The sequence below is a fragment of the Perca fluviatilis genome, chromosome 5, assembly GCF_010015445.1.
Source record: "Perca fluviatilis chromosome 5, GENO_Pfluv_1.0, whole genome shotgun sequence".
NCBI lineage: Eukaryota > Metazoa > Chordata > Actinopteri > Perciformes > Percidae > Perca > Perca fluviatilis.
In genome coordinates this window covers 2527723-2599811 of record NC_053116.1, presented here as the reverse complement: position 1 = coordinate 2599811, position 72089 = coordinate 2527723, and the positions used below count along the sequence as shown (strand labels likewise).

The 72089-nt window shown below is 41.6% G+C and overlaps 3 protein-coding genes across 3 annotated transcripts; 2 read left to right on the top strand and 1 right to left on the bottom strand.

Moving 5' to 3' along the window:
- Window positions 1–28837: 28837 nt before the first annotated feature.
- Window positions 28838–31002, top strand: LOC120558520. Its single transcript, XM_039799554.1, has 7 exons — window positions 28838–28889; window positions 29263–29566; window positions 29726–29789; window positions 29975–30023; window positions 30121–30173; window positions 30350–30436; window positions 30768–31002. The coding sequence occupies exons 2-7, from the start codon at window positions 29278–29280 to the stop codon at window positions 31000–31002; spliced, it is 777 nt and encodes a 258-aa protein (XP_039655488.1). The 5' UTR covers window positions 28838–28889; window positions 29263–29277.
- An 18085-nt stretch (window positions 31003–49087) lies between these two features.
- Window positions 49088–50873, bottom strand: LOC120558519 (piggyBac transposable element-derived protein 3-like). Its single transcript, XM_039799553.1, has 2 exons — window positions 49782–50873; window positions 49088–49687 (listed from the first exon to the last, which is right to left on the bottom strand). The coding sequence occupies exons 1-2, from the start codon at window positions 50871–50873 to the stop codon at window positions 49088–49090; spliced, it is 1692 nt and encodes a 563-aa protein (XP_039655487.1).
- A 3697-nt stretch (window positions 50874–54570) lies between these two features.
- Window positions 54571–67000, top strand: LOC120558513 (zinc finger protein 501-like). Its single transcript, XM_039799535.1, has 6 exons — window positions 54571–54639; window positions 58284–58300; window positions 58675–59501; window positions 61543–61705; window positions 65607–65771; window positions 66823–67000. The coding sequence occupies exons 1-6, from the start codon at window positions 54571–54573 to the stop codon at window positions 66998–67000; spliced, it is 1419 nt and encodes a 472-aa protein (XP_039655469.1).
- Window positions 67001–72089: the final 5089 nt, after the last annotated feature.

Here is a 72089-nt window from a genome sequence, read left to right as displayed (position 1 = left end):
TGAAAATTATTGCTGTTGAAAACTGGAATTCCATCACAAATCCACATAACTGATACGTCATCAGCCCCAAGTCCACTCTGCTTGAGTTTTTCATATTCAGCCCCACACTGAATATCTGAAATAATGCCTGGAATTGATTGTCTTTCATTTAAATGCATCCCAGATTTTTCCACAATGTCCACTATTTGGGTTGATAGACTAAGTAAAAGAAAGTAAGACCCAACCCTTAAGTTTCTCTCAATGTTAAATTCAGCATTACAATAAGAACAATCTTTTGGAGCTGTCTCACTGGGTCCCATATAGCTTTCACAGTTGATACAATAAAAAATGGGGCACATAGTGGCCAAACTGTCCATACGCTTTATGAAAAAGATATGAGGTTGCTGGCACCAAGCATTAAACATTGTAAGAAGATCCTGAAGAGCTACTCCTGTCAAATTGTGCCTCAGTACATATGACATGAGTAAGAGCAGACTCTGTCCTTTTGTGAGGGGAGCACCTAGGTATACAGGATCGTCATCATGGTGTTTCTGTAATACAAGACAAGATTGCTCACACTCATATCTAAAACACAATAGGAAACATAAGCCAAACTTATAATGACAGTGTTGTCCTATTAAGAGAGATGTCGCTTACATGTAATGTAAAATAACCAATATACAGATAATCTGTAATTAAATGGTAGTACCTTCCATTGGTTTGAATCTTGATTTCGGGCTTGGCTCCTCTCTTCTGCTCTGTGTTCTTGTCCACTTCCATCATCTTCCTCTCTGTCCTCTTGTCCACTTCCATCATCTTCCTCTCTGTCCTCTTGTCCACTTCCATCATCTTCCTCTCTGTCCTCCTGTCTCTCTCTATCCACTTGTTGGTAAGTATCTGCATTACAATGATCTGTAAGACAAATCTGAAACAAATATAGAGGAATTAAGTGCAGCTTCAGTGTGGTTGAACATTGGAATATAAAAATACATTTACTACTAAAAACCCTATGAAAAATCGAGGAAGAGGTGAAGTGACCCTGCCCGGAGGAAGCCCGGGGCCCCCGTCTGGAGCCAGGCCCAGATGGCAGGCTCGTCAGCGAGCGTCTGGTGGCCGGGTTTGCCACGGAGCCCAGTCGGGCACAGCCCGAAAAAACTACGTGGCCCCCATCTCTCCAGCCCATGGGCCCACCACCTGTGGGAGGAACCGCTGGGGTCAGGTGCGCTGCCACACGGGGGGCAGTGAAGGTCAGGGGCCTCGACGGCTGAGCACCGCTACGTTGGAGTTTACCCCGGTCGACGAGAGGGTCGCCTCCCTACGCCTGCGGGTGGTGGGGGGGAAAACTGACTGTTGTTTGTGTATATGCACCAAACAGGAGTTCGGAGTATTCGGCCTTCTTGGAGACCTTGAGTGGAGTCCTGCATGGGGCTCCAGTGGGGGACTCCATTGTTCTGCTGGGGGACTTCAACGCGCACGTGGGCAAAGATGGAGACACCTGGAGAGGCGTGATTGGGAGGAACGGCCTCCCTGATCTAAACCAGTTTGTTGTTGGACTTCTGTGCTAGTCATGGATTGTCTATAATGAACACCATGTTCGAACATAGGGATGCTCATAAGTGTACTTGGTACCAGAGCACCCTAGGCCAAAGATGATCGATTTTATAATCGTTTCATTTGATCTGAAGCCGTATATTTTGGACACTCGGGTGAAGAGAGGGGCGGAGCTGTCAACCGATCACCATCTGGTGGTGAGTTGGGTCAGGGGGTGGGGGAAGACTCTGGACAGACCTGGTAAGCCCAAACGGGTAGTGCGGGTAAATTGGGAACGTCTGGAGGAGGCCTCTGTCCGACAGACTTTCAACTCACACCTCCGACGGAGCTTTTCATGCATCCCTGTGGAGGCTGGGGGCATTGAACCCGAGTGGACAATGTTCAAAGTTTCCATTGCTGAAGCTGCGGCAAGGAGCTGTGGTCTTAGGGTCTTAGGTGCCTCAAGGGGCGGTAACCCACGAACACCATGGTGGACACCGGTGGTCAGGGAAGCTGTCCGACTGAAGAAGGAGTCTTTCCGGGGTATATGTTATCCCAGAGGACTCCGGAGGCAGTTGCAGGGTACCGAAGGGCCCGAAGGGCTGCAGCCTCTGCCGTGAAATAGGCAAAGCAGCGGGTGTGGGAGAAGTTTGGAGAAGACATGGAGAAGGACTTTCAGTCGGCACCAAAGTGCTTCTGGAAAACTGTTCGCCACCTCAGGAGGGGGAAGCGGGGAACCATCCAAGCTGTGTACAGTAAGGAGGGGACACTGTTGACCTCAACTGAGGAGGTAATAGGGCAGAAGTCACTGATGTAGTCAAACAACTCCACAGTGGCAAAGCCCCGGGGATTGATGAGATCCGTCCAGAAATGCTCAAGGCTCTGGGTGTGGAGGGGCTGTCCTGGTTGACACGTCTCTTCAACATTGCGTGGAAGTCTGGAACAGTGCCAAAGGAGTGGCAGACTGGGGTGGTGGTTCCCCTTTTTAAAAAGGGGGACCAGAGGGTGTGTGCCAATTACAGGGGTATCACACTTCTCAGCCTCCCTGGTAAAGTCTACTCCAAGGTGCTGGAAAGGAGGGTTCGGCCGATAGTCGAACCTCGGGTTGAAGAGGAACAATGCGGATTCCGTCCTGGTCGTGGAACAACGGACCAGCTCTTTACTCTCGCAAGGATCCTGTGGGAGCCTGGGAGTATGCCCAACCAGTCTACATGTGTTTTGTGGATCTGGAGAAGGCGTATGACCGGGTCCCCCGGGAGATACTGTGGGAGGTGCTGCGGGAGTATGGGGTGCTGCGGGAGTATGGGGTGAGGGGGTCTCTTCTCAGGGCCATCCAATCTCTGTACGACCAAAGTGAGAGCTGTGTCCGGGTTCTCGGCAGTAAGTTGGACTCGTTTCAGGTGAGGGTTGGCCTCCGCCAGGGCTGCGCTTTGTCACCAATCCTGTTTGTAATATTTATGGACAGGATATCAAGGCGTAGTCGGGGTGGGGAGGGGTTGCAGTTCGGTGGACTGGGGATCTCATCGCTGCTCTTTGCAGATGACCTGGTCCTGATGGCATCATCGGCCTGTGACCTTCAGCACTCACTGGATCGGTTCGCAGCCGAGTGTGAAGCAGCTGGGATGAGGATCAGCACCTCTAAATCTGAGGCCATGGTTCTCAGCAGGAAACTGATGGAATGCCTTCTCCAGGTAGGGAATGAGTCCTTACCCCAAGTGAAGGAGTTCAAGTACCTTGGGGTTTTGTTCGCGAGTGAGGGGACAATGGAGCGGGAGATTGGTCGGAGAATCGGCGCAGCGGGTGCGGTATTACATTCAATCTATCACACCTTTGTGACGAAAAGAGAGCTGAGCCAGAAGGCAAAGCTCTCGATCTACCGGTCAGTTTTCGTTCCTACCCTCACCTATGGTCATGAAGGCTGGGTCATGACCGAAAGAACGAGATCCAGGGTACAAGCGGCCGAAATCCTTTCCTCAAGAGGGTGGCTGGCGTCTCCCTTAGAGATAGGGTGAGAAGCTCAGTCATCCGTGAGGAGCTCGGAGTAGAGCCGCTGCTCCTTTGCGTCGAAAGGAGCCAGTTGAGGTGGTTCGGGCATCTGGTAAGGATGCCCCCTGGACGCCTCCCTAGGGAGGTGTTCCAGGCACGTCCAGCTGGGAGGAGGCCTCGGGGAAGACCCAGGACTAGGTGGAGGGATTATATCTCCAACCTGGCCTGGGAACGCCTTGGGATCCCCCAGTCAGAGCTGGTTAATGTGGCTCGGGAAAGGGAAGTTTGGGGTCCCCTGCTGGAGCTGCTCCCCCCGCGACCCGACACCGGATAAGCAGAAGAAGATGGATGGATTGATGGATTTACTACTGTAGCATTTTTTTCTCCTGAACTTACCTTTTCAGTAACTTTTCTTCTGTGAAGGGATGTTTTTGGAACTGAAGATGTACCGAGAAATCTCTTTCAATTTTCTCTTTTTCTGTGGATACAGTAAAAACAAAGATAATAGGGAACCTGAACACGGCTAGTGCTTTATCCACTAGCTAGCAGTAGTATTGATGCGATTACCCTTGATGACTTACAGTGGATTTGGGCAAACATTTTAGGATGAAGATACTGGAAGGAATATTAGAACTATGTTAACCTTCAGATGATATAGGCTACCAAAGATAAATATTGTGGTTTTTGAAAAGATTATGACAAGTTTATATCCTATTTTTCCTCCAGATGTCACAGTAAAAGTCATAAAATATATATTTTTTAAAGTGTATGGGGTCTGCAGTGCGGAAGCCTTTGACGTGAAGTCAATAACAAGATGATTTTTACGTATTTTTACCTCATAGCTAATAACACTTTAACAACAATGTTTTGATAGGGTACTATTTATCTTGAAATGTTTCACTTCACAATGTTATACAGAATAGGCTACAGAATTACAGTCAGGCGGGAGAGTAAAATTTTCATTGTAGCACAGCATTTCAACAATTGTTTTTTTTTCTTTACTCGGTTCAGTTGAAGTTTTCTGTATTTTGTTGTTCTTGGCGTCTCTGGTTAAGTCTCGTCATAATTCAAATGTCTCTTCAAGTTTCGTTTTGCTGGCATGATGATTTTTTTGCTGGCATGATATTATGACAGTGTCTAACCAATCAAGTGCATCAGTTTCGTTTTTCACTTTCAGCCAATCAGAACTGCGGACGTTCTCATCTGACATCATTAAATCTGAGCGAGGTCAGGTCATTCGCGTGAAAGCAGGTTTGGAGGATACAATGTTCAAATTCGCCGTCTACTACTTATTTGATAAAACACTTAAAGTGGAAAGTACATTGCTCATTCTTGGTAGCGACCAGTTCACCCAAGTGGCATCCCAGCCGGACCTTGATGACGACGCAAACTGGATTGAAATAAAATGGCCCACAAGAAAAGAACCAAACAGGACGGTGCCTGCTAAGGTGCTGTTATTTGGAGGCAAGTATGGAGAATACGGTAATTGGTAATAGGTATTCTGAATACCTATTATTTATCCAACTCGGTCAGCTAGCTAGCAGCTAACTGTTTAATTTGGTCGTTGTTAGGAAAAATGTCTAGGCTAAACTTATTTTTTGTACTCTTCTCATATATCAGATTCCTACAAAAACTTGTGTCGAAGAAGAATTTCTTCCTTCTCGGTAAGGATATCTGGGCCGAGGAGGAAAGCAGGGGTGTGCTCATGAAAAAGAAAATGTGTGAGACTAAATAGGGATCTTCCCCAGTCTCAGCAGCTTTCTTTAGCAACCGTTTCACAATTTGCACTTCTTTTTCAGCCAAGCCGTTTGATTGCGGATACCGTGGACTTGATGTGATATGTTCAAAGCCATATGTCTCTGCAAAATCTCTGTACTCATGGCTGCTGAATTATGGTCCATTGCCACTCACAACAGTCACCGGGATTACATGTCTAGCAAAAATGGATTTGGTGTGTTTTATCACTTGTTTTGCTGTTGTGTCAGAAAGCAAAACCAACTCTGGATAGTTTGACTTGTAGTCCATAATGACAAGGTAGTCTCTCCCTGACAGCTGGAACAAGTCTGTTCTAACTTTTCTCCATGGTTCCTCAGGTTTGCCGTGGGCCATGAGAGGCTCCTTTGGTTGCTGGTACCTGTGTTGCTGACATGTCTCACAGCACTGCACCAGTAACTCGATGTCTCTGTTCATGTGTGGCCAAAACATCAGAGCTCTCGCTCGTCTCTTGCATTTCTCTATGCCTAAATGCCCTTCATGTGTGAGTTTTGCCATTTGTGAGCGCATGGAGGTAGGTATGACAATCCCTTTACCTCTCATGAGCACGCCACTCACAACTGACGGTTCTTCTTTAAAGCTCTGGTAAGGATTGGTCAGCTTCTGGTCTCCTGGCAGATTGATTTTCTCCATCACAGCTTGCAGCTCCTGGTCATCTGCCATTGCTTTAGCATTCCGTCTCCTTTTCTCCTCAGACACTGGTAGTTTTTTTTGTATACAGTCCACATGTACCTGCACATCATGTTCAGTGCTGCTTGATCCCGTGTTGCTTAAGGATGCTCTGCTGAGAGCGTCTGCCATTACCAGGTGCTTTCCTGGTGTGAACTCGAATGTCACGCTATATTTCTGGAGACGAAGCATTGAGCGTTGAATGCATGGTGGCACATCTCCCAGTACCTTTGATGAAATCGCAATCAGTGGTTTGTGATCAGTCTCTAACACCACTTCTCTCCCATTCATGAAACTTTTCACATCCAAAAACTGCTCCCAATGTCTCTTTCTCTATTTGTGCATAGTTTCGTTCTGCCTCCATCATCGTCCGTGATGCATATGCCACTGGGCACCACGCAGGGCCGTGTTGTTGAAGCAGAACTGCTCCAAGTCCTTCTTTTGAAGCGTCTGTGGATACTTTCGCTGGGAGCCCTGGGTCAAAATATTTCAACACTGGCTCTTTAACTAGACTGTTCTTGAGCATTTCCCATTCAGCCACATGTTCATGTTCCCACTGCCATTCAGCTCCACTTTCTAGCAGGCTGCGCAATGCTCTTGTGTTAGCGGAAAGAGTGGGAATTAATTTTCCCACATAGTTGACTAAGCCTAGTGCACGTTGCAGCTCAGTTTTATCTTTGGGTGATGGCATGTCTGTTATAGCCCTTATCTTTTCAAGGTCTGGCTGTATCCCTGCTGCAGGTAGTCTTGTCACCCAGGTAAATAATATCACCCAACCCAAACTGACACTTCTGTTTGTTCAACTTCAGCCCAGATTTTTGTGCCTGTGCCATCACCTTTCTCAGGCACTCATCATGTTCTGTCCTTGTAGTTCCCCAAATAACCACATCATCCAGGAAATCTCCCACACCTTCCATGCCTTCGAACAGTTGTTGTACTGTCCTGTGAAAAACCTCTGGAGCTGAGGCTATTCCAAAAGGCATACGCAGAAAACAACGTCTGCCAAATGGAGTGTTGAACGTGCACAGTTTTGCACTTTCTTCATCCAGCTTAATCTGGTAGAACCCTGATGATGCATCCAGCTTGGAAAAGAAACATGCTCCAGCCATCGTGCTTGTAATGTCTGACTTTGTTGGCAGTCTGTAGTGCTCTCTTTTGATCCACTTATTCAAATCTCTTGGATCGATGCATGTCTTAGATCTCCGTTCTTTTTTTCCACAATGACTAAGGAATTAACCCAATCTGTGGGTTCTTCCACTGTTCTTACTATCCCTTTGTCTATCAGGGATTTCAGTTCTTTTCTCAGTCTCTTTCAGAGCTACAGGCACTTTCCTTGCTCTGTATCACTGGCTCTGCCTTGTCTCTCAGCTGTATCTTGTACTGTTTTTGTAAGCAGCCAACACCCTGGAATACATCCTTAAACTCTCTCACTATCTCTGCAGTGGAATCTGCACGTGTCCATATGCTTTTTAGTGGTGCCCCTAGGGGTCACTAAAGCACTATCAATAACATGGACTCTTTTAATTAGCCCAAGTTTCTCACTTGCTTTTAGACCTAAGATTGGCTGTCTATCCTCCTCGACCAGGACAAACAGTGCATTTATAGTGCGTCCTTCTCCTGAAAGAGTTGCTCTGAAAACACCCTTGTATGGGATCTGTTGATTGTTAAATGCTCTTAAGTTCAGTTTCTTGGGTCTCACCTTTGGCTTTTCTTTGGCTTTTTTGATCTTCTTGAAGTATTCCATTAGCAGGACGTTTACCTGTGCACCAGTGTCAATTTTCATTGGAACTGTTACTCCATCCACACTCAAAGGTGCTATCCATTCATTCTCATTGTCATCCATATCAGTCCGTGTCACTGCTTCCACATACAGTGATTCTCTGATCCTCACTGTCACTTTCCTCTTTTGCCTGCCTGATCACATGTAATTTCTTATTTGTTAAACAGAACCTCGCAAAGTGATTTTTCCCCCACACTTCCGACAGTCTTTGCCATATGCCGTGGACTCTTTTGGGGCATGCTTACTCCCACATCTCCCACAGTCTTTGCCCTGTGGTTTCCATTTGGGTTTCTGTGACTGCCGTTTATCTGGCCTCTTTTTGCGGTTTTGCAATGCATCCACCGCGGCTGATTAATGCTCATTGTCAAAGGACTTTAACTGTATCTTTGTACTATCAGCAGCCTGGCAAATATTAATTGCCTTTTCTAAGGTAAGATCTGTTTCTTTTAATAACAGTAATCTTACTCTTTTGTCCTGCACTCCTATGACAATCTGATCCTTTATCACAGAGTCACACAGTGTGCCAAAGTTGCAGGATTGACTCTTTAGACGCAGGTCTGTCACATACAGTTCTATTGACTCTTTCTCTTTTTGCATTCTACTCCTGAAGACATACCGTTTATATGTTTAATTTTTTCTTGGTGTACAATAGTCTTTAAACTTGCTCAACACCACAAGAAGTTGTCTATTTCCTCTTCTGAAAAGGCGAACGTGTTGTACACATCCAGTGAGGCATGGCCAGCCACAGTTAGCAACAGAGCTATCGTCTGTCGTTCCCTTCATTCAGTCCTACTGCCAGCAAATAAAGCTAAAAACTTTGCCTGAAGGCTTTCCAGTTTTCGTGAACGTTGCCCGTTAGTTTCAACTCATCAGGCGGACGAATATTGTTCATTACGCTCATTTTCCAGGTTTACTCCTGGTACCATGTATTGACTAGAATGCGAACACCGACTGCCATTTTAGAACTTCTTTATTGCCCGTCTTGTTTACATGCAACGTGCATGTAAACAACAACAACATCAACTGCTGTGTTATATCTTTTTTTCTAATTAAATATTGTAGTTCCTAGTACAACTCACATTTCAGGATATAACTAATCATTTTCCTACTTTTACTATATAAACGTTTTTCTTCAGGGAAAGCTAGCAAATTAATGAATATGTTTATTAAGTATAAATGTTTACACAGTATGTTTATTAAACAATGATTCAGGGTGTTTCCACATTATTTATTGTCCTGTACTGAGCTTAAGTACCATTACTTTTACTAACAAACCAAATGTTTTCCCACTTATTATTACGTATTATTCTGTGATTTCTATAGCAGCTAGATCACACAGAAACTGACCACCAATAATTACATGTTGTACTATTTACTAGTAGCAGTACTGGTTTACCATACTGATAAAATTTCTCAGAGTTTCCAGAGGGGTATTCCAGTAAGCACGTTATGTGAAAACGTAAGTGAACCCTGAGATGAGGGAAACTCTGTGTTTTCTTTCCTGAATGAGAGGTATCTTAAACTCTGTGTTAGTCACCATGGTAACTGACTCTGGGAACCTAACCTGCTCGCTGGCAGGTTTACTTGAAGAAACCCTGAGTCTGACGGAGCTGTCTGACAAGGCCTGTCCTTTCCTTCTCAACAGAATCATGTTGAAGCAGAAATAATTCACATAGTTTTACAACAGGGGGATTATTTAGATTTGTTTAGATGAGCTCTCATTCCCTGAGCCGAACGGTACCACTTCTCATCAGTCCGTCATTTATCTGAACAATATTCTCAGTCCGGCTGCACATCGAATATCAGGCTATACGTCACCGCTGACGTGCTCTCAAATCTGGACCTCTTTATTTTTATCACTTTGCAGGTTAATCAATCAACTTCCAGCAGTCAGAAAAAGAGGAATCATTCACATTTCATTTGGCTTTCTTTATTTCCCACAGATAGCTACAAAAGTAGGCTAACCATCAGCCTGCAAATTGAAAACGCAATTTCAAAGTACATGTTTCTAATTTGCTGCTGCATTTAGGATAATATTAAATAACTTCTAGTACTATCTGTATATAAAAGTGTATGTTGGTGGTAAAAGTTGCTACAAGCTGAAATATCCACTGAATAAACTTTTACCTTGTTTAATATGCAGAATATGAATAAAACCAGAGTGAGGAGCAATCACAAGACTGTTTTTATAGCCTATATTCAGAGTTTCACTTCAAAGATTTTGTCAACTCAGAGTTCAGCGTTAGGCTTTGAGTTTGTTGAACCTCCTTTCTGGAATACTCCTTTGACGTACTGTTCAAAATACTATGAATATGCTGCGTGACTTACATTATCTCTTGTCTATTCGGTCAACAGACGCTGTTCTTCTGGAGTTTGTGCGTGCAGCCATCAGACGAAAGTGGAACAATGAGCAGTTCAGCCAAAAAAAGGAACATATTGGCCCTCATTTATCAACCTAACGTAGAAACCAGCGCAGATATGAGCGCAGAAATCCTCTTACGACAGGCTTCATGTGTGATTCATGAAACGTTGGTATCACACCAATCAGAGCATAAGAATGGTCGAACATTGATAAATTCAGCGGCTGGAAACGATCGTCATTTAAAATATCACGCCCCAATATATTCTCGGTTTTGAGGCCTCGCCCCTACAATTTACGACATGGCAAAACGTAATCCGGCTGAGAAGTGGCACTTTTCAGAGGTGGAGACTGAAACCCTGATATCTCAGGTTCATTTGTACTAACGTGTGTACTATTTGGCAGCCTGAAAACTGGTATTAAAGGCTGTAGAAAGAATGCAGAATGGAAAGAGATCACTGATGCGGTCAACAGTGTTGCCGGACTCCAGCTGAAGTTTATTTAATTTATACATCCTTGACACATTTTATATAGTCCTAATCGTAATATACAGGCTTCTATTGCAATCTGTTAGGCCTACACATAGGTGTAGCCTACTTATATTTGAATAAACACACGGTAGCAGAGTTTATGCAGTGTCTTTTATTTTACTCGTGTTTTTTTTCATGAGTCAGAACGAGGCAACAGCTGTGCTTACACACATAGCTGACGGCCGACCGTTGAGAGTAAAGCCATGAAAAGCAATGATTAGTCTCCCCGTGTTGGTCCAAAAAGTGCCACAGAACACACCAAAAAGACGAGACGAGACGTAATACATCTCTATAACAGCAGGCGGCGCCAATCTGTATTGTTGCCCAGGAAATGAAAACCGGCAGCTGATTGGACGAACGCGTCACATGGGTTTGTTTTCTCCGGAAATTCAAAGCCAGACTGTCATGGCGGCCGTTCAGAATACGATCTCATATTGTACTAAAATATTTCACTGAAACATGTTTCTGAAAACATTTTAAGAGAGAAATAGGCCATGCAGTTGCTGAATCTGTCTTCAATTCAGCTCAACAAAGGTCAGTCTAAAAGATTTTCGTCAGATTTTGAGAGACTCTGGGCTAGATTTATCAAGCCGTTTGCGCCTGTTTCCAGGCGCTAATTGGTCGCAAAGACGGATGTAACGGATGCGGGCTATTTACAAACAAGGCGCACTTGGGTAAAATCGCAGATTGTCTGTCACATGAACAAGAAGAGACAAGTTGCGCTTTCAATATGCGTTCGTGGGAGGGTCGTTGGGAAAGTGGGAGTTCCACCCAAAAAGGTGGGAGGATAAGCGCAAAGTGCACCTAATTATATATTCCGTGGTATTTACAAAGACTGTCAGTCTATTCTGCGGGGGAAATTCTCCGCCTCTTAAAAGCAGGTCTAAACCAGCCGCAGTCGAGTTTCCTCGTAGACCTTTATGCCGCTGGTGAAATGGCAACAGCAATTTGAGCAAGACGAAGACATAGGCGAGGCTGAAAATATTTTTAACACAAGAATCACACTTTGTCAGTGAACACAACATCATTTAGCATTACAGATCAAGCAGCCATGCAATATTAGAGTTACTGGAAGAAATCAAAGATTAAATTGAATCTCCCACTCAGCGTTCACATCCCATTCCAGCAGTTGTTAAACTCCTCGCTACATTACAAATATTGGCATCAGGATCATTTCAAACAGTCCTAGCATCAGCAGTGGGAATATGGCAGTCTGTACTCAGCCGTGTCATAGCACAAGTACCGCTTTGCTACAGCGCAATTTACGTTATAGTGGGCAGAGAAAGACGCTGATTGCCTGATGGGTGTCGGGGTTGATAAATACTACGCAAAATGTGGAAGCATAGCGTGCGCTATTACCGAACTCGCATAAACGGACGCAGCGCAAACTGCGCTAGTGTTAGTAAATCTAGCCCTCTGTGTAAATGGACTGTTTTTATATAGCGCTTTTCTAGTCTTAACGACTACTCAAAGCGCTTTAACATAGTACAGGAACCATTCACCATTCACGCACATTCACACGCTGCGGCTGAGGCTGCCGTACAAGGCAACCTGCTCATCAGATAAACACTCACACACATTTACACTCCAATGCGCAGCATCGGGGGCAACGCGGGATTCAGTGTCTTCCCCAAGGACACTTCGGCATGGGACTGCAGGGCCAGGGATCGAACCACCAACCTTCTGATTGGCAGGCGACCGCTGTACCACCGAGCCACAGCTGCCCCTCTAGTCACCTCATTCCGCTCCCCATTTCCGGGTGAGTCCCGACTGCCCTGTCGGCGACTGAACATGTCAGGTCGGCCAAAATGAACGCCGACAGCCCCCCAGAGTGACGACGGCACGGGACACACCAAACAGATTCGCGTCACTGACCTCGCCAGACTGGGTTAGTGTGTCAACGCCATTAGAAGCACATTTCCCTCCCCCAGTTGAAGACAGGCTGTGCTTTAGCTGATGTGTTTAAACAATCACTCCAAACTTTGGACCCTCACCACCATGAATATTCCAATCAAGCACCAAACAAAGGCTGGCCTCAGCGGCTCTTTCAGGTGTGTCAGACTGCAGCAAGAAAGATCCAGGTGAGCTTCCCTCCCCCATTTATAGACTCTGCCCCTTTGCCTGGGTCCTAGTGCTAGACTGTCTCTTGCCTTCCCTATCACAAGTAATTGGAATAAGCCAAAAGTATAATTAGGCATATTATTAGCACAGTAAGAATATATTAAAAGTGTGAAGCTTATATATTTTTACGACACTAACAAATAATTTTTAATGTATGTATAATACAAACAAAGTACACTTAAATTTGACTAATTATGCATATATTAGTAGATAGAAAGCCATATGCTTAAAGTATACAAAATAAACTTTAAGTTGTTCCACTTTAGCACATAAAAGTACACTAAATACACTTCAAGTTGAGCTTTTCTACAATTTAATTACAATTAAAATATATTTAGTACAAAATGAGTTGTTCCAAAATAGAAAGCTTCAAGTTAACTAATCATGAACATACTTGAAGTATAATGGTGATTAGTGTGGCTTCAAGTACACAAAAGTATGCTAAATTTTAGTAAGATAAGCACATTTATTTTTCAGCTGGGCAGATTTCCCACCTGAGAGCATTCTTAAGTTGGCAATTTCCTCTAGTGAGGGAAGAGGACAACCAATGATCTTCTGTGCTGTGTTGATCACTCTCTGTATTCATTTTTTTTGTCTGCTACAGAGCATCCAGCATACCACACAGTCACACTGTACACCAGGATGCTCTCTATGGAGGAATGGTAGAAGAGCACCAATAGCTTCTCAGACAGGTTGTTTTTTTAAGAAGTCTGAGGAAATACAGGCGCTGTTGTGCCTTCTTTACCATTATATTATCAGTTGCAACCCTGGCAGTGGTAAGCGATCGTGAGAGCAAATAAAATACACTACTGATCAAAAGTTTTAGAACACCCCAATGTTTTTAGTTTTTTATTGAAAGTTTAGCAGTTCAAGTCCAATTAATAGCTTTATATGTTAAAAAGGTAAGTGGTGAACTGCCTGAGGTTAAAAAAAAAGTAAGGTTACCTAAAACTGAAAAATAATGTACATTTCAGAATTTTACAAAAAGGTCTTTTTCAGGGAACAAGAAATGGGTTAACAACGTAAAGCTGTTCTGCAGCAATGGAGATTGATCAAGCTTTGAAAGTTGGGTCTACCAATTCCCCCAGGTGTTACAACTTGTCTGGATTACTTACAACCCCCTCTGTTTGTATAAAAGTATTGTTGGAACACACTGTGGTACTACTGGTACCCTCGTGAGCATTATTTGAACAGTATTGTACTGCAGAAAGTAGTTTGTTGCCATAAAAATGGCGGGAAAAGGCAATTAACAATGGAAGAGAGACAGACCATCATAACACTTAAGAATGTTGGTCTTTCCTACAGAGAAATTACGAAGAAAGTCAAGGTGTCAGTGAGTACAGTATTCTTCACCATCAAAAGGCACTTAGAAACTGGGGGAAACTCTGACAGGAAGAGGTCTGGCAGACCCAAAGCCACAACAGAATCAGAAGACAAGTTTCTGAGAGTCAACAGCTTGCGTGATAGGCGGCTCACAGGACAACAGCTTCAAGCACAGCTTAATAGTGGTCGTAATAAGCAAGTCTCAGTTTCACCTGTAAAGAGAAGACTTGGAGCTGCAGGTTTGATAGGTCGAGTTGCAGCAAGAAAGCCATTGCTAAGACGTCAGAATAAGAAAAAGAGGCTGGCCTGGGCCAAGAAACATCGTCAATGGACTACTGAAGACTGGAAGAAGGTGCTATGGACTGATGAATCAAAATTTGAAATCTTCGGTTCATCACGCAGGATTTTTGTACGGCGTTGAGTAGGCAAAAGGATGGTTCCTCAGTGTGTGACATCAACTGTCAAACATGGAGGAGGAAGCGTGATGGTCTGGGGCTGTTTTGCTGGATCCAGGGTCGGTGATTTGTATAGAGTGAAAGGCACCCTGAACCAAACGGCTACCACAGCATTTTGCAGCGCCATGCAGTACCCTCTGGTATGTGCCTAGTTGGTCAGGGGTTCATCCTACAGCAAGATAATGACCCAAAACATAAGTCCAAGCTATGCCAGAACTACCTTAGGAAAAAAGAACAAGATGGTAAGCTTAAAAACATGGAGTAACCAGCACAGTCACCAGACTTAAACCCCACTGAGCTGGTTTGGGATGAACTGGACAGAAAAGTGAAAGCAAAGCAACATACAAGTGCCACACATTTATGGGAACTTCTGCAACAGAGTTGGGAAGAACTTTCTGAAGAATATTTGATTTCCATTGTAGAAAGAATGCCACGAGTGTGTTCAGCTGTTATATCTGCCAAAGGGGGCTACTTTGAGGAGTCAAACGTTTAGAATACATTTTGGTTTATAATTTGATTCCATGATTTTTTTTTTTACTTAAATTGTTCATTTGTTCTATTCTTTCATTTCAGAGTACAATAAGACATTGAACTGCATGAATGTCAATAAAAACCTGGAAAAATTGGTGTGTTCTAAAACCTTTGACCAGTAGTGTATATAAAAACATAATTCAAACAGATGTGTGGCATTGGCAACACACGGCTCAACAAGCTGACAAATAGTCTATACGTAAGAGCGCTGCTCTCTCTCTCCGCGCACCGAGCTCCACCAGATCTTCTAAGAATGGTGACGCCGTTATCAATCGAGTATTGATTGGTCAGTAGGCGGAGCTTTTACACCGGTTGATCTCTAATCTATTTTTTTAAAAAAAAAAATTATCCACCCATTTTCTTCCAAAAAAACCGTTTTTTCCCCCAATTTTTTTCCTTAACGCCAAATCTATGCTTATTGTGTAAATAGTTTTTTTTTTTTTTTTTTTTTTTTTTTTTTTTTTTTTTTTTTTTTTTTTTTTTTTTTTTTTTTTTTTATTACAGCCTCCTCTGGTATAGGTGAAAACAACACCCTGGGTGGTTTGCATTTCTTTAAACCAATCACAACGGTCTTGGGCGGCGCTGAGCTCCGGATGCAGCGACGGTGGCTCTCCTAAATAGTCTCGGGAAGGAACTTGTTTTGGTGGAACCCCGCAAAAGAAAACGTCACATCCAATATTAAATGAAGTTAACTGTTACACAATACAGTAATGTGGACTTCTCTGTATAATAACAGGAAACTAGTGATCTGCTTATAACTTAAAGTGCTTTCAGGTCAACTCTTCTCTGTGCTCCATAGAAATATGGAGATACTGTATATTTCTCAACTCCCGTCCATTGTGCTCCAATTTGTCAATTGTATATATATTATATTATATATATAGTATTATAAGATCTGGGTTTGGTGAAAACAATTTTCAGCTTTCAGCATTCACACACATTATCAGCAGGGAATTCATTTAGATTTTTCTTAGTCATTTATTATCATGTGCACAACAATCAAAAAGTAGCAGTCATTATATCATAGGCTCGCTCCAACAATGCTTATTAAATATGTACAAAAACAAATTCATAGTAAAAATGAAAATCTAGGACAGTAAATAGTACGGAAGTTAAATCCATCCATCCATCGTCAACCACTTATCCCGCGCACAGGGTCGTGGGGGGGCTGGAGCCAATCCCAGCATACGTCGGGCGAAAGGCAGGGTACACCCTGGACAGGTCGCCAGTCCATCGCAGGGCCACACATAGACGAACAACCACTCACTCACACATGCACACCTACGGACAATTTAGGGACACCAATAAACCTAGCCCGCATGTCTTTGGTCGGCGGGAGGAAGCCGGAGTACCCGGAGAGAACCCACACAGACACGGGGAGAACATGCAAACTCCACACAGAAAGGCCGGGCCAACCGGGGTACGAACCCACAACCTTCTTGCTGTGAGGCGACAGTGCTAACCACCGCACCACCGTGTCCCCCCGGAAGTTAAATATATGTACAAAATAAAATATATACATTTGTGGTAATGATAAGTGACTTCTGGGAATACAAAACATAACTGAGGTGAATAGATAATTAAATAATAGAGAAGCTGTATGGCCCTAATCACAGAACGTGCGTCCGTTAATCACGCATCAAAAAATGTGTGCTATATAAAGAAATTTGCGATCTCAGATTAACTCACAAGTTGCAGCTCTGAAATACAGATTCATTGTTACACAGCTTGTTAAACTCTCATCACTCATCTGACAGAAAGTTGGAATCATCTTTCGGCTCCTTTGTGAATGTTACTGCGTGTGTTTGTTGCTGTCCTGTCCCTTACAGGAAGTTGATCCTTTTATATTCCCAAAAACATCTGGTCTTGGTCAGAAAAACCTGAACAGCTGTTCTTGTGGAGTTTCACGTGACACAATAACTTTTTCCTCTCCGAATATCAGCTCCCGCAAAGTGTGCAGCCGAGCGGCTTGTCCTCCGTGTGAATGATCATGTGCACCTTCAGATTTGGCCTGTTGTTGAATCTTTTCCCACACTGAGAGCAGCTATATTTCATACTATGGACAGAGACAGACTAGTCTTCAGTCTCTGGTTGTGAAAGTGTCTGTGGATGTGGTTCTGGTCCTCCACAGTCCTCTCCAGTCCCTCCAGAAAAACGTGATTATGGTATCAATGCATAATCAGCCACAGTCCGCATATTTATGCGGGGGCCACATTTTTTCAAATATGCCGCACTTTCGCCGCATAAATTGACGATTTCCGCGCAAAATATGTGGGGCTTGCATGATTTCATAATCCCCGCATTTTCGTTGCAAAAAAGGTCACGTATATCTTAGCAGAAAGTTGAAAAATTTTGCATTTACTTCACACAAAAGCAGCCATTTTCCCCTGTTGCCATGGGAATGTTATGAAGTGACGTAATTATGCGACGTGAACATCATCAAAAAGCAGGAAATCACTTTTTATTCTCTTTTTCATCAATCCGCAGTTTTTGCAAGTTCCCGCAATTTTTGCAAGTTCCCGCAATTTTATCGCATAAAATTGCATAAATATCCCGCAAATTCCATCGCATTTTTTAAAACTCTCTTTTTCTGGAAGGACTGCCTCTCCATCAGTAGGGTTGGGTACCGAAACCTACGCAAACTGTAGTATTCGGACCGGATTAGAACGCAAATTTCGGTTCCGACTGAAATATTTTCCCTCGGTCGCTCCGGACAGCGGCAGACTCTTTTTTCTTTCTCCCTTTTCTGCCGAGTGGCGCACGTGCCCGCTTGCGGTGTGAAGCGCGTATCCGCGCTAATCTGTGACATGCACTCTACAATCACTGTTGATAGACGGCTTGTTGTAAATGCTCCGAAACGGACGTAAACATCACCCTCTCTCTGTAGTTTACCGTTAGCTAGCTACCGTAAATGTAGGTTACTTTTAAAATATTTTTATATATAAAAAAATTTTCCCTCTGGCCCCATATTTTCCCTCTGGGCTCACCAAAACGGACGTAAAAGCATATTAACCATTCACTGACTGCACGTGATCGCTAGTAAACACATTACACTTTTGCTTAGTCTATCGTTCAGGACAAGAGCCTGTAGTCTGGTGGTGGGGGAGGCAGGACAGCCTCCCCCAATTGTCTGCCCTTTTAAACTCCTACCTGTGTGTACAGACCTCTTGGACACCGTCTGAGAGAGTTTTCTCCTGTGCAGGACATGCCATAAGTCAGGAGAGGTCTAGTATCTTGCCAGAGAAGGCAAATAAAGTCATTTTTCTGCAAAAGAACTGCTAAAGTTTGAAGCTGGTAGGCATACCAACTTAAGAACATTTATTTTGTTGTTACTTGTTAATAGTGTAACTGGTATTTGTTAAATTATTGTAGTTGTGTGTTGGGTGACTTAGGTTTACTTATTATATATTTAAGTACTTTTAAACGTTAATATATTGTTATATTTAAATAATTTTCAATTTAAAAAAAACAAAAAAAACAAGCCTTTCTTTTATGTCATTTTTGAGTTTTTCAAGAATCGGTTAAGGAATCGGAATCGTTTTCAAAGTACCGGTTCGGCATTGGAATCGTGAAAATCCAAACGGTACCCAACCCTCTCCATCAGCTTCTGATTCCGTGTCTTCAGCTGCCTCTCTGTTCTCCTCAGTTTGACTCTGACGGCCGACACACTGAGGGTTCCTGAGCTGTTTGTACCAGGTGAAACTTTGGTCACAAACGCTGCAGCTGAACAGAATCTTCTTTTTGACCGTGTAAAACTTAAGTGTCTTGCAAGTCTTTTCCCACACTCAGAGCACCTTAACAGTTTTTTCCGTCGAACGACGTACCGGGAATTCAGTTATTTTTTAGAGAGTTTAAAGCTGACGGTTCTCTGGTCTCCTTCCCATGAGCACTGTCACCAGTCTCAGGATCAGTGGATGTGAGTTCCTGGCTGGTTCTGGTCCTCCATAGTCCTCTCCATCAGCTTCTGTTTCCATCTGACCAACACATTTATGTGTTTTGACATCAGAACGCCAGGCAAATCTTTTCTTGCAAACACTGCAGCTGAATGTTTTTTCCGGTGTGGATTCTCATGTGTAACCGTAAACTTCCTCCCCGTTTAAAAGATTTTTTACAAACTGAGCAGCTGAAAGGTTTCTCTCCTGTGTGAGTTCTCATGTGTCTTTTCAGGGTTCCACTATCAGTGAAAGCTTTACCACACTCAGAGCAACTGAAAGGCTTCTCTCCTGTGTGGATTCTCATGTGTTGTTGTAGATGTACTCTCTGTGTAAAATATTTCTTACAGACTGAGCAGCTAAAAGATTTTTCTCCAGTATGAGTTATCATGTGTCTCTTCAGGTTTCCATTATAACTGAAAGCTTTATCACACTCAGAGCAGCTCAAAGATTTTTCTCCTGTTTGGATTCTCATGTGTTTCTTCAGATGTGACTTGAAGCTGAATGTTTTCTTACTTCTTGAATCATGTTTCAGAGAGTTTAAAGCTGACTGAGGTTCTCTGGTCTCCTTCCAATCAGCACTGTTATCAGTCTCAGGTTCAGAAGAGTCTCCAGTCTGGTCTTCAGTCTCTGGTTGTAAAAGTGGATGTGGATGTGGATGTGAGTTCCTGGCTGGTTCTGGTACTCCACAGTCCTCTCCATCAGCTTCTGTTTCCATGTGTTGACTTTGTCTTTGATGAAGCTGTGAGGACTGAGCTTTCTCTTCATCATCTTCACTCTTCACAGGGACAGGAGTGAATGGGATCTCGGTGATATCAGCCTCCTCCAGCCCTTGAAGCTGCTCTCCCTCCTGACTGCTCCACAGGTCATCCTGTTCCTCTTTAATGTGTGTGGGGGGCTCTGGCTCCTGCTGGTCCACACTGGAGCTACACTGCTCCTCTTCACCAACAATCACTTCCAGAATGTCTGGAGGTAAAGCTGAAACACAGACAGACATACATTAAATATAGGGCTGGGGCTAAACGATTATTTATTAAACGATTAATTGGCAATTATTTTATCGATTAGTAGACTAATCTAACGACTAACTGGACGATTAATATAACAATTATTTTTCTGTTGCTTGATTAATAAAAACCATAATGTATCTCAAATAAATACCGAAACATTCTTAATAATATACTTTATTAAAACAACAGTTTTGCACAGCAAAAAATCTTCTGCTTTACACAAAATTAAATAAATAAAATAATTTTACTGTTATACAAAATGAAAGGCTTACTCTTTTACAGTACCAACATAACTCTCTTGTTCAAAAAATTCAAAAGTTGTAGTGCAAAAAAAAAAAAGTATAGACATTCCTGACAGTGTTTAACACAATATAAAACTTTGGTGGTGCTAGGCTAATCAATGCATCTTAGCTCTCTGTGCAGTTTGTTCGTGCTAGGTTAGTAGCTAACGTTCACGTTAGCTAACGTTAGCTACTATAGATAGCTGTGTTCTGCAGCCGTAAGCTAGCTACCATTCAAGACAACATTAGATGATAACTAACGTTAGCTAAACACAGCTGTCTAGGCGCCAGTAGCTAAACGTTAACGTTAGCTACTAACCTAGCACGAACAAACTGCACGGAGAGCCAAGATAGTTAGCTAGCACCACCGAAGTGCGCAGAGCTCAAGCTACACAACACAAACATTACATTAATTTAGCCAACGTTAGTACTTGTTATTGTCTCCTTCACGAGTGACAATGGGGTGCCTAAGTTAATTACATTAATTTGTCAATTAGCGATTATTTTCCCATTGCTCAATTATTAACAATTTACACAAAACAAATTTCAATAAGGTTCAAATCTCTATTTATTAAAATTGTTTAACACTGCACTGTTCAAGTAAAATTAATTTCAAGGTCAAGGGTCAAGGTAAACTTTATTATCCACAAGTAGGAAATTCATGTGGTCACCATTACACGCTCCATCGTTATACAGCCTACTGCATAACATTAAAAACATAAATACAAAACATTAAAAGACAGAAAAAAAGGACAAGAAAGACAAGACAATAAAAACATTGAGAAAACATGACAAGCATGTATTTAAAAGTTGAGTGTTGATATATACAGTACCCATAGTTTAAAATGCCTCAGAGTTTTTAAGTCTATTGTTGTGCAGTTTAATTGCTGTAGGCACAAAAGACTTGCTGTACCTTGTAGTCCCAATTTTCTTTTGCAGGAGTCTGCCACTTGACCTGTTGCTTCTTAAAAAAATCTGATGAAGAGGATGGGTTGAATCCTTTAGAATTTGTTCTGTCTTTTTTAAACTAAGGTCATTGTACAGGTCATTGTGGCTGTTTTGACTATTCGTTGCAGTTTCTTTTGGTCCTTAATATACATGTTACCAAAGGCACAAATAAGGCCAAATGATAAGACACTCTGCAAGAGAGCTTTGTAAAACATATGAAGAATTTGTAGTGAAGCCAGATGTAGCTATCAATCCAACCACAAAATAAAGTCACTTTCAGGAGGAATACAAAAATAAAAACTTAAACTAAACAGAGCAAGGGCAAAAAGAGTAGCCTGTATTTGCTTTTTTTTGCTTTTTGCGTGGCGAAGCGTCGACGCAAAAATATGACGCCAACTTAATTTTCACATTGACACGTTGCTACAGGCCTAATTAAATATCAGTCTTAACAATACTTTGCTAATTAGCTGAGATCACTCTGATGAGGACGCTGCCCCATAATGAAATCATCTGATTTATCCCAGGTCCCCAAAGATCATCATACAAAACTGACCTTCCAAAACCCTTTAAAAAAAAACTCATGCCTCCACTCGGCTCCGGCTGTAAAAGCTGTGCCGGTCTGTCTGAGAAAATCTCCGAACTGGAAGGAAAGATAACTTTGCTCCACCGGATCAGACAGCAGGGCTCCAGACTGTGGCCAAATGCTCGCATTTTGCTTTTGACAGCTGTCAATCAAGGTAAACTACAGAGGTCCGTGGGTTAGATCACCTTGAAAGTGAACAATCATAGGAGGGCCAGTACCGCCAAAGTGTCAAAAGTCAGTTTCATTCACACGCGCAGAAATCAACTTCGAGAGCAGAGTTTAACTGCGAGAACATGTATGCCTTCCAACGCTCGCAAAGCGGGCATAATAGGATGTCACACAGATGGGACAATTAATGACACTCCCTCTGTGAATGCACACTTTTTTTTAAAGATAATTTTTAGGGCATTTTTAGGCCTTTAATGACAGGACAGCTGAAGAAATGAATGGGGAGAGAGAGGGGGGAATGACATGTAGCAAAGGGCCGCAGGTCAGAGTCAAACCCAGGCCTGCTGCGTCGAGGAGTAAACCTCTATAAATGGGCACCCGCGCCACCAATTGAGCTATCCGGGCGCCCGTGTGGATGCACAGTTAAGCTGCTATGAGAGACGCAGTTACGTAGGTGTTTAGGGGTGTGTACCTACTCACCACAGGAGGTGGCGGTACTCATGGGGACAACAAAAGTGCCGGTACTCAGTACTGGTGAGTTCCGACCCATTTCCGGCACTGCTTTTTATACACTGAGCTCACTGATTTAGTTATCTGGTGGAGTTTCGTATCCAGACTGGAGCTGAATTTGGCAAAATACTGCTTCACTTATCTTAGCTACCAGACCATCATCTATCTCCACGTCTTCCTTCATTTTGTCAGGTCCGCTGGTCGATGGTCCCGGCCCAGAGTTTTTTCAGATTTGGGTCACAGGACTTTTCAGGTGCACGATCACGGAAGGCTTGCATAATGTGGACACATTGACAGTGTTGTTGTCATTACTTTGAATTTCTCATGGGGGAGACAGAAACTACGCACTATAGCAGGGATTCTCAAACGTTATATTCAAAAGGTCCAAATCTGATTTATATACAAGGTCAAAGGTCTGGAATTAATTCAAGTTTAAGGCAGTCAGATAAAAATTACATTCAAGCCAAGTGGAAATTTGTTTTGACTGCAATCTGTTGCCTAAATTAAAACAACTCTAACTTTAAAAGAAACATACATTAAAGTGTTAGAAATTTTCAAAATACATTCCAAACTAGTGTAAAAGAAATGGCGCTGTCTGCCCCGAAATGGTTTTTTTAACCTAAGCATCTCCAACATTTATGATAAAATGTACAAGTGTATAGTATAGTTTTAGAAGAAATATTAACAAAAAGAGAACAAGCTTCACTGATTGATTTTCATGCCTAAAAAAGTAAATGTTACAAACTAAATAAGCAAACTGTTTTTGTTTTCATGCCTGAAAAAACCTGATTAAACAAAGTGACCTTAAAAACAACAAGGCCCAGTAATATAAAGGCTACTCAGAGAGAGGCTTCACTCTCTCGCTGGGTCACAGATCTCACAGAAAACGTGGTAGTTGATTCATAGGAAGATTTTAACTGACCAAGTTTTGTTGTTCTCACCTCTGTATTCTGAGGATATTGCTGTTGGAAATATCCGTGCTTAGTGTCATAGTGGCATTTAACATTTCCACTCTTCCCTACTCCAACGGTCTCTGTGCAAATCAAACACAAGGGCTTCATGCTGGATTGGGGGGAAATGAACGCTTATTTTTTCAGTCTACCGCTATCTACCAGACAGAATAGCAACGCGGATTTTGGTGCAACTTAAATGCTCTCTGATGCTCCGAAAACAGACGTTAGAGACAACAGAAGCATTGCTGCATGTGACGCTATATAGTATAGTATAGGGCGTGGGGAGGGGGGTGTTCGGCCTGCTGAGAAACGCACAGCCCAGCAGCCCACTAGTGTCTCAGTCCGCAGAATGTCATAGCGATAACACAGCACGTTGCCGTGGTGACACCCCTGAACAGTCCAGAACCGATACGACAATCAGCAGGCACTGGGGAAGACGGGGGAGGAACAAGAGCATCTCGCTTGCAGAGCCCCAACAGGGTGACTGTTTGTTCCAAGAAACAGCCTTGGCAAGTCCGTTCAAGATAAGGGGGCCGAAAGATTAAATTTGTTTGGTCTACACGAATGGCTGCTCTAATTTAACAGTCATTCTATTGTTCATCCGTTCAACTGGTCAATTTTTCTTTCCAATCCAGTGACCTTCTGCATGATGGTATCCAAGCCGCGGATCATTACCATGTTGTATTCCATCCCGCGATTAATAGTCCCAGTTTGCGCACTGATAATCCCCGTTTGCAAACTGATCGCTTTTTCAACAGCTTCAGTCAGGCCAGGGAGCTCCCTTGGGCTTTGGACAGCTACCAGAGTCTTTTTAATTTCTCGATAAACCAGTGCGAAGCATCCTCCAATCAGCAGCAGTCCAGTTATCATGGTTCCGAATAGGTAGATATCCTCAACGTCCTCCACGGAGAGAGCAGAGAGACACACGACACGCCATTTCTCCCAGCCACAACACGAGACAAGATAGCAAGCAGGGTAGGCCTGGGAGGGAGAGGGAGAGAAAGCGACCGCCTTCGCTGAGAGCAGAAGTCACTGCTGTTGTTAGAAAAACAACAGACACATACACACAGACACACAAACACACATACAGACACACACACTAAGGATGGGCGATAGAGACGATATGCAATATAAACTAGGGCTGCAGCTATCGATTATTTTAGTAATCGAGTATTCTACCGATTACTCCATCGATTAATCTAGTAATCGGATAAGAAATACTTTTGTTTTATTGAAGAGCAATAATTAACAATAGTTTGGTTAAATTTTTGGAAAAAGCAACATTTTTATTGCCTACATTGCTTACAATATCATATCTCAAAAAACTAAACATATTAAGTGCATTCATTTTTTTTAAAGAAAACATTTTTTTCAAATGATAAACTTCAAACTAAGGCATACATTAAACATACATAAACATTACATTAAGTTGTGCAACTAACTTTCAGTTTCAACCTGAGACTGATCTGTATATAGGCCTATATGTAAATATTAGCTATACTAAACCTATTTTCATTTATATATTTGATTACAATGCTAAACAGCTCTGTTACACTTATGCTAGTAGATTGTTGATCAGCTGTTTCTCCGTGAAGAGAGAGAGAGAGAGAAAATTGTGTGCAACAATCAGCTGTTTTTCCGAAGGGACAGTGAAGGCGTAAGCTCTTTAGATCAGATTGTAGTCACCACTACATATTTTCTTGTCTTTGTTTTGGGTAGTTGTTGTGTTTGGTGTAGTTTCATCGTCCATACGACTCTGTGATTTACTTTTTTCGGTCCACTTCGTGGAATGGAGGACTAAGTTAGACTCAATGTTTTCTGTTGAGATGCTAAAGCACTGACGTCGTGCTATTATCGTGGTAAGCTAGTTTGATTTTGCAGTAGACATACTGTACAGAGTTTTCGTTTTAATTATGTTTGAACTGATTCCAAACTTCGGACACTTTCTGTCGTTTTCTCCAGCCTGTCTCTTCTCTTAGCCCCTCGCTATTTACACTCTAGCATGTGTCGCCAGCAGCAGACTGAGCCGCGTCTGGTGTGCGACAGTAATAATGCTCCGTGCGGAAACACCGTCCGTCAGCGATACAACGTTGGTAACATTGATTTAACGAAGCTTCGAGGCAAGTCATTTTGCATCGAGAATTATTTGTAATTCGAATTATTCGAGGAATTGTTTCTGCCCTAATATAAACGATATAAAATTGATAGAGATTGTAATTATATTGCACTATCGCGATAATTCATGTTGATGACGCAACCTACCTGCAAAGTTTAGAGCCACGAGCTGCAACCGGCTGGCTGCAATGCGTCATCGTCATCTTGAGTAAACATGGCTGAAAGCGAAACAAGGAGCTGGTGAAAAAGACCGGTGCAACTAGGGCTGAAACGATTCCTCGAATAACTCAAATAATTCGATTACAAAAAATCCTCGATGCAAAATGACTTGCCTCGAAGCTTCGTTAAATCAATGTTACCAACGTTGTATCGCTGACGGACGGTGTTTCCGCACGGAGCATTATTACTGTCGCACACCAGACGCGGCTCAGTCTGCTGCTGGCGACACATGCTAGAGTGTAAATAGCGAGGGGCTAAGAGAAGAGACAGGCTGGAGAAAACGACAGAAAGTGTCCAAAGTTTGGAATCAGTTCAAACGTAATTAAAACTAAAACTCTGTACAGTGTGTCTACTGCAAAATGGAACTAGCTTAGCACGATAATAGCACGACGTCAGTGCTTTAGCATCTCAAAACATGGAGTCTAACTTAATCCTCCATTCCACGAAGCGGACCCGACAAAAGTAAATCACAGAGTCGTATGGACGATGAAACTACACCAAACAAAGACAAGAAAATACGTAGTGGTGACCACGATCTGATCTAAAGAGATGACCCATTGACTGTCCCTTCGGAAAAACAGATGATTGTTGCATCTCTCTCTCTCTCTCTCTCTCTCTCTCTCACCACGGAGAAACAGCTGATCAACGATCTAATAGCATAAGTGTAACAGAGCTGTGTGACATTATAATCAAATATATAAATGAAAATAGGTTGAGTATAACTAATATTTACATATAGGCCTACTGTATATACAGATCAGTGTCAGGTTGAAACTTGTAGTTCTTAAAGTTAAGTTGCACAACTTAATGTAATGTTTGTGTATTTTAATGTATGCCTTAGTTTGAGGTTGATATCATTTGAAAAAAAAAATCTTTAAAAACAATGTAATATGGCACTTAAATGCACTTAATATGTTTAGTTTTTTGAGAGATGATATTGAAAGCAATGTAGGCAATACAAATGTTGCTATTTCCGAAAATGTAGCTTTTTTCCCTAGTTTTGGTTGTTTAAAAACGCAAAAATAAATTATCCGATTAATCGATCGATAAAGTGCTAGATTAATCGATTACAAAAAGAATCGATAGCTGCAGCCCTAGGTGCAACATTCATTATTTGGACTTGGTTGGATTTAAGCCGCTACAACGGAGCTGTGGTCGAGCCGTACCATGGAGCCTTTCACCAGCCTGACCATTCACTATATAACGGACCACTGGAAGCCGGTGTTTGCAAATGTCGTACTTCCCCGCTGAACATACGACCGTGTGTGTGTGTGTGTGTGTGTGTGTGTGTGCGCGCGCAGCGGTGGAGTGGGACCAAAAAATGTACCGGGAAGTTTACAGCCCCTGCTGTACGGGTTGAGCAGAGGCTGCACAGTTTGACCAGAAGGCAGTGGCGCCAGGCCGCCGGATGGTGTTGCTACCAACTTGCAATGTATAACTATTATCAGACCGGCCCACTGGGAAAAGTCCTCTGTGTGTGTGTGTGTGTGTGTGTGTGTGTGTGTGTGTGTGTGTGTGTGTGTGTGTGTGTTGTGTGTGTGTGTGTGTGTACGCTCAAATGCATTACATTAGGCTGCAGGTAAGAAACTTTGTTTGAAATATGTTTTTATTTAAAGTATCTGTGCATCTTTGCCTAATACTGTAAGTATTTCCAGTACAGTGTGTGTTCCTTAACTAAAAAGACACCAGGTTTTCCTGTTCTCTGTATCTGGGGTGGCATTTAAGAATCAAGGACTTAAACTTACTAAGTGTAGGGCCTTTTAGAATGGTTTGCACTAAAGAGAAGACACCCAATACTTTAAGCTTTTTCTTTGTCAAAGTCTCTGCAACTAGTGTACTTGAATTTTATTTATCTGCAACATTATGTTGTATAATTACAGTTTTGAACAATAAATGTTTTCAAAACTACATACTAGGTTTCTTTCTCTTTAAAAACAAAAATACATTTAGCAGTTTGGCTTTCCTTAGGGTCTATGTAACCTGGTCTGAAATGGTTCTATTATAATTTATATATCGCGATATATATCGTTATCGCAAGAGGCTGCAATGTATCTTGCAATATGGATTTTAGGCCGTATCGCTCATCCCTACCACACACACACACACACACACACACACACACACACACACACCTCCAATTTCCTGTTCCCAAAAGTTACAAATTAATGTTTTGGACTACTGATGGACTGATTTATATTTATTTATAAATGATATGTATGGATATATTTTATATTATTATTACATGTGACACCCTCTCCTACGGTGGCCGAGAAGGGTCACAACACATACAAACGCCACAACAACTACATATTCAGAAAACACCTCCAAATTCAGAAAACACATACAAACGCCACAACAACTACATATTCAGAAAACACCTCCAAATTCAGAAAAAACATACAAACGCCACAACAACTACATATTCAGAAAACAACTCCAAATTCAGAAAACACATACAAACGCCACAACAACTACATATTCAGAAAACACCTCCAAATTCAGAAAATACATACAAACGCCACAACAACTACATATTCAGAAAACAACTCCAAATTCAGAAAACACATACAAACGCCACAACAACTACATATTCAGAAAACAACTCCAAATTGCAAAGACGACAACGGAAATGTTTCCAGGGGACCAATAATCAGTGACGGACCCGCATCCATCCGGTTGTTTTCGCGCTAGCTATCTGAATCCGATCTGAATGTGCGTTTTTGTTGTCTATGGCTACAGCAAAAAGACGAAGTAAGTGTTTCTCTTTTATTATGACAGACTTGTCGATGTGCTCTGATACTGAAGTGGTTTTGTGTGTTTTCAACGTTTAAGTTAGTGTCCCCATAACGTATTAGTCCACACAGATAATTGTTAAATGTTCTGCCAACGTTGTTAGCTGGAAACTAGCTGGCTTCCCCTGCTTCTGGTCACTAAATAGATGCATTACCGGGCGTTTGTATATTGTTGTCCTGATATCTGAACTATTTATTTACTTTTCAGATTGAAATGTTCTGTCCGTTTGTGGGTGTGCAACTGGGGGGGCGCTCCCAAGTTTTGCCCGTCGTGTGGTCAGAACGTGGGGTTCCTTACGGAGCGTCCATCCACGTCATCATGCGAAGGCCGTGGGCCTACAGGTAACATCCCCTTACTGTGCTCCCATTCCACTGTGCTGCATTGAATTGTCCCGTGGTTTTAGCTGTCAGAAAGGCGACAATTTATCAACCAATCAAAAATCATAGCTATAATGAATCAGAGTGTGTGTGTGTGTGTGTATGTGTGTGTGTTAGTGTTAGTGAATGAGACAAGTATCCAAGGAAGAGCAGCTCAATTCATGAGGTTCAGGGAAGTTAAAGAGGCTGAGAGGAGGACCTTTTCAAAGCCTAAAAAGAAACCAAACATTACGGTCAAGGTAAGCTAATATGGAGGTTTAAGGTCGCAATGTGACTATTACACACAGTCTTTAACATGTTTGTTTTTCTTTTTTCTCTTCTTTTCTTATTTCTGTAGATTTCGATTGGCATAATGACCAGAACAAAAAATGGGTTAAAACCTATAAGAGGGAAAACATTGCCATTAAATGTTGAACCCCTGTGGTCATCAAAACACATTTTGCCAGCTGCTATAAAAAAACAGCAAAATTTTAATCAAGACACGATGTACAATGGAGAATATGTCCTGGTCTATCCTGATGGCTCTCAGGTTCAAAATATACCAGGCACAGACAGACCTTTTGTCCTTGAACATTATAAAGAGGCCATTGGAAAAGCTTACCAGAGGATCGTACTGTACATCTGCCCCCTTCAGGATTTGAGTAAGTATTGAAGTACATGTATGTAAAATAATAATAATAATAATTGCTAATGGTTGGTAATTGAGCGAGTCCTTAATTTGATTCGAGCTGGTTGTAAAATTGCCATATATTTTGCATATACCTAGCCTAATAATGATGCATCATTTTCTCTTTTCCAAGGTCATGGAGATGACTCATCTTCAGAATCCGATGATGAAGCATTTGCTAGGCTTCCAATGAAAATGTAAGTTTATCCCGCCATTTTGAGACCTGTGCTAGCGATTTTTAAATACCCACGTATTTCACAGCATTATTTTTTTTTAAATTGCTATAAGGAATAGATCAAGCATGTTGTGTTCTTTAAATCATATTAACAATTACTTATATTATGATTTAAATTAAATGATTCAAATTATTTGTTTGTTTTAGGTCACCAAAACAATGTCCACCAACAATGTCCAGGGCATCTGATGGGCAAGTATGTATTATTCTGTAATGTTATTAAGTTTATGTTAATGATGTGGTGATGTAATTATTGTTAATTTTTTTGGTGTTATCTCTACTTTCATCAACAGGCCAACGGAGCAGGAGCAGGACCCAAAAACACCACATCATGTGACTTCTACAAGTAAGTCACAATGGATTAAAATTGTTCTCTTCATTGCAGTAATACTTTTGGCTCTGGGTTTAGCATGAAATATTGACTGCTGAATGTAATGGATTACAGTACCAAGTATAACACCTTTTTTACTGTAATTTCACAACCATCTTGTTTTAGTATTTCATTGTTCCTTTAATCCACAGCACATATACCAAGATCTATGCACCAGTTGTCATTGACAGCAGTTGCTCTGATGTTGAGGAAGTAGAGAATTTTCAGGAGGAAGACAGGTACTTTGATAGAAATAATGCTGTCGACCTTTGTTTTTTCTTTTTGTTTTTTCCTCAGATGAAATATTAAATAGTTCAAGCTACATTGGGCATTTTACCTGGTTTCTTGGCCATACAATTATTAAAGTAAATATTTAAATTTTATATATTTTTTTACAGAAAAAAAATCTGGCAGAAATGATTGAAAGCTTGCAATGTGTGCTTCATGCTTATGCCCATCACATTTGATCACACTCATATGGTGTACTCACTGTAATTGGCCCATAAAAGATTAATATATTAATTATCCGCATAAAAGGCAGTGTTAATGTTTCTCTTTCTTGTGTTGCAGAGACGCAGATATTGGACTGACGGCTGCAGACATTCTGTCAAATCTGTCACACAACATAAACACAAAAAGCTGTAGCAGGTTAAATATAAACCGTGCTAATGTCTGGGATGGTGCTCTGAGGGGATTCAAACGTTCCTCATTTGACCCCACCTGTAGCCTTTTGGTCAAATTCACTGATGACATCGGGCAAACAGAGGAGGCTGTGGACACAGGAGGGCCCACTGGGAATTTCTGACACTCTTGATGGACGCCATTAAAACCAGTCGATTTTTGAAAGGCAAAGATGATGGCAAATACCTGTCATTTAATAGCAAAGGTAATTTGCTTTTTGTCACATTTTGACAATATTATAAATCTATTCGAACTAACCGTGGAACATTGCCATTGTTAGCTGCAGAGGGTGATGGTATTTCCATGTTGGAAGAATGGTTGCGGTCTCTATTGTACATGGTGGTCCAGGGCCTCGATGCTTTCCCCCGAGCTTCTACCAGTACCTGGTTGGTAAAGTGAAGACCATTGAGGCCCCAATTGAGGACATACCTGATACTGAAGTCAGGAATGTTCTCCTTGAGGTAATTGTAATTATTTTTTTAAGCATATTCAAGAAAAAATATTTTATTAATATTTTGATGAACAATCAACCATATGGACACCCCATTAGCTTGAAAAACCAGTGTGATACTGGAATAAAGCCAGTGACTTCCATGCTTTGTCACTAATATGTACAGATTGTACTAAATTCCAACCAATACAAACTCCTGTCAAAGAGAAATTTAAAATATTCTATAGTCTCATCCTTTGTGACATGTATAATGGGTTTTTGTCTGTTCATTGCTTTTATTTTACTCTAGATTAAGAATGCTAGAACATTGGAAGAACTCATGGAACTCAGATAAGCACTCCAGCATGCTTCAAACAGCAGGATGCTATCGATGCCTAAGGACACTGGAGGATAAGGAAAAAGTTGTGGTGGTTACATCCAGTGGTACTTCACACACTACGTAACCATGTTTCCTTCCAGAGGTAGGTCACTCTGACTACTTTGTAAGAATTCACAAAACTCAAATGAGTGTCTAACAAATGGTTGTGTCAAAAGTGAGAGTCCTACTGCCAATAGCATTAAGGACTTACCATGATCTGCCTCTTCCCCTCACCCTCAACCCAACCCGGTTATAGGTTCAAGGATGGCCTGGCTACCCTCAACTTTTGTCTTTTTTTTTTTGGGGAACTTTTTTTTTAATATGTTACAGTGCGGAAGACCTGACAGCCGAGAGTGTAGAGTCACTGTTCCGTCCACAAATGAGCCCAACTGGTAGCTCAAATCGCCATGAGGAGGAGAGAGTGCTTGGCTACCTAACACAATAAAACTCCCGATCTTACCCTCATATGAAATCTTTGAGGAAGCCATGAATTATGGAATCAAGAACGCCCCTGGATTTGGGCTCCTTTGAGGTGTCAATCAGAAATTAACATTTGGTGGCAAATTTGCATTGCTGTTGTTACTGTATGCATTGCACTTTACTGTTTCTACTGTTACATTGTTAACAGAAATCCAATCATTTTTTTATAGGAAAAAGTGCTAGTTTCTCTATTTGAAAACTTTTGTGGCAGATTTGCATTGCGGTTACTGTTTGCACTTTACTGTTTGTACTGTTACATTGTTTACAGAAATTCAATGATTTTTTATAGGAAGAGGTGAAAGTTTCTCTATTTGGAAACTTTTTGTGACAGATTGCATTGCTGTTACTGAAATCCAATGATTTTTTATAGGAAAAAGTTGCAGGTTTCTATATTTGGAAACTTTGTGGCAGATTTGCATTGCTGTTACTGTTTGCACTTTACTGTTTGTACTGTTACATTGTTTACAGAAATCCAATGATTTTTTTATAGGAAGAGGTGCAAGATTCTCTATTTGGAAACTTTGTGGCAGATTTGCATTGCTGTTACTGTTTGCACTTTACTGTTTGTACTGTTACATTGTTTACAGAAATCCAATGATTTTTTTATAGGAAGAGGTGCAAGTTTCTCTATTTGGAAACTTTTTGTGACAGCTTTGCATTGCTGTTACTGAAATCCAATGATTTTTTTATAGGAAAAAGAAATACATTTTTTATAAGAAAAAGTTTGTCTATTCTGAAATATTTTGCAAGGGCTGTCAGAATGAAGTTTTTTTGTTGTCGCATAAATTGGTCATGAAATGTTACCAATCTAGCAGGAAAGTCACCATTAGCTTCAGCATACCGTATTTATCAATACTAGGTTAACCCCAAAAACATACATTGTGATGGTGGAAAAAGTAAGGGAAAGTCATTGCAATCTATTCATATCTTTGCTTTTAATTTAACCATGTGTCAAACATTAAAGGTGTCCATATCAGTACACCATGCTGTCAATCAATTCAATTTGCTTTATTGGCATGAACAAAGAAAACATGTTGCCAAAGCAGTTTACAGAAAATACATATAGTACATATCACAAATACATACAGTAGGTGTCACATAATCTATACAGTGTCATAAACATACAACATTACAAAACACAATGTAATACTTAACAATTTTGTACAATCTTATAGTAGTGAGTCCCTCAGGTTGTGGCAGGCAGATACATATTTAGCTGCTGTCCCTTCTCCGAGGAGGACGTCTGTGTCTCTGTCTGTCTGTCTGTCTCTGTCTGTCTGTGTGTGTGTGTCTCTGTCTGTGTGTGTCTCTGTCTGTCTGTGTGTGTCTGTCTGTCTGTGTGTGTCTGTCTGTCTGTGTGTGTGTCTGTGTGTGTCTGTCTGTGTGTGTCTGTCTGTGTGTGTCTGTCTGTGTGTGTCTGTCTCTCTCTCTCTCTCTCTCTCTCTCTCTCTCTCAAAGACCAGCCATTTCCTTAAGTCTAATGTAGTTGTCAACAGCAGCTGGCCAGTTTATGGGTGGAGCGAGCTGGCTCTGTCTCTCCAAGTTGGTAAAATATGCTTGGAGGTTAGCATCTCCACACAAACTGTTCGTGGGTGGCAGAAGGTCTTTGAACTCCTGTAACACTTGGGGATCCACTGGGAATCCACAATCCCTTCCACCAAACCTAAGGCCGCACAGAAAACAGTGAACTCATTATGAATAGTATTTAAATCTCAAAGGCTAGGGTATAGTCACGTCATCAATCATGTTGGCTTTGGTAATCAATATTAGACCTACACAAGTGAAAACAACCAAACATTTATTGAAAATGACAATACAGGTGCTACATACAAACCTGTGAGGCAGGTGGTACATGGTCTCCGGTTTCCCAGATGGACAGAGAGACTGACGGACAGGCCTGATGGTATGGTTATTCCAAAGCTCGGCGTGCTCATCAAGCTCTTTCTGAAAGATGCCCAGGAACACATACGCCGTACAAGGCACTTGTGTTCATGGGTGCCGTTGAGTAGTGTCTCTCTCTCAGGTCACTGAATAAATCCATCCAGAACTGTGTCCTAATAATGGAGTTAAAGTATACACAGTGATTTCAGTTTTGTACAAATGTTTAACACAAATACTTTATAAATTATGTGACAGTCTTGGAAAACAACATTCTGCACTGCATTCCCCAGCAGAATGTTGGACTGTCAACACTTGGTTTCCGTTATTACAATTTGAAACAACCACGCACACTAATCCTTTTACTTGTAATAACTATTGCACTATCGACAGTACACAGCCCTAATTCATGTATGTAAGCCTACATTTTCAAAGTCAGCATTGTATGGTGCCAAGATTACAGAAATAAACAGTATTGGAAAATATGTGTACAAGTCTTCTATTTCACACCCTCTATAACATCTAAAAACGTACCTCTGTTTCCTGAAAAAGGACCACCAGCTTTCAATCCTTTGATTGGCAGTTGAAGTGCCATACATGTGGCTGAGAGAACCCGCAAATTCATCGGTGTGGTCCTCTCTTAAAGAACAGTGGATGGCAGCCATGTCTCCGTTTTCTGTCCCACAAGTCTGTCCGAAGACGAGCCGGAAGGCCACAGCTTCGAAACACACTGCAGGTAATGGTGAGCTATTACTGCAGGGTCATTGTTGGTGCTGCCACTACTGAGCCACATAATCCGCCTTGAATACCCGTGGTGCAGCCACTGATGGCAATCCCAAAGGGCTTGAGCTTGTCATAGCCATCCACGTGCCACACCTGATTGGGTCCTGCGGTGCCAATAGGATCGCCCTAACAAATCTCGCCTATGACGGAGAGATACTCCTGTTGGATTTAATAATCTGAGGGCTTGCATGACATTGTCTCCGTCTTACTGTCAGTGAATGCTTCTGTCGGAGGGTCTGACACATAGCCCTGTAGCCCAACAGCTGTCCTGAGCCATTCAATTCAGTAGTGATGGCAGCATTCACAGTCTCCAGTGGAGTGTAATTTGCTCTCCGACTTAGGTTTAGCCGTTTCAGCCTTCTTTTAGAGTTTTCAGGCTCATTACAATCCCATGCTTTGTCTCCAAAAATCTCTAATAACCTCGTTGGAGTGGTCCTTTCTGAAGTAGGCACGTATTAGGTCATCCTCTGAGGGTTCATCTAAAGTTATGGACACACACACACAAAGATTAATTATAATAACTAATATGCTTTAATGGGGGTTGATAAATTGATAAATAGGAGCATCGTAGGGGATGTTACCTGTAGGCTGACGCGCCGCGTAAGGAACCCACGTTCTGACCACACGACGCGGGCAAAACTTGGGAGCGTCCCCAGTTGCACACCACAAAACGGACAGAACATTTCAATCTGAAAAATAAATAAATAGTTCAGATATCAGGACAACAATATACAAACGCCGGTAATGCATCTATTTAGTGACCAGAAGCGGAGGAGCCAGCGCGTTTCCAGCTAACAACGTTGGCAGAACGTTTAACAATTATCTGTGTGGACTAATACGTTATGGGGACACTAACTTAATACGTTGAAAACACACAAAACCACTTCAGTATCAGAGCACATCGACAAGTCTGTCATAATAAAAGAGAAACACTTACCTCGTCCTCTTGTAGCCATAGACAACAAAAACGCACAAATTCAGATCGGATTTAGATAGCTAGCCGAAAACAACCGGATGGATGCGGCTGTCACTGATTATTGGTCCCCTGGAAACATTTCCGTTGTCGTCTTGCAATTTGGAGTTGTTTTCTGAATATGTAGTTGTGTGCGTTTGTTATGTGTTTGTATTGAGTTGTTTTCTGAATATGTAGTTGTTGTGGCGTTTGTATGTGTTTTCTTGTTTTGGAGGTGTTTTCTGAATCGATGTTGTTGTTGTGGTTTGTATGTGTTTTCTTGTTTGGAGTTGTTTACTTTGTAGTTGTTGTGGTTTTGTAGGTGTTTTTGGGTTGGTGTTTTCTGAATATGTAGTTGTTGTGGCGGTGTTTGCATGTGTTTTCTGAATTTGGAGGTGTTTTCTGAATATGTTGTTGTGGCGTTTGTATGTGTTGTGACCCTTCTCGGCCACCGTACTCTCCCCTTTGAAGTTGATTCATTTCTTCTTCCAGCTTTGACAGCATCACAGATTAAGCCTTCAACTTTTCAAAAAAATATATATTTCAGCTTCTTATGTGATGAAATGTATCTTTTTACCTCCCAAGTGTTCTCTAGCCTGACAGAGTCAGACTCAGTGTGGAACCTCCCAGTCAACAACTTCTTTAGTAAACGGTGTGTTACTGGATGTACTGGCCCTTTAAAAAGGTATTTCAACAGGTAGAAAGTTCAGTGTGGGCTATAATCTGTCAGATAAAAGCCTCATGAATAAAATCTAGTCATTTTGAGGAAGAAACAACCTTTTTAAACACAAGGCAGAAGCTGCAATCACTTTTTGGCCAGTGGAAAAAAGACTGGATGGTTATAATGTAGGCAGCGCTGGAATGTAACTAAGTACATGTAATCCAGTACTTGTACTTCAGTCCAAATGTTGAGATACTTGTACTTTACTTGAGTATGTGTGCAGTGCCGTGAAGCAATTCGATACATCGTGAGACTTGATATCTAGCGATACTTCTTGACGCTCACAGGCGCTAGGGTGAGCTATAACGATTCCAATGACTACGAAGCTGTTCAGTTAAGGTAAATTAAGCTTAAAAAAGCTGCATAGTTCCCCCTAAAATCATTTATATTCCTGCGTGTTTTTTAGAGGAAATCTGAAACAATTCCGGACTTTTATTTTGAAGCTTAGCAACTAATCCGCACCGGAAGCTTTAGTCTTTACTGCGGCTAACTTCACACTTTGAACAAGATGGCGTCTAGTTGAAACGCCTGTTAGCAGAGTATCTTTGTTGTGTTGAGAAAGAGGTAAAATGTGTAAAGTCCAGATGCTGAGAGCGTTGGTGGAGCAGCGACTAACTGCGGCTGCTGAAGAGATATTTGGGCTGTTTGAAAGAACGATAGCAGAGTACGAGGAGGAACTTTGTCGTTCAAAAGAGGAGAACGAGCGACAACGGGAGCTACTGGACGCTGTTTTCAACCCTCAGCTTCGGTTACACAGAGCAGGTTTGGTCATTAAACCTTCAGTTGATCTTTCTCTCCTTCCTGTGATCTCTTCTCTCAGCAACGATATGACAGGAAGTATTTAAATAAGCATTTGTTCGTAAGCTCTATTGTAATCTTCGCTCTTTAACAGGCCTTCGCCAAACCCACCAGACTCCATGTAAATAATCGGTACTTTTATCATCGTAAAACACACTGTATTCAAAGTGGACAGAAACACAATAAAACTATACAGTCCATTAGGACTGTATATGTGATTGTTCGCCTTGGAACACAACAGCACAGTATTGTAACCACTGAGGTTAAGTGTGTGTGTGTGTGTGTGTGTGTGTGTGTGTGTGTGTGTGTGTGTGTGTGTGTGTGTGTGTGTGTGTGTGTGTGTACGGTGGCCGACAGGGGCAAACGCCCTGCAACTTCAGAAAACACATGCAAATAGACAAAACACAAGCAAATTAAGAAAACAACTTAATTAATTTGACAACACATGTGCAGCATTCAGCAAACGCCCTGCAGCTTCAGAAAACACATGCATATACACACAACACAACCAAATATACAAATGCGCTGTAATTAAAAAACGATGCAAAAAGAAAAGCAAACCCCGAAAAAAGAAGCAATGCAAAAAGAAAAACAACTTCATTAATTTGAAAACACACGGGCAGCATTCAGCAAATGCGATGCAAATACACACAACACAACCAAATACATAAACGCGATGCGAATAAAAAACGATGCAAAAAGAAAAGCACACAAACCCCGAAAACAAATGCAACAAAAAAAAAGCTGCATCCAGATTCCACAACGGAAGTTCTCCAGACCTCTAGAGGGAGCAGCTAAGTGGAACAGCTGGATTTTCTACCCCTTTTCTGCCTTTTTATTAGAGTCGGGTATGGCAGCATAGTAAAAAGAGAACTCCTGTCTCATGCCCTTATTAATAACATAATATAATATTAGTAATATACAGTCTCTGCTCCCGTCTCAGCCGGGAGGCTGGTGCCGTGCTCGAGCTTCGACTTTTCAAAATAAAAGCTCGCGTTTGGTCGGCTCGTCTTCCTTTGGTGTTTTGGATGATTTTGAACTAAACAGTACGGCAATCATGCTAATGAATACAATAACTTTTTCAGCAGATGTCTAACTTACAACACAATGGAGGAAGCAAAGCAGTTTTGTGTTTATTTGCAGGCGGGATTTATTCAGTTTGATAAATCCCATGGTAAATTGGCTGGTTTACTAAACAGGGAGGGATTATAAATAGTCAGTTTTTTGTATTTCAAGAGCGAATTGCTCCACAATATGAATACAGATTGGTCACTTATTTTGTTGTATAATCACAATATTACACTTGTAGCAGCAGAACAGCTGATTTTTTTTTTTTTGGGCTGGGGGGAGAGCATAGAGCATAGCTGGTGCTGCCTGTGTTGCTGCCTCGCCGCCTGGCCTGCCTTCCTTCACAGACCCCGGCCTGCTGTGAGGTAGATTGAGCTCCGTCACGGCTGGCAGCCCGCGGCACTCCATACCCGTGCAAAGTCACAGTTTTTTGGGTGAATGGACTACCAAACACCACTGCCTGGACAGAGCTCCAGGGCCTGCAGTTCCCCTCTTCCTGCTAAATGGCCGGTGTGTGTGAGTGAGTGAGAGCGCGGTCAGCGAGCTTGTTACGCCAGCAATCTCTTACCACAGGTTCCAGTTAATCTTTTTATTTTATTTAATTTTTTTTTCAGATCTCTATATTGAAATTTTCCAGGACAGGCACAATATACATTACAGCAGCACCCCACGAACTACGAGGTGGCAGTAGAAGAAATAAATAAACAAGCAAACCACTGCAGAACCAGTAATGAAACATGGAACAACCAAAATCAAAAAGGAGTGGTTAAATTGTAACGGGAAGACCCCCCCCCCCCCACACACACACACACACACACCTTTAGATGTACCCATATGTGCATGCATAGCCATGTACTCGCATACAAACACACGCTCACGCACACAAAATATAGACTTATACACAGTGCAAACATCCACATACATGTATACTCGTAAACTCACATACAGACACACACACACACACACACACACACACACACACACACACACACACACACACACACACACACACACACAGTGTAGATAGACATGCATACACATACACTTAGAACAGATGAGTGTTAAACTGGGCCTGAGAGAGAAGGGCAGAAAAGATATAAATATAAAAAATACAAAATTAAAATAAAAAGTAAAACACCTCAACTAACATGGCAACAACAGATATTCGGGGAAAAGAGAAAAGGTGGTGACACAATTGTGGCAACAACTTGATAGGACTAGTCAGGCACATGAGATGTGTAAATCAACTCACGACTGCTGGGTTATCGACCATTTGTCAAGAAGCGGTTTCTATACTTTTAGAAAAACCCTCTCTTGATTGGCAATCTTATATCGAAGGCTTTCCATGTGGATAACATTGCCCAGTTCTCTCAACCATTGGTGGAATGTGGGGATAAATTCAGATTTCCATTGTTGTAGGATGAGGCGTTTTGCTAGCAATGTACACCGTGAGATGGCTTGGACAACGTGGTTATCCAGTGTGGAGGTCACCGATAGGTCGAACAAGGCAAGAAATTGATCTGGTCCAATAGGTTTGTCATAAGCCTTCGAGATGTAGTCAAATATTAGTGACCAGAAGTTGTGGAGCTTAGGGCAAACCCACAGCTGGTGGATTAGTGTACCTGTGTCCTTTTTACACTTATCACACAGGGGGGAGATGTTAGGGTAGGCCTATATAGTATGGAGTCTTGATTTTGTATAGTGGAGCCTGTGCACAATCTTGAATTGTATAAGCCGATGTCTGGAATTTATAGAACTTTTGGATATCATTGCAAGGATTGCCCTCCAGATATCAGGTTCCAGTTAATCTTATAATGTATTTAATTATAATGTGTTGAGTTATTTAAACAATCGGTGAAATAAATGCCTCTTGTCTGCGAGTCTCATTGATAGAGCCTGCGGCTGGATGTAGCTCTATCAATGAGAGCTAGCTAGCCTCCTCTTAGAATTCCTTTGAAATTCACAAAAAATTATAAAATTGAAATCGGACACCATTGTTAGCTTTATAAGACCTTGGGGTAGAGGTTATATAAGTGTCGTGACGAAATTCAAACTGTAAATGTACTGTAATTACGCCATAAATGAAGATAACTAGCCGCAATCTGTACACATAGGATTGAAGGGACAGTCGCATCTAACGAAACCCCTAGCTAGTGTTCACAAAAATCCATTAAATTGAAATCTGACACTATTGTTAGCTTTGTAAGACCTTGGGATAGCTGTGATATAAGTGCCGTGACGAAATTCTAACTGTAAATATAGCTACTATAGTTATGCCAAAAGTGTAGCTAGCTAGCAGCGATCTATTCCCATTGTAGTGAATGGGACATATAGCTAGCTAGCTAGCTGCTCCTCCTAACAAAACGCCTGACGTTCATAAAATGCCTTACATTGAAAATGGACACAACGTTAGCTTTGTAAGACCTTGGGGTAGCTGTGATGTAAGTGCCGTGACGAAATTCAAACTGTAAATATATTATAGTTATGCCGGCAGCCAGCTGCGGAGCCCCGGTAGTGCAGTAGTAATCCACAAATGGTGACTTGCCCTGGGTATGGAGCCCAGCAGGCTGCCGCTTTCTCGTCAGACTGTGTGGAGCTCATAAAGTCCGACACATCTTACCAAATTTGCAATTAGCCATACATTTTCGTAAAACGGCCCATATTTGAGCTTTATATAGTTGATTTCTCGCATAAAAAAAGTCTCAGAAGTGAATTTGGTAACGAAACATTGCAGTGTCTGGAATATGAGATTCTGTCGCGTCTCTAATGTGTGTGTGTGTGGGGATTCGCTCAACGAATCAGCGGGTGTCTCTAATGTGTGTATATGGGGATTCGCTCAACCAAACAGCGCGCAGCTCATCTAAATATTCATGAGCATACCATATTTGGAAGAAAATCTCTTGTTACAAATAGGGCCAAAACACAGGGATGCATAAGGGCCAATAAAATATCAACCAGACCATTTTCAGCCCAACCAATGTTACATACCCCCATTAGGAAACCATAAGGAACAGTGTGAAATACCCTATATAATCATTATATCACCCCTTTAAAGAGTCATGCTGATAGCCTTCAGGGCTCTAGAGTGCGACCAATTTGGTCGCAAATGCGACACTCACACATGGGCCGGCTCACCTGCAACATGGAGAGACGTAGCGCCGCAGGTCCACATGCTGACATTCGTCTACAGTTTTAATTGTTATTAGACAGCTGTATATTGTTAAGTATGAGAGGGAAACCTGTATTGGTACCAGTGTTTCCGCTGGTAACTCTCTGTTATTGCGGCCGCCATGGTGAAAAACATATTACAAGTTATTGTGTGGAATGGAACTAACTTCAGTTCGTTGAGTAATAGCGTGTGAGATGGAGCCTGCTGGACCTGGGCGAGAGATGTGACCCATGGCCAGAATATCATAGTTCATAAAAATGCAGCGCAGTGACGATACAGACATTTCATAGCCTACACAAGACGTGTGTAATGCCGCTGACCCGCATTCGACCTGTGCTGGACCCATTCATAATGAGTCAGCCGTCACTCTGTGAGTACGCTTCAGTCCATCGTTCTGCCCCTCTCTCCTTATATGAGCTACTGGGCTATCCGGGTCTGTTATTGAAAACAAGTGAAGGAGCTTTTTCAGAGATATATTTTTTTAAATATATCCCAGGCTATTTATTTCAGATAATTTACATGTGTTGCAGCTGTATATTTTCAAATTGGGAAGGAAACCCTGCCTTTGCATTTTATTTTAATCATATCTGTTTTAATAAAAGAGCTTGTGAAAAGTGGCTTTGACTTCAAACTGAACATTTAGCCCACTTTGTAAAAAATATAAATTGGACATAGAGAGATATATTATGTATCGGCATTCAGCCGAAAAATGCAGAGATATGATTTTTAGTCCTGGACTAGTGGAAGATCTGATTAGAATCGGTGTGGAGGGGCCCAGCTTGGAGAATTTTGATGCTAGGGAGTGTGGCGAGCTGGTTTAGCCAAGGCCAAAGGGGAAGAAGGCCAAATTACAGGTGTTGGCCATCTGAGGGGCATTTGACAGCAAGGGGGGACCCGCTATAAGACTTTGAGTATAGTATAATTGTGCTTCAAATAAAAAAATAAATGTACCAACTCCTTATTCTTGTTTAAAGTAATTGATATATATATATATATATATATCTCAATTAGGGCTGCAGCTATCGATTATTTTAGTAATCGAATATTCTACCGATTATTCCATCGATTAATCGAGTAATCGGATAAGAAATACTTAGTAAGAAATACTTAGTAAACAGCAATAGTAAATATTTATTATTGCTGTTTACTAAAAAAAAGGAAACCTGTCGCTTGTATATATACAAAAGACTGGTTTCCTTCTTTAGAAAAAGCAACATTTTTTATTGCCAAATTCCAAGACCCTTAAAAAAAAATACATTACAATAGTACATTTTTGGTGGCCCAAATGTTAATATTTTTCACCCAATTCACCTTCTTGCCTCTGGCTCTTTGCACTGGATATGCAAAAGAGCTGTTCACTGACCAGAGGGTTTACAGCAGGGCTACTCAACTACACTGTTCTGGGGGACACATTTTCAGAAGCCTAATACACAATGAGGAGCATAGATACATCTATGGTGAGGAGAAAGAATAAAGAATGCATTCACGTGCATATTAAGTAGCCATGCTGGGGGGAGGACCCGGTTTGTCTCCGGCAGCAGCTACATTTCCAAAGATTAGAAGCAAACTAATAAAAAGTTACACTACAAACCGACAGCTTTCGTTTTAGCTTGGTAAAACATCGCTATTAGCAGAGTAGCATGTTGTAGGCTAGTTGTGTAAAACATCGCTATTAGCAAAATAGCATGCTGCAGGCTAGTTGTGTAAACAGCGCGGTGGACGAGAGCAGCAGACGTTAGCTACCTTGTGTCGGGTTGGCTCCGTGGAAGGGATGAGTACACTGGAGGTTTGTTACAGAGGTGATGTAGCAGCATGTTTGCAGCTTAAAATGATCCCAAACTTTCTGTCGTTTTCTCTTGCCTGTCTCTCCCTTTTAGACCCTCGCTATTTTCGTCTTTCTTCATTTGTAATATGGGCCGTCAGTCTTGTGTCCGCAGAAGCGCAAACCTCTTGTGCGCTAGTAATAATCCTCCGTGCGGAAACACAGTGAGCCGTACAACCTTAATTACATTGATTTAACGAAGCTTCGAGGCAAAGAATTTTGCTTCGAGGATTTTTTGTAATCGAATTATTCGAGTTATTCGAAGAATCGTTGCAGCCTTAATATCAATCTTTGTATCAATCAATCTTTGTATCAGGCTTTCTATCTTTACCACTGATTGTCACTGATTAGTCTGTGATATGGGCGTTCCACAAGGCAGCATTCTTGGACCCTTACTTTTTCTTTTATACATCAATGATCTCCCTCAAGTGTGTAAACACTCAAATTGCTTACTGTACGCTGATGATGCTATGATTTTTCTCTCGGACTCAAATCCTGATGTCATAAATTCCAAATTATCATCTGATCTTCAGTTCTTACATGACCATGATGATGGTTGAAAAAGAACCACTTGACCGTCAATGTAAAAAAACCAACTGAATATGTATTGTAACAAGAGAGGAAGTACTTCTCTTTACCTACAATATAGCCGTTGCTATAAGGCTTACTTTAATCAAGGCAAACTTTGCAAAATCCTAAACAGTTCCCACTGTTTTTCTTTAGATTTTATCATAAAATCTATGTCACACCTGTGTTCGAGAAATTCTCAGAAATATGTCCGTTATCTGTTCAAAAATACCACTAGATAAAAGACGAGAAGAGACGAGAATAAACTGTCTGTACACTTACAAAGTTCTCAAGGCTTCGGTTAACATGTAGGGACCCTCATTATGCTACGGTTGAAGTTTGGTGATATTTTGAGCCTTTTTAGTACAAAATAGCAATTTATTTTTACTTTGCCTGTGCCCCGAATACTAGTATTGTAAGCTAATCAGCAGTCCGCGATAGCTTCTTTCAAGCTACAAACACACATCCGTTATTAACCCCTAGGTTCGTTTTGCGCCGGAATTGTCAGTCACAAACTCCACCAGCGGTGAGCAGTTAGTTGTATACAAACACCAGTCTGTGTTAACACAGCCCACCTCCACGACTTTTATCCAGCGACACAGCAGGGCTAGCAGGATGAATAGTCCGGTACACTGTTGTTTAGCCATGTTTCCACAAAAACAACACAGAAGTCTCTGAACTCGCATTGGGAGTTTCGTTGAAGTTGAATGTAGTCCAGTTTGTTGTTTAATGAGCGGACACTTGCAAGCAGTATTGATGGAACATGTGGCCGACTAGCGTTAGCTTTCCACCAGCTCTAACTTCTGCACACCGCTGTCGAGGTCCCTTTCCCCGGCTAGTGGCATCGGGCGACACCGGAAGATGGCTCTCCGTAGATGGCGAAGCTCGCGTAGTGTTTCGAGTATTCAGTCTGTAATAACGTTTCCTGCATATTCTCCGATCTGTACCAGTGTATCCTGGTTGTACACATGGGCGGTAGTTTGAATGCACATAATTGTTGTAAACTCGTTTTGCTTCAGGAACCTTAGGGTAAAGACGACAGTCCAACCCCCTACACTGTAAAAACGAAAATGTTGTGAAAACTCAAAATTTCAAGGCAACTTACTGCACTAGATTTTTGAGTTTTGAGGCCAACTCAAACTCCTACGTTTTGAAAATAGTTCAGCCAACTAATAATGTTTTGTTCAAATAATTAACTTTCATATGCTGTGCCAACTAATAATGTTTTGTTTAAATAATTTATCTTTCATAGATGTAAAAACTTAAAATCTTAAGTTTCACATACTAAATAATTCAAAAAACAGTCATGTCAACTAATTATCTTTTGTTCAGATAATTAACTTTTGTGTGTAAAAACTAAGTTTCGACTTCTAAAAAAGCCCCCGTGCAAAATAGGGACCCATCTAAAGCTGCTGATCTTGCATCACTTGACATAAAAGGGCCACTAGTGAAGTGACGCGCCGCAGAATACTGGCTGAAGGAAGCCTATTACTGCTCAAAGTCTAACACTGCAAAACTCCAGCTCTTCTTATCAAACGTAACAGTCACTTACCTCATGGTTACAAATGTAAACCAGCACAACAATGACAATTACCAGGCAACAAAACATTACATTCTAAGCGAACACGTTTAATAAACGGGAATTCATAAAGTTACATTTGTATTTCGTAACTACGCAAACTTTTCAGCAAAGTTTGACACAACCATTTACTGCCTTGCATCATGGGAATTGACCAGCCAATGAACCACCTGACTGCAGTACGCAAATCGGAGTTCAAGGCATAGAGCAGGCCGAAAAGGTAGGCAACTGAAAACCCCTGCAGAACTGCCCAGGAAACCCTGTTTTAGCGTGGAGCATGAAAAGAGTAATTGACCTGGCCTCAATTTGAGTCTAACTACAAATTCAAAGTGGCGCCACCATACATTTTGAAGTGAGACCAACTTATCACAATAAACTTAATACAGTGAGTTGAAGTAACTACTTTAACAAAGTTTATAATGCAATTATGTGTTTTTTGTTCTGTTTAATTGAAAATCAAAGTAAGATGAGCAATTTCAAGTTCTCGTTTTTACAGTGTATGGGCAAGGTTGAAAACATGCGGAAGTAGCTCTTACTACTGGCTGTAGTCCATTGCCTCCATTGGAAGATTTTATCCAGACCCGCAATACAGAGATCTCTCATCTCAGGGGGACATGAGGGAGGGAAGCACGGCCATTTTAAAATACTACAGTTTTTCTACTGATACAAAGCTTAATGCTAAATCGGTGAAGTATCCCTTTAAGTATAAAAAAATATCAACGATTACAAAAATACTTTGATTTTCTCAACTTGCATCGATGCGTAGGAATAGAGGAAGATGGTAGCCCCCATAAAGGCCCTGACACTCCAACAACGGCCCGGGTACTAGTGGCCAACTGTGGTGTCGCCTCACGTCATCAACTTTCGTTTATTTTCATGACTATGTACATTGTAGATTCTCACTGAAGGCATCAAAACTATGAATGAACACATGGAATTATGTACATAACAAGAAAGTGTGAAATAACTGAAAACATGTCTTATATTCTAGTTTCTTCAAAGTAGCCACCCTTTGCTCTGATTACTGGTTTGCCCGCTCTTGGCATTCTCTTGATGAGCTTCAAGAGGTAGTCACCTGAAATGGTTTTCCAACAGTCTTGAAGGAGTTCCCGGAGATGCTTAGCACTTGTTGGCCCTTTTGCCTTCACTCTGCGGTCCAGCTCACCCCAAACCATCTCGATTGGGTTCAGGTCCGGTGACTGTGGAGGCCAGGTCATCTGGTGCAGCACTCCATCACTCTCCTTCTTGGTCAAATAGCCCTTACACAGCCTGGAGGTGTGTTTGGGGTCATTGTCCTGTTGAAAAATAAATTATTGTCCAACTAAACGCAAACCGGATGGGATGGCATGTCGCTGCAGGATGCTGTGGTAGCCATGCTGGTTCAGTATGCCTTCAATTTTGAATAAATCCCCAACAGTGTCACCAGCAAAGCACCCCCACACCATCACACCTCATCCTCTATGCTTCACGGTGGGAACCAGGCATGTAGAATCCATCCGTTCACCTTTTCTGCGTCGCACAAAGACACGGCGGTTGGAACCAAAGATCTCAAATTTGGATTCATCAGACCAAAGCACAGATTTCCACTGGTCTAATGTCCATTCCTTGTGTTTCTTGGCTGCTGCTGCTAGAACTTTGTGTGGCATTCATCTGGTCTCTAATCTGAGCTGCTGTTAACTTGCGATTTCTGAGGCTGGTGACTCGGATGAACTTATCCTCAGCAGCAGAGGTGACTCTTGGTCTTCCTTTCCTGGGGCGGTCCTCATGTGAGCCAGTTTCGTTGTAACGCTTTATGTTTTTTGCGACTGCACTTGGGGACACATTAAAAGTTTTCGCAGTTTTCCGGACTGACTGACCTTCATTTGTTAAAGTAATGATGGCCACTCATTTCTCTTTACTTAGCTGATTGGTTCTTGCCATAATATGAATTCTAACAGTTGTCCAATAGGGCTGTTGGCTGTGTATCAACCTGACTTCTGCACAACACAACTGATGGTCCCAACCCCATTAATAAGGGAAAAAATTCCACTTATTAACCCGGACAAGTCACACCTGTGAAGTGAAAACTATTTCAGGTGACTACCTCATGAAGCTCATTGAGAGAACACCAAGGGTTTGCAGCGCTATCAAAAAAGCAAAGGGTGGCTACTTTTAGGAATCTAAAATATAAGACATGTTTTCAGTTATTTCACATTTATTTTGTTAAGTACATAATTCCATATGTGTTCATTCATAGTTTTGATACCTTCAGTGAGAATCTACAATTTAAATAGTCATGAAAATAAAGAAAACGCATTGAATGAGAAGGTGTGTCCAAACTTTTGGCCTGTACTGTATGTTCTGCACACACAGTACAAAAACAGCTTTACAAAGACAACCCAAAATACAGAAAATAAGCATCTTTCAACACTAGGGGTGGAACGGTACCAGAAGTCAGTCAGGTTCATACCTCGGTTCAGACCTCACAGTTCGGTTCGATACAATGGAGGGAAAAGCAAAACAAAAATGCAGAAGGCAAATTTGTTTTTTATTGTGCATGTCTCAGGCTGTACCACCTGGTGTCTTACAGTTTCTCCCCTGTGCTAGCAGCAACAGCCTTTAGTGTGTAAAGTAAGTTGTAAACCGTAAACCATAAGTACCCCACATCATCTCCAGACTCTATCTGTAACTTGTAAAAAAATAAGACAATCAGCTATAAAACTGGAAATACAGCATTTCTTGTTTTATATGAAAGTGCAAATAACATACAGTATATAAACATTAATAACTACAACAAAAAATATGTGGACGGGATGGCATGTTGTTACAAGGTTCAAGTACATGCATCAAATACTTGAAGCCCTATTTGTATTTAAAGGCTGGTTAAGCACTGTAGGGAGGAGAAGTTGGACAGTTTTCTTTTGTCTCATTCCAGTGATTGGTACAGCTGGGTGATGGCGTCGGATATGCGTTAGCATGTTAGATGTATTTCCACTTACATACCCAACAACTGCTGAACAACGCAGACACACAGTCCTTGTCTTATCCACCACTCTCTCGCCTGTACTACTGTAACTGACCCGAAGACCGAAGATTTCTAGGCTAGGACGGCACCAGGCAGGAGGGCATGAGATGAGAAGGCATGACACGGGAGGCTCCAGGCTTCATCCATACAGTCTTGAAGTTTTCCCAAACTTGCGATCTTAACCCTGTAAGACCCAAATATAGAAAAACCTAAAAATATTTTACCTTTCAGATGTTGTTGTAGGAGGCCTTTGATGCAGAAATTAAAGAGTTTTAAAAAAAAAAATGTTCATATACGTTTTTAGAGAAATGTTGTAATATTGCAACATTGGGCTTAGCTGGGAGCAGAATATCTGTATTTGTACTCACATTGTCTGAACAATAATTCAGAACAAATAAGGGTTCATTTGCAGGTTTGATTGCTTACTTAGCCCCATAAAGGTATATAACATTAATAATAATCACACATTAGTCATATTTTTTATGAAGTCATTTATTAAAAAAAATATTAAACAAGATAAAACTCTTGCTTTTTCTAGCAACTTCTCCATTCCTTTTTTTTTCTTTTCATGACTGACTTTCATTGGTTGTGAAAGTCCCAAAAACAGTTCTTGTCCTCTGAAAAGCAAAGACGAACATCACACTTGCTGCATTGCGTGTTGGTGTATCCTTTATCGCAGTGTCTGCAGCGTCCTCTTCCTGTCTTCCGTGGGAAATGTGCAACAAGGTCCCTGCGTACATCCAATGGAAGGTGTGCACATCTCTTGGACGGTCTCTTCTGAGCATTCAGAGGGCTTCCTGATGTCACTGCCTGTGTTGCTGGGCTCCCTTTGCCTGGAGATGGCCGTCCTCTCTTTGGAGTTTGAAGGGTTGTGTTCACCAGGATGAGAGAGGATGCTAGCTGTGCCTGAAACTGTCTCCTGTTCATTGTCTCTTTGCTAGACATCTTGAGAGCTTTGCAGTCCCGCTTGTAGAGGAGCCAGGCATTGACCACAGCCAGAATGATGGTGTGCCAGAAGATGTACATGTACCAGCGACGGGATTTGATGGGGAACTTGTATTTGGCTGTAAATGAGTCCAACAAATCCACACCTCCCATGTACTTGTTGTAGGCACCAACAATGTAAGGCCTCTCAACTTCAATGTAGGTTCTGTTGGCTTTGTCCCAGCGTTGAATCTTCTGCACAGGTTCAGGTCCAGCAAAGGATGACAGAAGTGTGACGGCCCTGTTGTCATACCATTTGACAGCACAGATGATTCCCCTCCACTCTGACGTCATAGCTTCCTCTCCCCTTTTTCTTCAAGCTCTTCTCGTCTTCAAGGTTACAGTTGGGTAGGCGCACCTGCCTGGCTGTTCCCACATAATGAATTCCCCGATCAAGGAGCTTCACTAATAATGGAACACAGGTGAAGTAGTTGTCTGCATACATTTTGTAGTTCTGACCTTCTGGAAGTGTGGAAGCAAGTTTCATCACAACATCACCTGACAATCCAAGTTCAGATTTGGCTCGTATTCCGTTGACACTGCCTTGGTAGACATCAAAGTCACACATCATGCCAGAGATTCCAGTTCTCACCCACACTTTGAATCCCCATGGGTTTGGCTTGCCTCGCATATATTGCTTGATGCTGCTGAATTTCCCCTTGAAAGGAATCATCATCTCATCCACAGAGTTGTGCTCTTCTGGTACCACCTGCAGGCATTTCTCTCTGAATGAATCAAGCCATGGTCTGAGTTTCCATAGTTTGTCTTTCTTTTCCGTCTCAGATACTGTCATGTTGTTGACAAAATGTAATGACGTCAACAGGGATTGGAATCTGTTGCGCGGCATCACATCAGCAACAGGGGAGTACCGTGTCTCTGTCTCCCAATACATACGGGTTCCAGCCATTTGTACTAGGCCCATCTTCAGGGACATGCCAAACATTTTTTCAATTTCCTTTGCAGTGGTGTTTACAGATGTTCCATGTGTCTGAAAGCTGTACTCATTTGTGTTTTGTGTCAGAGCCTCAATCATGTCTTCGGACACAAACTTCTGGAAGTATTCCAATGGTGTGTGGAGGGAAATGTCATCTCCTGTGATATCCAGACCAGAAAAATCAGTGTTGGGACTTATGAAATCTTTTTTCAGCCAGCGATACCTGTCGCGGAGCATGGTGTGTTTGTTTGTTTTTGGCTCGATGTCCACGTGATTATCAGCCGGACAGTCCAAGGGTGGTTGGTTTTCTTTGTCCACTTGTTGACAGACATCTTCATCACTCTCATCAGTGTCATTGAGTTCCATCTCAACTTCACTCTCCCCATTTTGGATGATATCAATCACATCCTGCACACTGTATCGCGGCTCTCTCCTTGCTGGTGGCATTCTGAAAATAAAATATCAATTAATTAACATGTATAAATATGCTTTTTATATTGTAGTACACAACCTGAAGTAATAGATAGGGTGGTGGTGCTCAGGGTACAAATGTTTTCCAGGCAGACAATACTGTCTGCTTATTGTAAGTTGCTGTAAATGGCATAGCCAATGCTCTCTCTTTATCATGCTAAATGAAACATGCATCCCAATCACCAGCCATTTAGTCACACAATACTGCCTTGACATAACAATACTGCTTCTTATGCTCTCTAATTATCATACTAAAAGGAAAACATGCATACCCCCACTTACATCCACACCCCACATTCAGGAACATTTTCACCTTTCCCAGAACTGAATTGTCTGTTGATATCCTCTGGAATGTTAGAACAGTCTGATCAAATTAACTAAATTTTTTAGAGATAAAACTTTTAAATCAGTCAAATTTGACCATAACACAACACAAGGGTAGAATGTATACTGTCAATGTATAAAGAAAATACTCTGTTTCAGGCAGTGGTGAAGTGGAGGGAATACAACCTGTTTGAGCCCACTGCAACAAGCCTGCTATTTTGACTACCACACTCACCCAGTGTTGTATAATTGCAACAAACATTTAACAAGCTCTAAATGGAATTTGATGCATATATTCCAAAATAACTACATATGTACATGCTCTAGACATTATTATAACAACCAAAAAAAATATAAAAGACATTTTACTTACTTGAATCTGATGAATCCAGTCCAATGAAAAAAAGAGATGTTGTTCGAAGGAAAGCTTGAGAGGTTGTGTGAGTTCATGGCCATAAGGCGGGACTTATAAACAAATGTATGAACCAATAGCATTGTGAGACTGAACAATAGGACCCAATGACTATGTAAATGTGGTAAAAAATAAGATAAAAAATAACAGAGTGTTTTTAAGGATGGCTAAAGGTAACGTTGTAATTTTACAACAAGGGGTGTTACAGGGTTAAAGAGGCCAGCGGGTCCTCTAACTCTTGTTGGTCGCCACCACTCGCCATACTTTTCCTTATGGCTGCTCGATTATGGAAAAAATAATAGTCACAATTATTTTGGTGAATATTGAAATCACGATTATTTAACACGATTACTCATTAACATTTGGATATAATGGATAGTGTCCAGGGTATAATCTGTTAGTGTCTTTTATCTCACAGAAAGAGTCTTTGGATCAGAATAAAATCGGTTTTACTACTGTGAGTCGGTTCAGCTTTACAGATATCACACATAACGTTACACAGCTACTGAACAGTTCCACAGACATAACACAGTGTGCATCTCACATCACATGTTCACTCACTATGACCACTACTACTGTCATTACTAAACATTGTGCCAAAATATCAACAATAATGTCGCCGTCAGTGGGCTTATTTGCTAGCTAACCTTAGGAAAAATCCAGCACATAGACGGTACCTTAGAGTAACGTTACGTGAAACAGGTGATTTAACGTCCCTGCTCATTTACATACAGTTTAACAACAAAACTAAATGCTGAGGGAACATTACTATGTTTTTTCATGTTGTTTTTCAGCAGTATGCCTATGCACCCCTACTAAGCTGGAAAAAGTTTTAAACAGTAAGTGAATACATTGTGTTGGGGGAATACAGTACAGGCCAAAAGTTTGGACACACCTTCTCATTCAAATGCATTTCCTTTTATTTTCATGACTATTTACATTGTAGATTCTCACTGAAGGCATCAAAACTATGAATGAACACATATGGAATTATGTACTTAACAAAAAAGTGTGAAATAACTGAAAACATGTCTTATATTTTAGATTCTTCGAAGTAGCCACCCTTTGCTTTTTTATTAATAAGGGAAAAAATTCCACTAATTAACCCTGACAAGGCACACCTGTGAAGTGAAAACCATTTCAGGTGACTACCTCATGAAGCTCATTGAGAGAACACCAAGGGTTTGCAGAGTTATCAAAAAAGCAAAGGGTGGCTACTTTTAGGAATCTAAAATATAAGACATGTTTTCAGTTATTTCACACTTTTTTGTTAAGTACATAATTCCATATGTGTTAATTCATAGTTTTGATGCCTTCAGTGAGAATCTACAATGTAAATAGTCATGAAAATAAAGAAACACATTGAATGAGAAGGTGTGTCCAAACTTTTGGCCTGTACTGTAAGTGTACTTGGTACCAGAGCACCCTAGGCCAAAGGTCAATGATCGATTTTATAATCGTTTCATCTGATCTGAGGCCGTATGTTTTTGACACTCGGGTGAAGAGAGGGGCAGAGCTGTCAACCGATCACCATCTGGTGGTGAGTTGGGTCAGTGGGTGGGGGAAGACTCTGGACAGACCTGGTAAGCCCAAACGGGTAGTGCGGGTAAATTGGGAACGTCTGGAGGAGGCCCCTGTCCGACAGACTTTCAACTCCCCTCCGGCGGAGCTTTTCATGCACCCTGTGGAGGCTGGGGGCATTGAACCCAAGTGGACAATGTTCAAAGTTTCCATTGCTGAAGCTGCGGCGAGGAGCTGTGGTCTTAGGTGCCTCAAGGGCGGTAACCCACGAACACCATGGTGGACACCGGTGGTCAGGGAAGCCTTCCAACTGAAGAAGGAGTCTTTCCGGGATATGTTATCCCAAAGGACTCCGGAGGCAGTTGCAGGGTACCAAAGGGCTGCAGCCTCTGCTGTGAAAGAGGCAAAGCAGCGGGTGTGGGAGAAGTTTGGAGAAGGACTTTCGGTCGGCACCAAGGTGCTTCTGGAAAACGCCACCTCAGGAGGGGGAAGCGGGGAACCATCGAAGCTGTGTACAGTAAGGATGGGACACTGTTGACCTCAGCTGAGGAGGTAATAGGGCGGTGGAAGGAGCACTTTGAGGAACTCCTGAATCCGACTAATACGCCCTCTATGTTAGAGGCAGAGCTGGAGGATGATGGGGGATCGTTGTCAATTTCCCAGGCGGAAGTCACTGATGTAGTCAAACATCTCCACAGTGGCAAAGCCCCTGGGATTGATGAGATCCGTCCAGAAATGCTCAAGGCTCTGGGTGTGGAGGGGCTGTCCTGGTTGACACGCCTCTTAAACATTGCGTGGAAGTCTGGGACAGTGCCAAAGGAGTGGCAGACTGGGGTGGTGGTTCCCCTTTTCAAAAAGGGGGACCAGAGGGTGTGTGCCAATTACCGGGGTATCACACTTCTCAGCCTCCCTGGTAAAGTCTACTCCAAGGTGCTGGAAAGGAGGGTTCGGCCGATACTCGAACCTCAGATTGAAGAGGAACAATGTGGATTCCGTCCTGGTCGTGGAACAATGGACCAGATCTTCACTCTCGCAAGGATTCTGGAGGGAGCCTGGGAGTATGCCCATCCGGTCTAAGTGTGTTTCGTGGATTTGGAGAAGGCGTATGACCGGGTTCCCCGGGAGATACTGTGGGAGGTGCTGCGGGAGTATGGGGTGAGGGGGTCTCTTCTCAGGGCCATCCAATCTCTGTACGACCAAAGTGAGAGCTGTGTCCGGATTCTCGGCAGTAAGTCGGACTCGTTTCAGGGGAGGGTTGGCCTCCGCCAGGGCTGCGCTTTGTCACCAATCCTGTTTGTAATATTTATGGACAGGATGTCAAGGCTCTTTGCAGATGATGTGGTTCTGATGGCATCATCGGCCTGTGACCTTCATCACTCACTGGATCGGTTCACAACTGAGTGTGACGCGGCTGGGATGAGGATCAGCACCTCTAAATCTGAGGACAGGGTTATCAGCAGGAAACCAATGGAGTGCCTACTCCAGGTAGGGAATGAGTCCTTACCCCAAGTGAAGGAGTTCAAGTACCTTGGGGTTTTGTTCGCGAGTGAGGGGACAATGGAGCGGGTGATTGGTCAGAGAATCGGCGCAGCGGGTGCGGTATTACATTCAATTTATCGCACCGTTGTAATGAAAAGAGAGCTCAGCCAGAAGGCAAAGCTCTCGATCTACCGGTCAGTTTTCGTTCCTTCCCTCACCTATGGTCATGAAGGCTGGGTCATGACCGAAAGAACGAGATCCAGGGTACAAGCGGCCGAAATGGGTTTCCTCAGGAGGGTGGCTGGCGTCTACCCTTAGAGATAGGGTGAGAAGCTCAGTCATCCCTGAGGGACTCGGAGTAGAGCCACTGCTCCTTTGCGTCGAAAGGAGCCAGTTGAGGGGGTTCGGGCATCTGGTAAGGATGCCCCCTGGGCGCCTCCCTAGGGAGGTGTTCCAGGCACGGTCGGAGCTGGTTAATGTGGCTCGGGAAAGGGAAGTTTGGGGTCCCCTGCTGGAGCTGCTCCCCCCGCGACCCAACACCGGATAAGCGGACGAAGATGGATGGATGGATGGACACAGAAGAACATAAAGTTTGGCTATCAGGCTCCATACATCATTAAAGCTGCGAGCCGTGATGGACGGGCCCTCGGGCCTCTGCGCGCGTCGGGGTTACCGGCGGATGCCGCTCCTTGCGACCGTGCATTTGCGCGGCACTCAGACGCCGCAAATCTTCAACAATGAAAAGAGAACTCCCCGCCGAGTTCAACGATACCTCACACAAGACTCTACGTCATGCGGTTCATTATCTGTGAAAAGGGGCGTGGCTAAAGCATAGGGGGCGGGTCAAACCATCACCAATTAAAAAGAAACTCTGCTGATTTCAATGATATCTCACACAAGACTCTACCTTTGTCTTGCCGTACCATTAAAATGTATGAAAGGGGGCGTGGCTTAAGCATAGGGGGCGGGCCAAACCATCACCAATGAAGAAGGAACTCTCTGCTGAGTTCAATGACACCTCACACAAGACTCTACCTTAAACGGTTAAAATGTTATGAAAGGGGGCGAGGCCTGAGTAAGTGGGCGTGGCCATATTATAGGGGGTGGCTCAGTATCACATGTAGACCACACATTCTGAGTTTCGTGCAAATCGGATGATGTTTGTCATATAAGGCGCATTTCCTGTTGCCAGCGGGCATATTCATCGTATTATAGGGGCCGGCTCAGTATCACATGTAGACCACACATTCTAAGTTTCATGTAAATCGGATGGAAAAGCATAGGGGGCGGGTCAAACCATCACCAATTAAAAAGGAAGTCTCTGCTGAGTTCAATGACACCTCACACAAGACTCTACCTTAAACAGTTCAGATGTTATAAAAGGGGGCGTGGCCTGAGTAAGTGGGCGTGGTCATATTATAGGGGCCGGCTCAGTATCACATGTAGACCAGACATTCTAAGTTTCATGTAAATCGGATGAGGTTTGTCATATAAGGTGCATTTCCTGTTGCCAGCGGGGGGGTGCTATGACCAAAAGTCAATTTTGGCCTGTATGTGTCCTCAGGCCTGGACCCTTGTCAATCGTGAGAAATTTCGGGCAGATACAACAATGTACACTCAAGTTACAACAATTTCTTTGTTCATCGCTAAACACTCAAAATGGCCGCCACGCCACGCCCACACCGTCTGACGAAAACCTTTTCTTTCAATAACTTTTCATCGTTAAGGTGTTGGGATGGTACAGACCAAGTTTGAAGTCCATCGGATAAAATCGCTAGAAGGAGTTTGTTAAAGTATAGCACCTTGACTTTTAGGCCTACTTCCTGTTGCCACTAGGGGGCGCTATGACTTTAAGTAAATATCGGCCTTTATTTGTCCTCAGGGTTGGACTCTTATGAATCCTGAAAAGTTTCGAGCCAGTTGGACAATGTACACTCAAGTTACACCCACTTCCTGTTTCGGCGGCAAAATGGCCGCCCCGCTACGGCCCTATAACGAAAAGTTTTTCTTTTAACAACTTTTCATCTTTAACATCTTAAGATGGCACAGACCGAGTTTGAAGTTGATCGGATGAAATCTCTAGGAGGAGTTCGTTAAAGTACGACATGTGGAAATGGCCAAAATCGCACTAATTTCAAAGTTTGAAATCAAAATGGCAGACTCTAATGAAGTTTTTTATACATCTTGACATGGTACATATGTGTACCAAGTTTCGTGAGTCTACGTTAAACGCACTGCAGGGGCTCAATTTTTTTTTTACTTTCTAGGGGACGCTAGCGAGCCATTTTTGTGCGCCTAATCGCGAAACCCTTAAAATACGTACATTTTCACCAGACTTGATACGACCGCCAAATTTGGTGAGTTTTTGAATATCTTAAGCCCCTCAAAAAGGCAATTCATTTGACGGGAAAAGATAGATAGATAGATAGATAGATAGATAGATAGATAGATAATTCCTTCAGTTTCAATAGGGCCTGTCGGCGCTCGGGCCCTAATAACTAGTTCATGCTGCTAAAAACTAAATAAGTCAATAGTAAGATATGTTAAAAGATAAATATGTGATTTTCTATTACAGGACATAATGTGCAAAAATAGTTATTCCAATAGTTTGAACCTGTTGTGTGTTTTTTAGAAGGAACATTTAAAAATCATTTTTGACCAGTTTTGACAGCTCTATGTGATTGATCAGATGAGATGAAAAATGAAGGGGGCCTTGTTTGGGTTTGAATAAATTGATATCTTCTCTGCCTCAAATGGATGTTAGAGGCAACCTAAACATTGCTGCATGTCATGCTAGTAAATACTACATTTGGCAGCAGGTAACGTCTACTGTTAGCTAGCAGCTGGAGTAAACACGGTTAAAATGCTGACGGCTTAACGGTGTAAAAGTGTGTCTGTATTTCACTGGAGACAGTGAAAGTATGACAGTGTGCAGCTGCTGTTGTCGGAAAAACAACCCGATGTTGCGTTCACTTGAAATTCGCCTCGTGCTGCATTCAAAGTTATTGTAGAATACCCTTTTCCCATCCAGTGGTTGTTTTTATTGTTTAACAGGAACTTACTAGTGAAATAAGTTATTATGTTATTGTTATTATATTTTTAATGAATTATATCATTTAGCCTTAGCAAAATAAAAAATTGTCATTTTCTGCTCCTTTTAAAAGAAATAAAATAAAATAAAAAAAAATATATGCACCATTTTAAATGTATCGTTTTAGCATCGGGAAAATGTTGTGTTTTCCATTTATTTTCTTCTCCGTGGGGCGCGGGTGGTATAAAATGTGTCACCTTTTTCAGCCCTTCTGAGTTTGCAGGTATGAAAAATAGTTAAGGTGATCGTAGCGGTTCAATTTTAGATCCCCTGAAATCATATATATGTTACGGCTCAGTGTTGTAATGCTCATTTTTATGCAGGTGATAGCTTTCTGTTCACCACTAAACAGCGAGGCCTTCTCCAGGTCACAGTCCGCTTTCAATGACCTCCAGACCTTCCTGTTAAGTTTAAATCTTGTTACCACTGTCAGTTACACTTTGAGTTATGAAAATGTCATGGGTTGTGATTGTTCCTAAACGGATGCAAGTTGTTGAATGGTGCACTTGTCTTGGTTTTGTCTGACGTCCCAGTTTTCGTCAATTTGTGTTTCCTGCAGATGTTCAGCAGCTCTCGGTGGTTAAAGATTGGGTTCCCCCTGAGCAGCAGGAGTGTAGCTCCAGTGTGGACCAGCAGGAGCCAGAGCCCCCCCCACACATTAAAGAGGAACAGGAGGAACTGTGGAGCAGTCAGGAGGGAGAGCAGCTTCAAGGGCTGGAGGAGGCTGATATCACCAAGTTCCCATTCACTCCTGTCCCTGTGAAGAGTGAACATGATGAAGAGAAAGCTCAGTCCTCACAGCTTCATCAAAGACAAACTCAACACATGGAAACAGAAGCTGATGGAAAGGACTGTGGAGGACCAGAACCAGCCAGGAACTCACATCCATTTTTACAACCAGAGACTGAAGACCAGATTGGAGACTCTTCTGAACCTGAGACTGATGAAAGTGCTGATTGGAAGGAGACCAGAGAACCTCAGTCAGCTTTAAATTATCTGAAACATGATTCAACATGTAAGAAAACATTCAGCTGCTCTGAGTGTGTGAAAAGATTTGGCTTCAAGTCAGATCTGAAGAAACACATGAGGACTCATACAGGAGAAAAACCTTTTAGCTGCTCAATCTGTAAGAAATATTTTACACAGAGTGGATATTTACAACAACACATGAGAATCCACACAGGAGAGAAGCCTTTTAGCTGCTCAGTTTGTAATAAATCTTTTACACAGAGTGGATATTTACAACAACACATGAGAATCCACACAGGAGAGAAGCCTTTTAGCTGCTCAGTTTGTAATACATCTTTTACACACAGTGGACATTTAAAGTCACACAGGAGAACTCACACAGGTGAAAAACCTTTCAGCTGTTTAGTTTGTAATAAATCTTTTACACAGAGTGGAAGTTTACAGAAACACATGAGAATCCACACAGGAGAAAAACCGTTTTGCTGCTCTGAGTGTGGTAAAGCTTTCACTGAACGTGGAACCCTGAAGACCCACATGACGACTCATTCTGGAGAAAAACCTTTCAGCTGCTCAGTCTGTAAGAAATCTTTTACACACAGTGGAGCTTTAAAGATACACATGAGAATCCACACAGGAGAAAAACCTTTTAGCTGCTCAGTTTGTAAGAAATCTTTTACACAGAGTGGACATTTACGGTTACACATGGCAGTCCACACAGGAGATAGAAGATTCAGCTGCAGTGTTTGTAACAGAAGATTTGCCTGGCGTTCTGATGTCAAAACACATAAATGTGTTGGTCAGATGGAAACAGAAGCTGATGGAGAGGATTGTGGAGGACCAGAATCAGCCAGGAACTCACATCCACATCCACTTTTACAACCAGAGACTGAGGACCAGACTGGAGACTCTTCTGAACCTGAGACTGATGACATGAAATAACATTTGTGCCTTTGACCCCTTGTGTTTACTTCGGGTCAAATTGACCCGTTTTCAATTTTTGTTTTATATCAGAAAATATGGACATAGAAATAAGCACTGAAAATGTAAAGAAGAAAAATTTTACAATTTAAAACGAGGAAAAACCCAAAACAAACTGAAAAAAAGGCATCAAAAAGGTTTTTTTTTTTTCAAGGTTGACGGGAAGACAACACAAGGGTTAAGTCCAAGCAAAACTTCTCAAGCATCAAACAAAAATCTTTATGTATCAACATCTAGATAGAAGATATTATATTGTGTGGTAGGAAAAAGTACACTCTTATTTTAAATATTTTATTAGATATTGTTTTGTCTTGTAATGTCTGTCATGTGATCAATTATAATCAAGAACTCAGACAAATGTAACCATCCAATATGTTTTTCTTAGTAAAGTATATTTAGCAGAATATGTTTATCTTGGTGTCAGGGAGACAGGAAGTACAGGTTGAAAGCTATCTTTAGTTTAAACAAGGAAGATATGAGGGAGGTAGCATAGGGAAGTTAGCCTAGCAAGGTGTTTCCTGTCAGAGAGCGGAGGAGTTTTCTCTTTGAAGCAAAGCTGAGATGGACATATTATGATCTGTATGAAACTATAAAAACTTGTGCATTGCTATGTTCCAAGGTAATGTGATCAGTGACACCAAAATGATTAAGATCTTTTGACATGTATAGTGTCTCCTATTCCACTAATTAGAACATGGAAAAGCTAAAAAAGTAAAGAAATACATTCGTTTGATGTGACCGGTGTGGTACACCAGGACATGCTGAGTACCCTCCAGGATGAAATAATGTGAAATCATTTGAAGTAAACCATCTGTGGACTAGCACATACGTTAGTAGTTACTGTCTGGGTCACAGCGACCTAGGTGTACTTAAGAAAAGGAAGATTAGATGACTGTTAGAAGTACAAAATATCACCAGTTCATGTGTGTGTCCGAGGCAGCTCGGTTTGTCTGTTATAATGTAACAAATAAATCTTCATGGAGTGAACATTAAGTCTCTGGAGTCTTCATGGTGTCCTCACATAGAAATAAAATGGATACAAAGGCCATTGGACTGTTTGCCGTGGTCATTTGATGGGTACACAACAAAATGGTGATCTCGGAGGGAATGAGTGAGGCAGTGAGTCAGCGGCCCGCTAACGTTAGACCCAGCGGCAGTGAGTCAGCGGACCTTTAACATTAGACCCATCGGCAGTGGGGTAGTGGACCGCTAACATTAGACCCAACGGCAGTGAGTCAGCGGACCTCTAACGTTAGACCCAGCGACAATGGGCAGGCATGCATCCTCCTAACCTTTCGGCGAAATTCAACGTTTTGAAACTAAAATGGGTCACCTATGTGATTTGTGCAGATCCAATAAGAAAAATATTTGAGGGGGTATGGGGGGGTCGAGACTAGAGGGCATTAGAGCTGTTCTAAAATAGGACATACATAGAACCTAAAAATCTCATTGACACCTCTTTCCTCTGCAAATCTCACAATTTGAAACTGCCTCTGAAAACAAGGTGAATCTGAACAAAGCTAAAAGTTGACGTCAACTTCCCAACTCCTTCTCATTTGGCTCTACCTTATATCTTTGTAATGCCCCAAAATTTACATAGACCACTAACTGATCTGAGGTCAGTTAGTCTTCTAAATCTCGTTCGCGCAAATCTCAGAAATTTTATACATTGTTCATCTGCTGTTGCATTTCTAAGTTCACTTCTGAGTTTTTTATGCGAGAAATCAACTATATAAAGCTCAAATATGGGCCGTTTTACAAAAATGTATGGCTAATTGCAAATTTAGTAAGACTGTTAGTAAGCTCCACAGTTTGCCGTGACAGCGGCGCAGTGCCTACCCGGATCGCTGGCTTTCTGCCTGGACTGTCAGACCCCGCTGCACGCTGGCTGGAGCTCTCTCAGGAGATACAGAATACTGGCCCAGAGAAAAGGAGGAGATATCGGGCAATTGAGCAGGACGTGGATTTAAATCAGTGGCGCAGTGGACTCGCAATGGGCGGTGTGCAGGAGCTGTCTGCCGGCAGCGGTTCACGGTACGTTAACTTTTTTTTCCAACATGGATCCTCAGCGAACAGTGCCGAAAGCATAGGTGTAGGTTTGGGCATCGACAACCGATTCCTACTTGGAATAGTTTCAAAAATTATGATTCCATCGGAATCGTTTCTTTATTGGAATCGTTTGGAGGATTTGGTTTCAAATCTGGTTATGGGTTCCAAATTTAACATGCGCAAGTTTTGGTTTCCGTAGCGGCCAGGCGCTTGTTGTGTTGCAGCCATGGAGCACAGTAAACGGTGCTCTAGTGTGGCTTTATTTTATGTTGAAAAATCCCAGTAAAACTGCAACCCACCTCTGAATCAAAATAAAACTTTCCTCTTATTTGTGAAATAAGCATCTGACCCGTTTCAACTCCACCACTCAAAGAATCGGAATCGAGAATCGATAAAAAACGGAATTGGAATCACAATCGTTAATATCCAAACGATGCCCAACCCTACATAGGTGTGTGTGTGTGTGTGTGTGTGTGTGTGTGTGTGTGCGCGCGCTCGACACGCAGGAGGATGAATAGACTGTAACGAAACTCTGTATCTGGTGCTTTGTACAGTAAGATTAGTTGATGAGTTTATGTGTCGGGGGCTCGGGGCAGAAATCAAGTTTGAAGTATAGACTGTGTTGTGGAAGTTTCCTTTGCAGCAGGGGGAAGAGTTTTCAGAGTTTAGTAAATTGAAACAAATAAGACAGACTGAGACTAAAACCAAGTTGGGTTTTTGTATTTTATTAAAAAAGATATATTTGCAAATAGGATCAACATGATTTCACAAAAGGCCGCAGCCCAGTGTGGAGTCAGTTTCTCAAATGAGTGAACAAGAACACCAGGCTTATATGAAGACAATCCGATGAATACAAGAGACATCTCACCTCCTCCTCCCTGTACGACTGTCATCCCCCAGTTACAGCTAAACTGGCATGGGAAAACATGATAGTTTTAGGGTGACCTTGTACCTTTATCGGTTCAGGCTAACAGTGCTCACATAATGTTCCAACGCAAGTCTCACAAAGTTAGAATATAAATCTGCATGTGGGAAATGAGATAGACTCTTTAAGCATTTGTGAGAGCAGTAAAGTACGAATTAAACATAAAAATATAAGGAATTGTGCTTAAATGTAATTTTCCCATTACAACTGTATATTATTAGTGGACAGCGCATCCGGTTCGGCAAAGTGCTGCAAATGCGGAAGTGCCTTAAACCTGCGTTCTATCTGAATTCCAGCAGGGGGCGACACGTGCGGTTGCAAAAGGAGGTTATGGTGCGTTCTTTTTGTCTTGTAATCGCGACTAGTAGCTCGAGCGTGATGTCACATCCGTGTCGAAAAAAAGAATAACCGCGGGGTGTTGCATTCTTTTTGTCACACAATACTACGAGTCGGAGAAAAGATGGATTTTTGTAACATTTTTAGTAACATTTAGGATTCTATTCACCCAGTTATTGACATATTACACACATATATTTCACAGTTTGATACATGAAAATTACGTTTTGATTAACGTTAACGTTAGGCTACTGCTCTGCTTTCTGCTCAAGACTCTGCTTAAAGCCATTGTTGTCATATAGCAACCGAGCGTCTCTAGCCAATTTCAGCTGCACAAGCTACAAAATAACTAATCAGGCGGTATTTAACTCCTAATAAGACTGTAGAGACATGTCTATAGGTAGCAGTATACAGCGCTATGTTTAACTCCTAAGACTGTAGAGACATGCCTATAGGTAGCAGTATACAGCGCTATGTTTAACTCCTAATAAGACTGTAGAGACATGTCTATAGGTAGCAGTATACAGCGCTATGTTTAACTCCTAATAAGACTGTAGAGACATGCCTATAGGTAGCAGTATACAGCGCTATGTTTAACTCCTAATAAGACTGTAGAGACATGCCTATAGGTAGCAGTATACAGCGCTATGTGTACGACTTCTTCATTTGGTTACAACAAAGACAAAAGTGCTTAAAATTGTAGAAAACCACAATGTTTACTACGTGTGATGCACGACGTAGCCATCTTTGAAAGTGAGCTCGGGGTCCTCTGAGTTCAGACGACTTGACGAGTCGTATGTATACACGACCTCAGGGAGGCGCTCTTTTTGCAACTTCCGGGTCGTAACTCGTAAAAGAACGCACCATTAGTTTCTGTAGAAGTCTATGAGAAAGTGACCCACTTCTCACTTGATGTACTACCTGAGTTCACATTTTCATGAAGAGTTTATGGTCTCAATCGCTAGTTTTAAGTCTTCTGCAACACAGAATGATGTTATTAATATATATTATATAATTATGGTCTCGTTGATTTTAAAATCGGCGATAAAGCAGGGGGTGTTTTAGGGCGTGGCTATGATGTGATTGACAGTTCGCGGCCTGTCAATCATGACAGAGGTTTAGCAAAGCTTATCCAAGGCACGTAAACTTCATTTTGGAGTTTGACCAGCTTTCTTCGTAGTGACTGTGACACTTTGGTCGCTTAATAATGTCTTGTTCAGCATTCGGTTGGACGACAAGACACTCAAAGGAGTCGGCAGTTCAGTTTTTCCGGTAAGTAACGTTACATTTTTTTTAAATACTGTTTTTCGTTAGCTAACGTTAGCATCCCAATTAATATCAGTTAGCTAGCTAGATTGCACCTTGCTAACGAAGCTAGCGGGCTAACGTTATGCAGACCGTATAAACGGATTCAAATATATATTTAACGTTATAGTCGTATACAGTAGGTATGCACAACGGTCTCGCCGGTGATCTATTTTTAACCATATGTGGTCTAATTGCTAATGCGAATGTCTAACCCTAACCCGCAAGCTAACATAACCATTACATGTAATGGTAGCTAATGTTAGCTTAAAATCAAAGCCTGATATAGCTAACATTATGGTGCAAATTCATATAAAAATTATTTTGGGACCGTGTGTGATTTAGAAATTACCCCCTCACATCTGAGTTTCGTGTGGCACATTCGCACAGGACAAGCAGAGACTGCTTTTACTTGAATATACTGAAATATATGTTCCTGCCCGAGAGTTTAGCAATGTTACCCGGAGGCGCCCGAAGGACAGGCACATACCCTATCATCCCCGCCGCGGTGGCACCCACACAGCATCACCGTCACCCTTGGACAAAGCCGCGGGGGGTGCGCGTAGACTCGCGAGACGAAGGTCTCCGGGCGGGGCAGTGGGCCAGAATATGCGTTTTTGCGATAAAATGTCGTACATGAAAAAAATATATATATTATTGTAAAGTTACATTTGTGTTCTATCTTGAAAAATCTTCAGTTCTGCAGCCAAATGTGTTGTATAAAGCACCAGGTTCAATATTGGAGCGTCAGTATGTAAGATCTTTTCTCAAAAAATTCTAAATACATTATTTCAGACTGTTAATGTACCTAACAAGCATGCTGTTGCAGGAGTTATTAACCACTGTTGATGCTGTTACACTGATGTCTTTCTTCCACTTACTGTCTGCTAATCTATTTATAGACCTTCTGTCAGCACATTAGTCTGTTTTAAAATGAGTCACATACATGTTACAAGCTATATTTGCAAGTGCTGTTTATTACCAAAATGTACATATTAAAAAAATGTTGCGTACAATACACATTGTCTAAGATACATTTGACATGTAGGAGTAGGTTTACTTAATACTGCATGTCCTCAACTTAAGCATAGATTCAAGTACAAGCTCATATATTAATATAATTCATTGTGATCTACCATGCCTTAACTACACGTTTGTCTTTTAGCACAATCAACCTCTGCGTCATATACCGGGTCATTCCTCCACTCTGCATCAGATCATAGTCCAGATGACCACAGTTCGCCTCGCTCATGACAAACCTTGCTATCTGTTGAGTCATTTGTGTATTTGCCTGTCCTTATCCTTTCTCTTGTGCCTCAGCTGCCATTGGAACCTGACTCCTGCTACCGCTTCATTCCTGCCATCCACCGGACCAGACACCCACCTCCACTGGACCCCACCACTAGCCGGCCTACTGTCTTCCTCTGACGGACCCGCTTCTTCCCAGAAACCACCGGACCCGTTCTCCATCCTGGAAACTTGGACGTGCTTTTCCCCCTCAGAAACCTGGACTCGACACTTGAGTACTTTAAATAAAACCTGTTAATTCACACTCCTGGATCGGCGTTCTGTCTGCATTTGGGTTCTGTTCACCATTCAAACCTAACAGTTAACACTTTAGAAATATGTATTAGGCATATAATTTAGATATTTTATGTATAGGATTAAACTGTTGTTATAATGAATTTACATTAACCCTACACTGATTAAACAGCGACTAGTGCATTTCCAATTACCTACTAACCACTTTACTATGTATTTCAAAATTAAAAATATATTCCTATAAATTAATCTAAAAAGATTTTGGTGAAGTATTTTAATGATGATTACAATTGACAAGTACATAAAGACACACAAGAAAAGCACAAACTACATTTTGCTGATCCTTCAACATTCAAGTAAGTATGGTAACATTTAAGAAATCATTTATGTTGATTAAATTTTAATCAATTACAAATTCTATCAAATTACCAATGTCTTGTATGACTACAATACTGTATGTTCCTATAGTTATTTCAGAAAAACAACAAATGTAGCTTTAGAAAGACCTTTCTTTCACATTGAAATGGGCATTAACTTCAAAAACTACATAAACCACAAACAACACTGGCAATATTTTTAACATTATGTTTAAATTGATGAATTAAATAATGTAGTTCACCTTTTACAATCCAGTGTAAATTCCACACATAAATCACTGCTGTAAGTCAAGGTAAAGGCAAACTTCACTGTCACAAGTGAAGTCTGCATAAAGAGGTAGTTGAAATTGTAGTATAAGCACTAGTGCCACATTGTTAATTACAGTAGAAATGGTTGACATTACAAACCACAATATAAAAATATATCTTAACATATAAAGCTTAAAGCACTTGTGCAGCACTGTTCAGTCAAGTCCAAATGCCTGGGTAAAGAAATAAAAGCTGCCTTTACAATTACAGTGCGCATAGTGTGACAGTCTGTTGGTTGTCTGTAATGCACAGTGGAAAAAGAAAAAAAAAACTGTGAGCCTTGTCGATCTTCCCCGGATTGGCAACAGCCCTCCACCTGTATCTCTGGGTAATGCCAGAGAAGATGAACTTCATGCCTGGATACTGCAGGTGGAGGTGCTGCAGGTCCTCCTTCATTCCTGCGACGATGTTGACGCCCTTGACATCTCCCAGGTCATTCCCGCCACAGTGAACAAGGAGGACATTCGGGGCTGCTCTTCTTTGTAGGGACTGGAAAAAAAGGGAGAACGCTCCTACACCGCAGACCACCCCAGCCGAACCAATAGATGTAGATATCTTCAATGCCAAGGATGGAAAAACACATTGTAATAGTGAGGAAAGTATCATATTTTAGGTTATAGAAAAAAGTGAATGTGAATAAATGAGCAGCACTCTTAATTACACACAGTTATTTGAAAATGCATTATTACCTCGGCTTAGTTTTACAAAAACAAAAGTCCTATAAAAGTTTAATGTTGTACAATAAATAGCAAAAGAAAAGTAACTATTACTTAATTCTGAGGCATTGGGTGGGTGCACATGCCATCGTGGCTCTCCACACTCCTATTTCTGAAAGAAAGAAAAAGAGTCATCAATTTCCATTTGAGCCCCTCATAGTTAAATATATATGCACACTAGCATGTAACTGTACTTCATTAGAATACAGATGAATTAACAACAGTGTATTGTTCTTTAGTGTAACTTTAACTCAGTTAAATGATCTTATTTCTGCTAACGTTAGCTCTTAAAAGCAACATTTAACCCTCATGCCCTCCTTAAAAAAAATAACTCTGGACACCTTCGAGACAAAAATGTCCACGCACACAAAAACTGTTTTTAAATCATCATATATCAATATGTTTTTCTGCTTTTTTTTCATAAATCACTTAAACAACTTCTAACCTAATCAAAAACCACCAAACATTCAATCATTTTCAGGATTTTAACCCTTTAAATGCCAGTTTATTTATTTGAAGTATTTAATTTTTTATTTAAAAAAAACACAAAACATTATTTTTTTTCCATATAATGAATAATATGTAGATGGGGCTTTGGTGGGGATTAGAGGCTTGGATATGTCAAAGATTAGCAACAAAACTGATTTGATTGCATTAGTATTTTTTACATAGTTCCAGATACTCCCTCTGGACACCTTCGAGGCAAACATGCCCCCATTGACTTCCATTATAACCACATGTTTTTATCTCACTGCCTTTACAGTATAAAACCATGCATTCTGTAATTTCAACATTTCACACACACACACACACACACACACACACACACACACACACACACACACACACACACACACACACACACACACACACACACACACACACACAGCTCCATAATATAACTGGAAAAAATACAATGATTTCATGCATCGGCCTACAAGGGCAAAATGGTTGAATCTGGTGAAATACTGTAAAAATGTCAAATATGACCAAAATGAAATGTTGACATTACAGAATGCATGGTTTTATACTGTAAAGGCAGTGAGATAAAAACATGTGGTTATAATGGAAGTCAATGGGGCCATTTTTGCCTCGAAGGTGTCCAGTGGGAGTATCTGGCACTATGTAAAAAATACTAATGCAATCAAATCAGTTTTGTTGCTTATTTTTTTACAAAACCACCCACCCAAAAAAAAAAAAAAAAAAACCCATCACTTAATTATAAAAAAAAAAACGGGCAGCCACTTATTCTTTTTTTTTTTTTTTTTTTCATTTTTTTTTTATTTTTTGTTTTTCCACCACTTTTTTTTTTCGAAAACAATGCCAATGTAAAGTCAATGAGAAGATGACGTAGCACGGTAGTGAGCAGTATGTAAGGCCGGAATTTCTCATCAGGAGGTTGGTTGAGGTGGTGGATGGGTAAAACACAGGACTTTCACCCAGGAGACCGGAGTTCACGTTTCGCGTGTGGCGTTTGTCAGTTGTGTTTTTTTTTTGTTTTGTTTTTTATAAGCATGTCCCGCGTGTGTCACAGAACCGTAAGCCCACCCATGACCTTTTCCTGAACCCAACCGCTTCGTTCTTCTTGCGTGTCACGTAAGGCTGTGTTTCTTTTTCGGCAATCCGTGTTCATTTTACGGTATTCTTCCGTGAGCCCATCACGGAATTTGACGATCCGTTGGCGATCCGTGTTCATTTAACGGAATTATTCCGTGGCAGTTTAATGGATTTTGTTGCAATTCTGTGAAACTGCCACGGATTTAGAGTTAAGGGCCCGTGTTCATTTTACGGAATTCTGTGAGATCAGGTTGACCAAAGCCCCATCTACATATTATTCATTATATGGAAAAAAAATATTTTTTTGTGTTTTTTTTTTATAAATAATGACATACTTCAAATACATAAACTGGCATTTAAAGGGTTAAAATCCTGAAAATGATTGAATGTTTGGTGGTTTTGATTAAGTTAGAAGTTGTTTAAGTGATTTATGAAAAAAAAGCAGAAAAAAATATTGATATATTATGCTTTAATAACAGTTTTTTTGTGTGTGGAAATTTCATGCCATAAGCAGAAACACAGCAAAAATGATCACAAAATGAAAAAATAAATTTGAGAAAAATGTACAAAAATGGCCGAGGAGGGCATGAGGGTTAATTTAGGAAAACGTAGCTAAACTTCAATTTGCAGAAAATTAACGTTAGCACGTTTTATCATAGGTGGCTAGCTAACATTACAGACAATTTACATGGTAACATCAGATACATTTACTTTACAATGTGACTCCTCTAATATAACTATGGGACAAAGATATATTTAAAACCTAGCAAAGCTAAATCTTACCTCGAATTATGTATGCTAGCTTTCAGCAGAAGTTGCATCCAGATTGCCAGTGAACGTGTGTAACGTAACGAAGGGTGTAAGCAACGTTGCTAACTCAAAAAAGACAAAAAAAATGTCAGATACCGCCCAACAGTCTACGGCTCCTCCCCCACTCTTCCTTCTCGTCTAAAAACGTCACATCCGCAACCACGATGGCTGCGCCCATAAACGCAAAACTTGACGACTCATATCAGCTCTCCACAAACCAATGGGTGACGTCACACATGCTCTGTCCATTAATATTAACTATGGTTTGAAGTGTGTGTGTGTGGGGGGGGGGGCATAGAGGGGAACGTGTGTGTCTCTGTCTGTGTGTGTTTGCGTGCTAAGCTCAACCTATCAGCGTGCAGCTCATCTAAGTATTCATGAGCAGACCATATAAGGCAAAAAAGCTCTCGTTTCAGCCCAGTCCCATTTAACAGCATTAGCATTAGGGCCAAAAAAACAGCAAAAGAGTCATTTTCAGCCCAACCAATGTTACAGACCCTATTAGGAGACCTTAAGGAACAGCATGAAACACCCTATATAACCATTCTATCACCCCTTTCAAACCATTCTGAATTAAGTATTCGGAGTGTCTATTTGCACCCCCGGTACGAATAGCCTCGGCCACACAGCTGAGCTATTTACACCCTGTGACGTAACAACAACAAAACGTTGCTCGCGTGCACCGAAATCATGGCGGACGTTCATCTTCCATGACCACAGAAACTGGCATATTAGGGAAGTTTTGTCTCTAAAGTTTATAACAATTGAATTTCTAGCGGAAAATGGATACTACAGTTGCGCTTTCTGTCTTCAGTGAAAGCATACAACCGTTAGTTTGTTAGTTAGTACCTATTTTTTTGTATACAGTATGGTTACCTAGCAACCGAGGCTTGAAGAAACCAAGTGGTAAAAAGTTGTTCAACTTCCAGAAAGAACTGCTAGGTGAGTGGTTAGTGTGCTTTCCTTTGGTATGGGAGTTTAGAGTTCGATTCCCCTGTGTGCTGATCTTATTTTTTTAAATTTGGATTGGATAATTTTTTTTTTTGCAGGGTGATAGGGGAAGACTCATGAATATGCCTGCTCTGGTTGGGTTGGTTAGGTTTAGGCAAGAGGAGTGGGATGGTTATGGTAAGAATGTCAGGGCGATAATATTCCAAAAAGGTGTAATACATGAGTAGTATGGATAACTGTGTGTAAATATATGCCAAGGTACTGTAAATGCACAGGGGTGCAAATAGCATACATTGATATTTGTACCAGGGGTGCAAATAGCATACACTTCTAATTGTACCAGGGGTGCAAATAGCATACACTTCTAATTGCACCAGGGTACAAATAGCATACTGCTAATTGTACCAGGGGTGCAAATAGCCTCACCCTTAAGTATTTAGGAGCTGCAGAGACAAATCTCATCCTACAGACTAGCGTGTATAGAGCCATCACCAGACTCCATGTAAATAATCAGCAGAGATGTTCACAAGTCATTTTTTGGAAGTCCAAGTCGAGTCTCAAGTCTTTGAGCTTGAGTCCAAGTCAAGTCTCAAGTCTTTGAGGGGCAAGTTCAAGTCAAGTCTCAAGTCTTTTGCCACGAGTCCAAGTCAAGTCTCAAGTCTCTGGCCATCTGATCTGTCCCATAAATCTTATGAATTCAAAGCATGTCCAGACAGTACAGTATTAAAATCAGTTGTAGGATAACTTAATGGGGTCTACTTAACACATCCCTCTAGCCCTTGGACCTGGTGAAATACTAACCTAAGTCTGTCACATCAAATGGATACAACTATAAAGATACAATGTGCCTGTTCCCAGTATTAGCACAACACTTTGTGATGGTTAGCTTGTTACCTGTGATGATATACGTTAAATATAACGTCTCTTTCATTCAAAAAAATAGACCGATTAATCGGTAGGCCGATTAATCTGCAGATTTTTTGGCTTTTTTTACATAATCGGCATCGGCCAATATCAAGCCGATTAATAGGCAGGCACATCTGCGGGCAGCCTGGTGTTGTTGTTGTTGTGGAACACGTGTTCGATGCACGCTGCCCCTAGAGTCAATTACCAGCAGAGTGAGCAGACCTCATCCAGTGCCTAAGGAAGGAGCTGTTCCTCGGAAAAAACGGTAAGGATTAAATTCTTATAAGTCGTATATATTTAATGAAAAACGTATGACATGTTACTGCCAACTTCGAGAAAAAACATGAACAGGCGACATGACGTTCGGCTACTTTGGATATTGATAGCTGTCGTGTCATGCTGTCACGTCACAATAATTAAGCTAGAATTTTGCAGTCACAGACAGTGGATCTGAGACTTTTATTATTTGTTCTGTTTGTGTGTCTATATTTGAGAGGGTTGTCAACTCAATGCAGAGAAAGAAGTTGTAGTTAAAAGAGACCACCGCACCATAGGCTAGTGAAGGACTGGCTTTGCTTTGCTAGCGTCGTTGCTAGGGTTGGTACAGAGTAGACCCGGTGCTAATATGGCACCTG

What these genes read in the sequence shown, in the direction of transcription:
- LOC120558520 (XM_039799554.1), top strand. Translation starts at nt 29,278, where the DNA reads ATGACCAGAACAAAAAATGGGTTAAAACCTATAAGAGGGAAAACATTG. An exon ending in CTGCCCCCTTCAGGATTTGA is followed by an intron (nt 29,567 to 29,725) that starts GTAAGTATTGAA and finishes CTCTTTTCCAAG; the next exon opens with GTCATGGAGATGACTCATCT. An exon ending in ACATCATGTGACTTCTACAA is followed by an intron (nt 30,174 to 30,349) that starts GTAAGTCACAAT and finishes TTTAATCCACAG; the next exon opens with CACATATACCAAGATCTATG.
- LOC120558519 (XM_039799553.1), bottom strand. Translation starts at nt 50,873, where the DNA reads ATGCCACCAGCAAGGAGAGAGCCGCGATACAGTGTGCAGGATGTGATT. An exon ending in AGGGGAGAGGAAGCTATGAC is followed by an intron (nt 49,688 to 49,781) that starts GTCAGAGTGGAG and finishes GAACCTGTGCAG; the next exon opens with AAGATTCAACGCTGGGACAA.
- LOC120558513 (XM_039799535.1), top strand. Translation starts at nt 54,571, where the DNA reads ATGAGGATCAGCACCTCTAAATCTGAGGACAGGGTTATCAGCAGGAAA. An exon ending in ATGTGTTGGTCAGATGGAAA is followed by an intron (nt 59,502 to 61,542) that starts CAGAAGCTGATG and finishes CTGGACTGTCAG; the next exon opens with ACCCCGCTGCACGCTGGCTG. An exon ending in TCTGCCGGCAGCGGTTCACG is followed by an intron (nt 61,706 to 65,606) that starts GTACGTTAACTT and finishes CTTGTGCCTCAG; the next exon opens with CTGCCATTGGAACCTGACTC.